Source organism: Notothenia rossii (assembly GCF_949606895.1).
Source record: "Notothenia rossii genome assembly, chromosome: 3".
Lineage (NCBI taxonomy): Eukaryota > Metazoa > Chordata > Actinopteri > Perciformes > Nototheniidae > Notothenia > Notothenia rossii.
In genome coordinates this window covers 7,709,039-7,780,735 of record NC_136901.1, presented here as the reverse complement: position 1 = coordinate 7,780,735, position 71,697 = coordinate 7,709,039, and the positions used below count along the sequence as shown (strand labels likewise).

General features: G+C 42.3%; 4 protein-coding genes across 11 annotated transcripts in view; 3 read left to right on the top strand and 1 right to left on the bottom strand.

Moving 5' to 3' along the window:
- appa (amyloid beta (A4) precursor protein a) overlaps window positions 1–2,473 on the top strand; it is a 28,206-nt gene extending 25,733 nt beyond the window's left edge. For all 3 annotated transcript variants that reach the window (XM_079673039.1, XM_079673040.1, XM_079673041.1), the window contains one exon: window positions 342–2,473. In XM_079673039.1, the coding sequence (XP_079529165.1) occupies window positions 342–443 (102 nt within the window). In that variant the 3' untranslated portion in view covers window positions 444–2,473. The remainder of the gene's footprint in view (window positions 1–341) is intronic.
- Window positions 2,474–3,329: 856 nt separating this feature from the next.
- On the top strand, window positions 3,330–4,956 carry atp5pf (ATP synthase peripheral stalk subunit F6). Of its 2 annotated transcripts, none has more exons than XM_079673054.1 (4): window positions 3,330–3,466; window positions 4,213–4,382; window positions 4,593–4,717; window positions 4,857–4,956. In XM_079673054.1, exons 2-4 carry the CDS (start codon window positions 4,213–4,215, stop codon window positions 4,883–4,885), a joined length of 324 nt encoding a protein of 107 aa, XP_079529180.1. In that variant the 5' UTR covers window positions 3,330–3,466; the 3' UTR covers window positions 4,886–4,956. The 2 variants fall into 2 exon arrangements, with proteins under 2 accessions (XP_079529180.1, XP_079529181.1); XM_079673055.1 differs by lacking the exon at window positions 3,330–3,466 and adding an exon at window positions 3,557–3,718.
- Window positions 4,957–24,450: 19,494 nt separating this feature from the next.
- On the top strand, window positions 24,451–70,830 carry LOC307034278 (peripheral plasma membrane protein CASK-like). Of its 5 annotated transcripts, XM_079673032.1 has the most exons (30): window positions 24,451–24,596; window positions 26,083–26,261; window positions 26,539–27,675; window positions 44,123–44,235; window positions 47,558–47,663; window positions 48,794–48,871; window positions 48,964–49,036; window positions 52,975–53,077; window positions 54,100–54,275; window positions 54,463–54,585; window positions 55,631–55,714; window positions 56,002–56,101; window positions 57,463–57,480; window positions 58,616–58,737; window positions 58,905–58,982; window positions 59,153–59,233; window positions 60,577–60,765; window positions 60,968–61,046; window positions 61,216–61,301; window positions 61,505–61,573; window positions 61,660–61,728; window positions 62,265–62,300; window positions 62,739–62,777; window positions 63,174–63,370; window positions 64,794–64,909; window positions 65,985–66,065; window positions 66,455–66,535; window positions 67,229–67,431; window positions 67,641–67,724; window positions 69,016–70,830. In XM_079673032.1, exons 3-30 carry the CDS (start codon window positions 27,611–27,613, stop codon window positions 69,190–69,192), a joined length of 2,826 nt encoding a protein of 941 aa, XP_079529158.1. In that variant the 5' UTR covers window positions 24,451–24,596; window positions 26,083–26,261; window positions 26,539–27,610; the 3' UTR covers window positions 69,193–70,830. The 5 variants fall into 5 exon arrangements, with proteins under 5 accessions (XP_079529158.1, XP_079529159.1, XP_079529161.1 ...); XM_079673033.1 differs by lacking the exon at window positions 57,463–57,480; XM_079673035.1 differs by lacking the exon at window positions 62,739–62,777 and having other exon boundaries at window positions 66,000–66,065.
- On the bottom strand, window positions 49,829–52,228 carry gpr34a (G protein-coupled receptor 34a). Its single transcript, XM_079673044.1, has 2 exons — window positions 51,660–52,228; window positions 49,829–51,241 (listed from the first exon to the last, which is right to left on the bottom strand). Exon 2 carries the CDS (start codon window positions 51,195–51,197, stop codon window positions 49,959–49,961), a length of 1,239 nt encoding a protein of 412 aa, XP_079529170.1. The 5' UTR covers window positions 51,198–51,241; window positions 51,660–52,228; the 3' UTR covers window positions 49,829–49,958.
- Window positions 70,831–71,697: the final 867 nt, after the last annotated feature.

The window sequence follows — 71,697 nt, the reverse complement described above, 5'->3', positions numbered from 1 at the left end:
CTGGCCTGTGTGTGTGTGTGTGTGTGTGGGAGGGGGCACGCGTGAGTGCAAGCTGCTTCATGTTGTAGATGTACGTATGGAGTATATAGGAGTTAGAGTCTGAAAAAAGGTCTTGATACGGTACACACCTTCTAAATGTATAATTATTTATATATTATCATCTGTTCAATTGAAGAATACGGTAGCTGTCGCAGCTTTGTTACTCTATTTTTGCCAATTACTACTGTATACAAAAACACTTCCAGGAAAGCATTAAAATGCTCTTAAAATGTAGATTTCCAATGTGTGTGTGTATATGTCTAACCGCCCCCCCCCCCCCCCCTCTTTTGGCTCCCTCCCAGGTGGACGCGGCCGTCACCCCCGAGGAGCGCCACCTGTCCAAGATGCAGCAGAACGGCTACGAGAACCCGACCTACAAGTTCTTCGAGCAGATGCAGAACTGAGGAGAATGTCACACACATTTAACACACACACACACACACACATCTCCTCCCACACATCAAACACCTCCCCTCCCCTCTCTCCTTCCTCCCCTATGTCTCCAAATAAGGCAGGTCATTGTGACTGAAATAGTCAATTACGACGATCAAACGGAGCGACAGTAGCCAGGGGTTCCTTGCGTTCCCTCCTGGGCGGGACCGCGTTCGTTCACGTCATCGGAGCGAGACGCCTTTTAATTAAAGCCCCGTGTTTTTATGTAGCTCCGCCTTGGCCTGCTGATGTATGGTATAAAAGAAGGCCCGCCCAGTGCAGAGAAACAAACCCACCCGTTGGGGAAAGGAGCGCTTTCTCTCCCCACTGATTCAGGGTTGGTGTGTTGTTGGGTTCTTCAGTGTCCGAGGTGTGGAGAATCTGACCTCTGATCAGTGGGATTTAAGACGCATGCTGACCCTGGGCTTCATTTAGAAAAAAGAGCCACATCATTAGTTGTCTCATATTCTTTTTACTGATTATACATAATAAAATATAGGCTTAAATCAAAGATATTTTTCTAAATGAAGCCCCTCACTACTGCACTCAATCTACAGTCTACACTGGCGTATCCCCCCCCCTCCTCTTCCTCCTCCTCCTCCTCCTCCTCCTCCTCCCTCCATCTTCTTTTAATTTTTACGACAGCTGGGCTGTGTTAAGTCACACGAGGCTCTTAAGGATATTCAGAGACGCTGATATTAAAGAGTATGCTGATGACGACGGTAGTAGTTATGTATTCTGAATGAGCTGTTTTTTTATTTTTCTCTTTTAGTTTCCAGTTTTGTTTTTCAAAAAAGATTGAAGAAAACAGAGGATTAAAAAAAATAAATATGTAAAGTCCTTTTTTTAAATTGTGTGTAATGTTACTGAAGTAATGCTGAAGTCTTAGCTGTTCCTATGTAGTGCATGACAACAGGATTCGGAAAAAAACACACAAACAGATCTTAACGCTGCTCTCTCCTGAGATCATTTCTCACATATAGATTGTCATTCTAGCAAGATTGTACATTTAGTATCTTCTCGTGATCACGTGACTTCAAACGATGAAAAATATATATAAATCTAGATGAACGGGCTCTGCTTTGATATCATGGAAAATACACATTTAAAAAGAGATCTGTGATTTTGGGATTTAAGTGTGTTTTTCTTGTCTTTTTTCTTTGTTCCCGACGCTTCATCTCTGTTTGCGTTTTCACGGAGATATATTGATCCTTATGCATCATTTTTTGTTGAATTCATGTTTTGTTGTTTGTGTGGAAAGGGGCATGTTGTGGGTGTGAAGGTGACAGGGACGGGAAATTGACAAATAAACGGGAGGTATCCGGCATGGGGGATGGGTTAGGGGATTACGTGTGTGTTTTGTCATTTTCAGTCTGGTGTTTCGTCCAGTTGTAAGCCAACACCGTCTTTTATTTTGTAATGATTCTTGCTGATAGAATAAGTGGAGAGCTGAGAGGAGGTGAGGAAGAGAGGGAATGACTTGCAGTTACGGTTGAATAGCCAGGCCTGCATATATATATATCATGGATTTTCACTCCTCTCCTTCCTTCCTCCCTCCCTTCCCCTTCCCTTTCCTTCAGGCATGCTTTACCATCAACACACTCCTCACTGTCGCCTGTATACATATGATGGGCATTGAGAGAGATTACAGCAAGTCAGGGAATAAAACAATCTCCCGTTCATCTCCATACAGTCATACTAAAGGTTTGTCCCCATGTTAACATTACATTGAAAGAAACACAGTGAGGAGATGGTGGGTTTTTATGAAGGCTGCAGTGGGGTGGGTCCTTTGGTTTTCAGTGTGCTCATGAGACGCCCAGCAGAGGGCAGTAGAGTAGACGAGGAAGCAGGATTTTCTTTCTATTGTTTTTTTTTTTCCTTCTCTGTGGGGTTATATTATATTGGTTTTGTTTTCCACTGTAATATTGTGCAGGCCATTTGCATCTACTGGGAAAACGCTTTCTACACTGTATTCCATAATAAAGTTTTGAATGTACATACAGATGCTCTGTCCGAGGTTTTTATTGTCCAATATATATTAGATAAGATAAACCTTTATTGAATGAACATGAAAATAAGGTCACTGTATATCATGTGAATGCCGTATTGCCTTCAGAGATCAGTTGTTGCATTGTTGACAGGAGTTTATTTTATAGGAGCACACACAATACTGCACAATAATCCATTGCAATGTAATACAACATTTAATGCTGTGCTTATTTATTTTTGCCAGTCCTCCGAGTGCCATTTAAAATAACACATTTTAAAGGAGTTCCGCCAACTATGTGATGTATTTGATTCTGTTGACTTATTCAGTATTTCCGGCTGAAGGACATAGAGGGCATAATGACACAAATTAAGTGAGGTCATTTCGCCAAAGGTTAGAGTAGTTTGCATTAAACTGAAACAAAACGATTGCAAACCCTATATGTAAATGATGTATTCAATAATAATAATAATAATAATAATAGATTTAATTTGTTAGCGCTTTTACAGGTGCTCAAAGACGCTTTACAGATAAAAGTGAAGAGAAAAGAAAAGAGAAGGATAATAATAAAATGAAATGTTAAGATCAAGGGGTTAAACTACAATCCATTTAACAAGCCGAGTAGAATTATTAATGTATTGGTGAAAAGTGTTTTCTCCATACATCAATGCATCATTACATAATAATAAAATTAACATTTAGGGAAATCTGAAATTGCAGAGATAAAAGTCAAAATAGTTAAGATTGAACAAACGATTCAACAATACTCCATACAATGACCTTCTGACGTGTTTATCACAAGGCAAACAGCGACAGCTGATGACATAATTTAATCATTTAACCTCTAAATAAACTATTTTTGGAATACATTTGCTGTCATTTGAGGTCACCTAAATATGCGCAGCGCTGCGCAAACAAGGCGCCTTTCTGACGTCCTCGAGCGCCACACGACTTCCCACAATCCACCGCGGTCTTCCACATTCGGATACTCAAAGTGTCAAATCCAAGGTGAGTGCTGCTTCTTGATATACACTATTAACCTTTTACTTTTACGCTATATGTCATGACTCTACATGCTGATTAATGTCTGTTTGTTTAATTGGAGAGTATAATGTTATCGGGACTTGCTGCAACACAATAAACGAGAGAGGACACGGTTTGAAAGTCTCCTAAGCTAACGCTATTTTAGCATGTTGGTATTAGTTCGCAATAAGTCAATGATAAACCAATGGTGCTCGACGTCGTTGTGACAATACTTATGTAAGCAAGTGTTTAACAAGTCACAGTTGTTAAATGTGTAGCTATCAGCCTCATTCACCAGAACCTCCGATGTGTACAACAGAAGCTAACGGATGCTAAATTAGATTATATCATGCTAGCGCTACTTAGCTATAGCTATATTGGAAGAATGTACTCATTATTTACCCGAGAATAAGTACTTATACCACACCGTAGAAATAGTTTAAGAAGCCTTAAATTGAAATACTAAATTATAGTAAAAGTACCTCAAAATTGTACACAGACACTTCAATGTTACATTCCATCTTAAGTTAAGTAGATGACCATTTCTGTAAAGTTTAATACAATCCCTTAATAAAGCATGTCAACATTTTAACCAGGATATAGTTTCAAGTCCCTTTTTGAGTTGTACGTTTCTCCATAATGTAATTTCAGGCTATGCAATTCCTACTAATATGAAACAGACTGAATCACATCCAGATACAGATTTAACCCGAGGCTGTTTGTTCCCTCAGATGGCACTTCACAGATTGTTCCAGCTGTCCTCCGTGCTGCGCTCCTGTGTGAGCCTGACGCTGCGCAGGAACATCGGCCTCTCTGCTGTGGTCTTCAACCGGGCCAAGGACCTCGACCCAATCCAGAAACTGTTCCTGGACAAGATCCGGTCCTACAAAACCAAGAGCGGGTAAGTCGATTTTACACAGCCCCATGACCTACACCCATACTTTGTCCAGTATTAGATTTCACTGATCAGACACAAGCATATTTGTCCTTCTCAACATGCAATTTAATTTCAGTCCTTGTTGCCTATTTATTTAAATGGTATCTGCTCCAGTCATCGCCGTTGATCACGCTCATCTTGTGAACATAATGTGATTTGCCTTGGCTGTTCCAGGGCGTCTGGTGGGGTTGTGGACGGAGATGCCTCCTACGATAAGAACGTGTCCGATGAGATTTTCAAGCTGCAGAGGCTTTATGGCGGAGGCGACCTCGACAGCTTCCCTGAATTAAAATTCACAGGTAAGACTGTTTTTGTCTCCTTTTATCTTCAATGACATATATGTGATGCTTTTAGTGCTTACAATAATTACATTTAATTATTTAAAAAATCTCGACCAACTATCGCTCATGATTTTTTTCTTCTTGTTTTGTTTTCCAGACCCCACGCATGATGAAGTGGCCAAGTGAATGCTGTCCATGTTGTGTACCTCCTACATGTCACAAATATGTTGTATTTAATAAAAAGATATTGGATTGAACATAGGTTTACTGGTTGTTAATTAAGCTGCCTTTGAAGGTTGCCAAACACTGGATTGTCTGGTGTTTTTTGTCATTCTTTCCACCAAATCCTTTACAGCATGGTTAAGTTGAGCATGCACAGGAAAGTAACATTTGGTAAACAAGTAAAAGTGTATAAACGGTGCTCTGCCCTTCAGAGGCCAGGTCTTCTTCACAGAGGACGTTGGCTCCAACAAGGGCGCCATCATCGGCCTGATGGGGGGGAGGCGTCGTCATTGCAACTGTGATCGCCAGAGGATAATATCACAGCCTAATTGTCTTTAGATATATTTATAGATTTCACAGGAACGCCACACTTTATATCAAGCATCGATCTCCTTTGCTGTTTGGTAAGTAGTTAAGCCTTAAGAAACGCATGTGGGTTTTCTTTCATTTTTTATTTATACATCTGATCTTATGTTTGAATATGTGAGAGTGGGTGGAGTTTTATCAGCCATTTAAGGGAAAGGCTGTTCATTTGTTCTTCTTGACTGAGGTTTGCCTGCTATTCCCAAACAGTCCTGGGGGTGCCAGCAGAGGTTTGTAATAGTTTGAGCATTGGGTAAAGAATTACTTTTTTGACATGTTTTTTTCTGTGGCATTTTTCCACATACTAATATTTCAACATTACTATATTACTTTTTTGGTTATACAATGTCATTAATTTCATCAATATATTTGAAATATAGGAGGAAAAATAATGTTTTTTTCCTAAAGTTTTTGATATATTATTATATAAAAAATTAAATAGTTTTTTTTTTTTAAGATAAGGGTCCGCCCTATATTAACACAATAGCTCAGAGAGATACAACACTGCTCAGTGTTATAATAATATAACAATACAAATACAATGTCTCTCTTCTAATTTATATTTTTGAAAAAGTTAGATATGTCCTGAACAAATGTCTTTACATAAGGGTCCCCCCTTTATATGAAAAGAGGATTTTACTAGTTAGCACGACGAAAAACCTTTCCATAACATGTCCGGTCAGATGGGAGATGAGACACAGGTCAGAAGACTTCAGGTTGTGAGTTCAAGTCTTCTGAGGAGCAGTGACTTAAAGTCCAACAACCTAAAATGAAGAAGACACCAAGAGCTCATCTCGTACTTGTGTGGTTGCCGTTAGCAAGGGTTTGTTCCTCGGCACTTAGGCGCCCGTGTTCGATTGTTTGCAAAATAAAAACAGGTCGAAATAGAGAAATGAAATAAGTGCATATGCATGCATGTAATTATTACAAAACTGGAACTGTAAGCTTATTTATAGCCAGGGGAGGATAGTTTAAACATATATTTTTGGATAAGGGTCCTCCCCCTCATATAAAAATGAGTTTTTTTAGAAAGAAAAGTTTGTACATGAAGGTGTTCGTGGCGCAATTGTAGGACATACTCTGAGCTATTGTTGGTGTTTGCTATATTTTGTCACAAAAAGAAAATGTGAAAAAAACACGTCATAGTGCAAACATTCAGAGTGATACAACACTGCTCAGGTAAGCTGAAGTCTTGGGTTCGATCCTCCTGAGGCGCAGGAGATTTCAAAATCTCCAACCCAAAGTTGAGAATGAATTTACCAAATGAAAGGTTCATCTCTCAGGTTAGATGGCTCGGAGGGATAGAAGACTGGCTGTGAGACTGCAGGTTGTGGGTTCAAGGCTTATCAGGTGCAGTCATCTTTAAGGTCCACAAACCCAAAAGAACAAGACATAAGCTCTACGAAACAATAATGTCTCAGGTCAAATAAGAGGTGCTTGGGCTGTGTATTTTAAGGTCCAAACCTGAGGTGAAAATCACAAATAGCTTCATATCGCAAATCAAAATGGCTAAATCGTATTATCTTTCAGTTACCACAAAGAACCTGAATAATCCTAGAACATTTTGGAAAGCCATTAAATCCGTATCCACCGGTGAAATCTGTAATGAGCTACCTCCGTGCCGTACCACAGCATCTATATCGGAAAGGGCCACCATGTTAAATTGTTTTAATGAGCATTTTGTGTCCTGTGTTTCTCTGTTTGATTCTGTTACTTATGGCGCATTCACACTACAGCGCGGAGCTCGCTTTAAGCGTGCCGAGCCGTGCGGGGCCTGTTTTTGGTTGCGCTTACACTTGGCCTAGTTCCTGCCCGGGGCTACTTTTTCACCTTTTTTCTGGCCCGACTAAATCGTGGTTCTATCGAGGCCAACTAACAGGGCTGAGTCGGGCTGAGTTTTCTAAACTAGAGAGAGAATCGCTGTCAAGGGGGCTACAATTACAACAAGATGAACATATTTTACCGTGATTTAATTGTAATACACGTTTCAAAATGATGCCGAAGTAACAACATACTGATACCGGTTAGTAAAAACCATGAATTAATGCTTTGACAAGTCTGCAGACAGACGGCAGGCGAAAAACCTTTTAAAATGCGTGTTTTCTAAATGGAGCTTGACTAAGCTAACGTTATATATGCTCCGACCGTCCACACTCACAACAACGGTCTATACAGGCATAAATAAACCAGCGACTGTATTCGCCATGACACAGGCAGTCTCTGGTTTGTACTTGTTTAACTTTTGTCTAGTTTCTGAACAGATATGAAGAGCTGTGAGCTCTGAATGCTAAGAGCTAACGGTTGTGTTGTTTTTCTGGGGCGCTCATTGAAGATGACGTCACGGCTCCGCCTACACTGCGTTACTAGATACTACCCCAGTTCCTAAACTGTAATGTGAGCGCAGCATTAAAGTGAGCCGCGCCTAATAAGGCCTAACCAAACCGAGCGAGGCCAAGCGAGGCCTGCAGTGTAAATGCGCCATAACTCTGCTTCTGTGAACACCACAGTCCGTGACTCTGAAAAACGTGGTTTGGAAAACCCCTTCAGTTTTTCTCCTTTTACTGTTGATGTTGTTCATGAAGCATTAACCAAGTTAGATCCTAAGAAACCGGCTGGCCCGGACAACGTAGAACCTTTTTTCTATCTTAAAGATAGCTGCAGTTCTATTTCGTATATGGCTTCGCCTTCTAAGGCTATCGCTATTGGGTAATCCCCCTGCGCCCCCGCGCAGCACTGGAACACTTGTAGTCCACGCCCACCCGCAAGGTGGGCCCCACCCTCGGGCTTCCTTCCGGGACCAGGAGCTCCTGGTCTGCTCCGCGAGAGCATCCGAGGAAGCAGAGCCGGTAATTAAGCCGGCTGCCACTAATCTGTTGATTAAGTAGACAGCAGGGCTCCCTGCAGAAGCCTGCTGGTTTTAACCTATCGGTTAATAACCTGCAGAGCTCGCAGCATTCCTCCGTCCGAGATACGCCTCCTACACACGGTCATAATAACCCATGAGCGCCGTTATAACGCCTCATGTGGACAGCACTGCACACACCTCCACTCATCCCCTGAGCGTGTAACTGCGGTCAAGTGAGCCTACGCTACGTTTCTGTTGGTCAAGTGAGCCGTCCCAAAATTGAAAGTTCGCCCGTATTACGAGTTTTACGGTAAAAATGAAGTCGGCGAGTCTTTACTGGCGTGTAGCAACATCCTGTTTTCAGAATAAAACGAGATATTGTAACGATCCCAGAAAATTTCGGAGACAGGGATGTATTCCTCAGTTAGGCGTCTTCCCGTCCTTGTTTATTAAAGAACACACACATCAACAGGGACACATGTGTCTCTCTCTTATGGACGTCCATGAACTAGCAAGCAGCAGACTGCGGTTACATAACTTCCGGTCTTAGACCGGAAGTCACCCTCCAGACTGCAGTCAGGCTGCAATAAATTAAAATAGAGCTGTCAGTATGATCAAATCCTAATTTTGAATCATTAGTTTACATGATCTTTGAAACATTGAGCTAAAAAACAAATATTTCTTCATTCTCAAATTATAAATCAGATTGTCTTGTAATCTAGGAGAAACACTGCTCAAATAGGACATTTTGGATAGCTTTTATTATGAAATTAAACATCAGATTAACATGAAATTTCACGAGTAGCTCACTGAGGTGGTCTACTATCACACTGAATCGAAGAACTTCTGTGGAAGCAAAGATTTGTGGAAATATTGCAATTTGAAATCAGGAGCAACACTGTTCAAATTCCACATTTTACATAGCTTTTATTCTGAAATTCCACATCAGATTGTTATGAAATTTTATGAGCAGCTATCTGAGGTGGTCTACTATCACACTGAATCGAGGAACTTCTGTGGAAGCAAAGATTTTAGGAAATATTGAAATTTGAAATCAGGAGGAACACTGTTCAAATTCCACATTTTACATAGCTTTTATTCTGAAATTCCACATCAGATTGTTATCAAATTTCATGAGCAGCAATCTGAGGTGGTCTAATATCACACTGAATCAAAGAACTTCTGTGGAAGCAAAGATTTGAGGAAATATTGAAATTTGAAATCAGGAGCAACACTGTTCAAATTCCACTTTTTGGATTGGTTTTATTCTGAAATTCCACATCAGATTGACATGAAATTTTATGAGCAGCTATCTGAGGTGGTCTACTATCACACCGAATAGAAGAACTTCTGTGAAAGCAACGATTTTAGGAAATATTGAAATTTGAAATCAGGAGCAACACTGTTCAAATTCCACATTTTACATAGCTTTTATTCTGAAATTCCACATCAGATTGTTATGAAATTTTATGAGCAGCTATCTGAGGTGGTCTACTATCACACTGAATCGAAGAACTTCTGTGGAAGCAAAGATTTGTGGAAATATTGCAATTTGTAATCAGGAGCAACACTGTTCATATTCCACTTTTTACATAGCTTTTATTCTGAAATTCCACATCAGATTGTTATGAAATTTTATGAACAGCTATCTGAGGTGGTCTACTATCACACTGAATTGAACAACTTCTGTGGAAGCAAAGATTTTAGGAAATATTGAAATTTGAAATCAGGAGCAACACTGTTCAAATTCCACTTTTTACATAGCTTTTATTCTGAAATTCCACATCAGATTGTTATGAAATTTTATGAGCAGCTATCTGAGGTGGTCTACTATCACACTGAATCGAAGAACTTCTGTGGAAGCAAAGATTTGAGGAAATATTGAAATTTGAAATCAGGAGCAACACTGTTCAAATTCCACTTTTTGGATTGGTTTTATTCTGAAATTCCACATCAGATTGACATGAAATTTTATGAGCAGCTATCTGAGGTGGTCTACTATCACACCGAATAGAAGAACTTCTGTGAAAGCAACGATTTTAGGAAATATTGAAATTTGAAATCAGGAGCAACACTGTTCAAATTCCACTTTTTGGATTGGTTTTATTCTGAAATTCCACATCAGATTGTTATGAAATTTTATGAGCAGCTATCTGAGGTGGTCTACTATCACACTGAATCGAAGAACTTCTGTGGAAGCAAAGATTTGAGGAAATATTGAAATTTGAAATCAGGAGCAACACTTTTCAAATTCCACTTTTTGGATTGGTTTTATTCTGAAATTCCACATCAGATTGACATGAAATTTTATGAGCAGCTATCTGAGGTGGTCTACTATCACACCGAATAGAAGAACTTCTGTGAAAGCAAAGATTTTAGGAAATATTGAAATTTGAAATCAGGAGGAACACTGTTCAAATTCCACATTTTACATAGCTTTTATTCTGAAATTCCACATCAGATTGTTATGAAATTTTATGAGCAGCTATCTGAGGTGGTCTACTATCACACTGAATCGAAGAACTTCTGTGGAAGCAAAGATTTGAGGAAATATTGAAATTTGAAATCAGGAGCAACACTGTTCAAATTCCACTTTTTGGATTGGTTTTATTCTGAAATTCCACATCAGATTGACATGAAATTTTATGAGCAGCTATCTGAGGTGGTCTACTATCACACCGAATAGAAGAACTTCTGTGAAAGCAACGATTTTAGGAAATATTGAAATTTGAAATCAGGAGCAACACTGTTCAAATTCCACATTTTACATAGCTTTTATTCTGAAATTCCACATCAGATTGTTATGAAATGTTATGAGCAGCTATCTGAGGTGGTCTACTATCACACTGAATCGAAGAACTTCTGTGGAAGCAAAGATTTGAGGAAATATTGAAATTTGAAATCAGGAGCAACACTGTTCAAATTCCACTTTTTGGATTGGTTTTATTCTGAAATTCCACATCAGATTGACATGAAATTTTATGAGCAGCTATCTGAGGTGGTCTACTATCACACCGAATAGAAGAACTTCTGTGAAAGCAAAGATTTTAGGAAATATTGAAATTTGAAATCAGGAGGAACACTGTTCAAATTCCACATTTTACATAGCTTTTATTCTGAAATTCCACATCAGATTGTTATGAAATTTTATGAGCAGCTATCTGAGGTGGTCTACTATCACACCGAATAGAAGAACTTCTGTGAAAGCAACGATTTTAGGAAATATTGAAATTTGAAATCAGGAGCAACACTGTTCAAATTCCACATTTTACATAGCTTTTATTCTGAAATTCCACATCAGATTGTTATGAAATGTTATGAGCAGCTATCTGAGGTGGTCTACTATCACACTGAATCGAAGAACTTCTGTGGAAGCAAAGATTTGAGGAAATATTGAAATTTGAAATCAGGAGCAACACTGTTCAAATTCCACTTTTTGGATTGGTTTTATTCTGAAATTCCACATCAGATTGACATGAAATTTTATGAGCAGCTATCTGAGGTGGTCTACTATCACACCGAATAGAAGAACTTCTGTGAAAGCAACGATTTTAGGAAATATTGAAATTTGAAATCAGGAGCAACACTGTTCAAATTCCACTTTTTGGATTGGTTTTATTCTGAAATTCCACATCAGATTGTTATGAAATTTTATGAGCAGCTATCTGAGGTGGTCTACTATCACACTGAATCGAAGAACTTCTGTGGAAGCAAAGATTTGAGGAAATATTGAAATTTGAAATCAGGAGCAACACTGTTCAAATTCCACTTTTTGGATTGGTTTTATTCTGAAATTCCACATCAGATTGACATGAAATTTTATGAGCAGCTATCTGAGGTGGTCTACTATCACACCGAATAGAAGAACTTCTGTGAAAGCAAAGATTTTAGGAAATATTGAAATTTGAAATCAGGAGGAACACTGTTCAAATTCCACATTTTACATAGCTTTTATTCTGAAATTCCACATCAGATTGTTATGAAATTTTATGAGCAGCTATCTGAGGTGGTCTACTATCACACCGAATAGAAGAACTTCTGTGAAAGCAACGATTTTAGGAAATATTGAAATTTGAAATCAGGAGCAACACTGTTCAAATTCCACTTTTTGGATTGGTTTTATTCTGAAATTCCACATCAGATTGTTATGAAATTTTATGAGCAGCTATCTGAGGTGGTCTACTATCACACTGAATCGAAGAACTTCTGTGGAAGCAAAGATTTGAGGAAATATTGAAATTTGAAATCAGGAGCAACACTGTTCAAATTCCACTTTTTGGATTGGTTTTATTCTGAAATTCCACATCAGATTGACATGAAATTTTATGAGCAGCTATCTGAGGTGGTCTACTATCACACCGAATAGAAGAACTTCTGTGAAAGCAAAGATTTTAGGAAATATTGAAATTTGAAATCAGGAGCAACACTGTTCAAATTCCACATTTTACATAGCTTTTATTCTGAAATTCCACATCAGATTGTTATGAAATGTATAATAATGTAATATATAATAGATAGATAGATAGTCTTTGTTGCTCATCTATTTAATAAGCTATTCTGATATCTTATTTCTTAGGCTGTAAAGGATCTTTTGCATCCCCCAGTCCTCCTTTGAATGTTCTATTTGTAACAGAGCCAGCCACACCTTAGGCCCTTTAAGGCCTAGTTAACACATTTAGTTTTTCATTAATGCTATTTCCAATATTCAACTACAACTTATCAGACTTGCAGTTATGAGACTCCTGCCTCATTGTCATAGTTTGGGGGGATCTTTTTGTGGTTTCCGCTTTCTAATCTGCTTTCAAAACCATCTCATCATAATCATAATGGTCAGTTAGTTAAGGAAGAGGCCTTCAACCCTAGGAACACAGTTCACACAGTTAAACATGGTGGTGGGAGCATCAAGCTATGGGGCTGTTTAGCAGCCTCAGGCACAGGGAGCCTTGTTCGGGTGCAGGGAATCATGAAAAAAGAATATTATGTTGACATTTTGAGGGATAATATGCAGAAATCTGCTCGTAGTCTGTCCTTAGGTTGTCGCTCGGTCTTCCAACAAGACAATGACCCGAAGCATACATCAAAATTGGTCCAACAGTTCCTGAAGGATACCAAAACCAAGGTCCTGGAGTGGCCCGCACAGAGTCCAGACCTCAATCCTATTGAGAATCTTTGGAGGGTGCTGAAAGTGAACGTCCATGCTCGGAAACCACGCAATTAGGACCAGCTGGAACAATTTGCAAAGGAAGAATGGGCCAAAATCCCTCAGGTGACCTGTGCCAACCTAGTGAAGAACTATTTTAAGAGGTTGTTTTCAGTTGTGGCTCAGAAAGGGTACACCATTGACAATTAATGGCCAGGGGGCTAATAATTTTGGATTTCTCATTTCTGCCCTTTTTTTGTTTAAACTGATTGTATCAATAAAGTATTCTAATCAAAAATGTCAAATTATGTCTTTAGAGTCCATTTGTTTTCACATTAACAAATATGTGTTGTTAATGGCCATTTCCATGGAGAAATCAAACGTTTTGTCTAATTTCATAAGGGGGGGCTAATAATTTTGGTCACAACTGTAAATGCATATATCTCTCTCGCTCTCTCGCTCTCTCGCTCTCTCGCTCTCTCGCTCTCTCTCTCTCTCACACACACACACATATGCGCACGCACGCACGCACACAAACCTGTAAAGCAAAATACCTACTACAGCACTAGTAAATTTAAATATAAAAGAGAGGTCAAAAGGTTAGACCAATCGAAGTCAAAGGATCAAAGAGGGTCATCAGTTCAAAGACTCAAAATTGCACTCAACTACAATATTTTTTTCCCTTTGTGCCAAAGTACATATATACAGGTGCATGTAGCTTGCTTTGCTTCTCATTGCTTCAGCAAAAATTAAAAGACTTTTCTGCAAAGGAGGATCTGTCCTACAGTCCTCTGAGGATGAGGAGGACATGTCCAGCTGGAATGACACAGGTATTGAGGAGACAGGTGTTTTCTCCCATTGATCCCCCCCCCCGCCTCCCCACACACACACACACACACACACACACACACACGCACACGCACACGCACACACACCTGTATGACCAAGTACACTCTACAGTACTTGTAAATTTTAAAAAAAGAGAGGTCGAAGGGTCGAAGTCAAAGGATCAAAGAAGGATCAGTTCAAACAATCAAAGAAGCACTCTATTACACTCAAATACCGAATTTTGTGTTGGTTTTTACTGCAGTATGTTCATTTAGGTGCTGTTGCTGCCAACCTATAAATGCATAATGCATGAATGCATTTCTGAAAAATGCATTTATGCATAAATTTAGTTTCTGCATTTATGAAATACTGCTGCATGTAGGCTGTTGATGCAAACCTATAAATGCATCTCTCTCTCTCTCTCTCTCTCTCTCTCTCTCTCTCTCTCTCTCTCTCTCTCACACACACACACATGCGCACGCACGCAAACACGCACGCACACACACCTGTAAAGCCAAATACCTACTACAGCACTAGTAAATTTAAAAATACAAGAGAGGTCAAAAGGTTAGACCAATCGAAGTTAAAAGGATCAAAGAAGGATCAGTTCAAACTATCAAAGAAGCACTCAATTACACTCAAATACCGAATTTCTTTATAACACACACTAAACTAACATGTAAAAAATACTTTTATGTATCAAAACCGAATTAAAATTTATTTTACCATAGCTCCAGCAAGTTATATTTATTTTGATCTTACAATCTCCTTTGTACTCCTTTGGCTTTAAACTTTTTTTTATTGTCCAAGCGTTTGTAGTTGCCGAAGCCTTCAGAGACAATCTAAAAGTCTTTCAACAAGTGGCCTCCAGTAACCCTCTCACACCTCCTACCGTAATTACGCATATCAGCGCAAAGCCCCAACTGTTATAGTAGCTTTCCAAAGTCGTTTCAATTGCGCGAAATGGCCATTTACTATGTGAGTTACGGCGATATCAATATAAAGCTTGAAGTGCGTCGCCGGCTACTCAAATGCACTCATAGAGGTAAAGGGTTAATACCAATGCCTGTCTATTTGCTACGGACTGCTACGGGTTTAATTGCGGATTTGAATTTACAATCGGATTTTTAAAGTGTTTTTCTGGAAGAAGCTGTAGCCTGCATTGCCAGACATGACCTTCAAAACCACCAAGAAGGAGATGGCTCTTGCAAGGACACACTTGGCACAGTCATTGTTGAAGGGTTCAGGTTCGTAATCCATTTTAATATTTACTGTAGACATAATTCATTCCTTATCATGTTATTGTGAAATTTGATTTAATCCTACACATCCAAACAAACTGAAGCCTCTCAAAAGAAGCCCAAATAATACATCTTTTGTAGTCCAAGGTGTGACAGAATTTGTGTACAAATGCAAATTCATGTACCCCACACATTTCTCAGAATCATTAATACTTCTTATCAAACTTAAAAGTCAACTGGAGATGAAACATGATCCATATCATTTATAATCTGTTAATGCATGAAGTATTAATATTTTTATAATTTGCATATAATTTATAATCTGTTAAGGCATGAAGTAATAATATTTTTATAATTTGCGACAGTAAAGAATTTTGAATAGTGACAGTTACATTGATTTAGACTGTCAGGCTTTCAATACGCCTGAGTGGATGATTATCAATCATCTTGTTGACAAGCTAAATGTGTTTTGATTGCAAGTCTGTTGTAACTGAACTGTGTTATGTGTACATAAGTAAATAATAACATAAATGTATTTCATCTCAGTGTTTGATATGGACAATGACTGTGCGATGTGCGCTGCCCCAAAGCCCCCTGGATCTGGACCTCCGAATACCCTTTGGGTGAGTTTTCCTTTTAAATCAATGACTGCAGGATTTTTCGTTGTTGTTGTTCTTCAATTCTAATATAGACTGGTATAAACTAAATTAAAATATATTGAAGGTGTTAAAACCTAATTGAACCACGATCTTCATCTCCCCCCCGCCCCACGCTCTTTATTTCAATCAAATTACGGTACTTTTATGTAATCATATATGTTCAAGACACATCCAAGAAGCAATGTATGACTGATAAATCATTGACTTTGCTTATTTTATTTTACAGATACAGTGTGATACATGTGAGCGATGGTATCATGAAGAATGTCTGGCGACCGACGAAGACACACTTAAAAAAGCAAGGGCAGGCCATTGGGAATGTGTCCTTTGCATTTAAATTGAAAAACAGCTGCAAACAACACTTGACTCTCACTTTCACCGACACACTGAAGCTCACTTACTGTATGTGTAAACAAAATATGGAATTTGAACAGTGTTCCTCCTGATTGGAAATTGTAATTTTTCCTAAAATGTCTGCTTCAACAGTACTTCTGCTATTCTGTGTGATAGTAGACCACCTCAGATAGCTGCTCATAAAATTTCATAACAATCTGATGTGGAATTTCAGAATAAAAGCTATGTAAAATGTGGAATTTGAACAGTGTTGCTCCTGATTTCAAATTTCAATATTTCCTCAAATCTTTGCTTCCACAGAAGTTCTTCGATTCAGTGTGATAGTAGACCACCTCAGATAGCTGCTCATAAAATTTCATAACAATCTGATGTGGAATTTCAGAATAAAACCAATCCAAAAAGTGGAATTTGAACAGTGTTGCTCCTGATTTCAAATTGCAATATATCCAAAAATCTTTGCTTCCACAGAAGTTCTTCAATTCAATGTGATAGTAGACCACCTCAGATAGCTGCTCATAAAATTTCATAACAATCTGATTTGGAATTTCAGAATAAAAGCTATGTAAAATGTGGAATTTGAACAGTGTTCCTCCTGATTTCAAATTGCAATATTTCCACAAATCTTTGCTTCCACAGAAGCTCTTCGATTCAGTGTGATAGTAGACCACCTCAGATAGCTACTCATGAAATTTCATGTCAATCTGATTTGGAATTTCAGAATAAAAGCTATGTAAAAAGTGGAATTTGAACAGTGTTCATCCTGATTTCAAATTGCAATTTTTCCTAAAATCTTTGCTTCCACAGAACTTCTTCTATTCAGTGTTATAGTAGACCACCTCAGTGAGCTACTCATGAAATTTCATAACAATCTGATGTTTAATTTCATAATAAAAGCTATCCAAAATGTCCTATTTGAGCAGTGTTTCGCCTAGATTACAAGACAATCTGATTTATAATATGAGAAAGAAATATTTGTTTTTAGCTCAATGTTCAAAGATCATGTAAACTAATGTCTCAAAATTAGGATTTGATCATACTGACAGTTCTATTTTAATTTATTGCAGCGGACTTCCGGTCTAAGACCGGAAGTTATGTAACCGCAGTCTGCTGCTTGCTAGTTCATGGACGTCCATAAGAGAGAGACACATGTGTCCCTGTTGATGTGTGTTGTCTTTAATAAACAATGGCGGGAAGACGCCTAACTGAGGAATACATCTGTCTCCGAAATTTCCTGGGATCATTACAATATATATACCGTAAAAAAAAAACTCGTCTTATTCTGAAAACCGGAAGATGTTACACGCCAGTAAAGACTCGCCGACTTCATTTTTACCGTAAAACTCGTAATACGGGCGAACTTTCAATTTTGGGACGGCTCACTTGACCAACAGAAACGTAGCGTAGGCTCACTTGACCGCAGTAGCGTGTACACGCCTCATGATGACAGCCGGAGTGAAACGCAGCGTGTGGAGGCTTCCTCACAGCCCTTTCGCCTCACGGTCGGCGAGGGCAATGGCCTGGCTCGTCACCATGACGACCATTACAGCACATCACAGAGAAGCCAGAATTGGGGAATGAGCAGTATTCCAGGCTGAGTGCCCCCAACGGCAGCGCCACGGCGCCTAGAGCTTGCTGCAGAAGCCTGCTGGTTTTAACCTATCGGTTAATAAACTGCAGAGCTCGCTAATTAAGCCGGCTTCCTCTAATCTGTTGATTAGTAGACAGCAGGGCTCGCTGCAGAAGCCTGCCGGTTTTAACCTCGGTTAATAACCTGCAGAGCTCGCGGCATTCCTCTTTCCGAGATACGCCTCCTACACACGGTCATAATAAACCCATGAGCGCCGTTATAACGCCTCATGTGGGCAGCACTGCACACACCTCCATCCATCCCCTGAGGGTGTACGCGCCTCATGATGAGAGTCGGAGTGAGACGCAGCGTGTGGAGGCTTCCGCGCAGCCCTTTCGGTCCAAGCCCACCTTGGGTTGCCTCACGCCCTGTGTGAACCAGCTGCCTACAGTATAACCTGTCGGTTAATAGCCAGCAGGGCTCGTTGCTAAAGCCTGGTTTTAACCTGTCGGTTGATACATTTCAGAGCGTGCTAATTAAGCCGGCTGCCCCTAATCTGTTGATTATAGACAGCGGAGCTCGCTGCAGAAGCCTGGTTTTAACCTGTTGGTTAATAAACTACAGAGCTCGCGGCATTCCTCTGTCCAAGATACGCCTCGTACACACGGCCTTAATAAACCCATGAGCACCGTTAACGCCTCATGTGGGCAGCACTGCACACACCTCCATCCATCCCCTGAGTGTGTACGCGCCTCGTGATGAGAGTCGGAGTGAGACGCAGCGTGTGGAGGCCCCCGCGCAGCCCTTTCGGTCCAAGCACACCTTGGGTTGCCTCACGGGCAGCGGCGGCAGGGGCTCTGGCGTGGCGTGGCTCGTCACCATGTCGACCAAAAACACATCCCGAGCATGTGCGCCCGCTCTCAGAGTTTTTCTCAGAGTGGCAGCGCGTGTGTCTGATGGACAGATGGATGAGCAGGCTGATCAGCAGAGGATACGTCCTGCAGTTCGCCTCTCCCCCCCCCCCCCACAGTTCAATGGGATACAGGAAACACTCCTGTCGTCCCAGAAGCTATGTCTTGTGCTCCAATCCGAGCTGCTGGAACTCCTGTTGAAAGAGGATATTTCCGGGGTTCCTCAAAGGGAGGAAAATCAGGGGTTTTCACTCCCGTTATTTTTCCTAATCCCAAAAAAGACTGGGTGAATGAGACATCCTCGATCTGTCAGTATTCCACATGCTGACGATCAAACAGGTGCTGGAATGTGTTCACCAGACTGGTTCACTTCCACCTGAAGGATGCATACTTCCACGTACCCATCATCCCAAAACACAGGAAATTCCTGCGTCTTCTCATTTCAGGGAATATCAGACCAGACAATCTTCTGCCGTTCGGATATTTCCTGGCTCCTCGCATTTTTGTGTAGAGAAGGCTGGAGCCACTACACAGAGGAGGGATGAGAGTGTGGTTTTCTCTGGACGACCTGCTATTTGCTGGCTCGCCCCAGGGAGGAAGTCGCTTTACAGACGGTACATCTCGTATCGCATCTGTCAAAGCCTGGGTTTCATAATAAATTGGAAGAAGAGCTGTCCCTTTCCCTCTCAGACAATCGTTTATCTGGGAGTGGAGTTAAACTCAGCCAGCATGAGAGCGCGGCTCTCGCGGCAGCGAGGGGAAGAACTGACAGCTCTCCTCCGGCGTGTCACAACCCACACAGCCCTCTCCGTGACGCAGCTGCTCTGCGTTGGGCGTCAGCTGGTCACGTGATGATACCCCTGGGTCTCTTCCAACAGGGACACTCCAGAGGTGCTTCATTCGCTGCAGAAGCCTGCTGTTTTTAACCTATTGGTTTATAAACTGCAGAGCTCGCGGAATTCCTCTGTCCTAGATATGCCTCCTACACACGGTCATAATAACCACGAGCACCGTTATAACGCCTCGTGTGGACAGCATGCACACACCTCTCATCCCCTGGGCGTGTACGCGCCTCATGATGAGAGACGGAGTGAAATGCAGCGTGTGGAAACTCCCTCGCAGCCCTTTCGCCTCACGGGCAGCGGCCGCGATGACGTGGCTCGTCACCATGACGACAATTACGGCAGATCACAGAGAAGCCTCTCCCCCCCAGCAGTTCCATGGGATACAAGAAACACTCCTGTCATCCCAGGAACAGTGTAGTTTTCTAAATCTCGGAAAAAAACGGGGGAGTCGCCCCGTTGCTGTACAATCAATGTGTTGATTCGCACAGACAACAGGACACAGCTATGGAAGCAGCCTACCTCAATCGCCAGGGAGGAGTACGATCTGCGCAGCTTCTGAACGCAGCCAGGCGGCTGCTGTTCTGGGCGCGCACACACGTTGCTCTCATCAGAGCAATGTATATTCCCGGCGAATTTAACAGAGGGGCACGCAGAGCGCAGCAGCCGTGTTATGCGAGGAGTACGGAGACTCAGACCTGTGTCACGCGCACTGGCGCCTCAGTGGGATTTGGCTTTGGTGTTACGCGCACTAAAGCAAAACCCCATTTGAACCTTTAGACCAGGTTCCCCTTAAACTGTTGTCAGCCAAAGTAGTATTACTTTTGGCTCTATCAGCGAAAAGGGAGTGATTTGTCTGCTCTCTCAGTGGCTCCGTCATGCCTCCGGATCCAAGGAGATGGCAGTTCAGCTGTTTCACGCCCTAACCCGGCTTTTATGCCAAAGGTCATCACAAGCTCGTTAGAGTCGAGAGTGATCACCTTGGATCAGAGTCCTGCATCGGGTCGGGTACCCGCAAAAAAGGTGATTTGCGGGTGGTATTTTTTCAAACACTTTTTTTTTCCGGGTTCGGTTCTGGGTAAAACAAAGATGATGCGGGTCGGGTCGCGGGTGTTGCATAATAAATATATTTAAATAATAATAATTTAGTTTAATGTTTAAATCCTCAGACCTCTCCCCCGCGGGACCGAGCATAATCATAACCTCTGCAGTGCATCAATCTGCTTCTGAGCGCGCCACATTCTGAATGGCTGAGGTGAAGCTCTCTAGCGGAGAATACAGCATTTTCCAACACTTCCTCAAGAGCGAAATCCAACGTCTGGGAGGCTTTTGGTGTCCTCCTAGATGGAGAGAATAACCAACATCCCACGCTTTTTGAGAGAAATATGAAACTGCGTGTGTTAATAATTGCACGTTTTCACTGCTCATATATATATGCGGGTTCGGGTCGGGTTGCGGATCCTGTGCCGACGGGTCGGGTCGGGTTGCGGAACTAATTGGTAATATGTGCGGGTAGCGGGGCGGGTTCGGTATTGCACGTCGCGGGTGCGGGGTGGGAGCGGGTCTTGAAAATCAGACCCGTGCAGGACTCTGCCTTGGATGGCTTCTTTCCCCCTCCTCACAGGTCGGAGGAAGAAGCCGCGTCTCATCTCTTCTGTCCTGTGCGGGCGCTGTCCTGCTAGTGGCGCGCACGGCTGCCTTGCGCCATTTTCAGCGCCTGTTTGTGCATTATAGAGAGCGCTCGATCGGGCAGCCTCTGTCTGCACAACGGCTGTCACACTGGCTGTGTGAAGCTGTGTCACAGGCATGTCTCCTCATGGGGTGGATCCCCCGGAGAACATCAATGCGCACTCCACCAGAGGAATGTCCTCCTCCACGGCTTTGCACGGAGGAATGTCAGTGGAAGACATTTGCACTGCTGCATCTTGGTCTTCCCCCTGTTCATTTATTCAATTGTATTTGAGGGATGTCTCTCATTCCTCTCTGACACACCCTGTACGGAGTGTCTTGTCAGAGTGAGTGACTTCAGGGATCCAGCCGTGCGCTCTCCTGCCTGTCTGCACGCAGAGAGCTGCTGTATGACCTTCGTCTCTACTTTTCACAGCGGCAGGTATGTATTGTTCCCAGCCTTCGTCCCCTCATGGAAAATATTCATGTTATGCTATATTCCAGGGACGGTGATGCGCCATTACGCATGGCACAACAGGCATGGGGTGTTATTGAGCAGGTGTGTCTGTGCTTCTAGTGCCGGGCGGACCCAGTGGGGCGCAGACTACTTCATGCTTCGCCCTTAACCCAATAGCGATAGCCTTAAGCCCCAGATACGCCGGCCCGAAATCGGCGGTAAATGGAAGTCGGGCCGAACATGAGCGTGGGCACGCCCTATTTGGAGTGGTGTGCGCCGCACCGTCGGGTCATTTCTGCCGACGTCCTTTTCTTGCCGATTCGCCGTCAGGAACACCACCGGAAGTCGAACAAAGGGATAACACTGATTGGCTGTTCAGCTAGCGAATCAGTGCATGAGAAGCGTTAACGGAAGTGAGGGAGGTAAACAAATGATTTCAAATGGAAGATGGAACACATACGGACGGCTATTTCACCTCATCGGTTTATAGAGCTCCTGTTCGTTCATGTTTTCAATGGACGAGAGTGAAAATGGAAAGAAAAACGCTATTTGTTGTTTGTTTATATCACGGAGTCTGTTCTTCTTCTCTGTCTTCCGGTTGTTCCGGTTGTTGCCTCTTTTGAATGATGAATACATACTACCGCCGCCTGCTGGTAAGGAGAGTTATTGCCACTCACGCATACGCAGTTCTTACGTGCTCGGCTCGGATTTGCGGTGTGTTCCAGTGCGCAAAGTCGGCAAATACGCAGGAGAGTCCGGCGACGCAACAGTCGGTGTCGGCGTCGGCGACTTCTCAGGTGACTGGCCGGTGTATCTGGGCCTTTAGAGGGCGAAGCCATATACGAAATAGAATTGTAGTTACCTACTGTAACTCCAGCTTCTATGAGTAAATGGCGTAGCCCTCTAAGTGCTGGGCCCAGCCCTCTAAGTGCTGGGCCCCACTGGCTGAATAGCTGAAGAAAAGTTATTTTGTATGGGAGCAGATTATCGGGCCTCCTTCCTATTTATACCGGAAGGAAGCCCGAGGGGGGGCCCACCTTGCGGGTGGGCGTGGACTACAAGTGTTTCAGTGCTGCGCGGGGGCGCAGGGGGATTACCCAATAGTGATAGCCTTAGAGGGCTACGCCATTTACTCATAGAAGCTGGAGTTACAGTAGGTAACTACAGATTTTATTGCACCACCTCTCACTTCTCTTTTTAACCTCTCCCTCAGCACAAACACAATTCCAACAGTATGGAAGTCAGCTTATGTCCTTTCTCTACTAAAAGGAGGGGAGGCCACTTTATTAAATAATTATAGACCCATCTCTACATTGTCAGTTCTGGCCAAGGTTCTTGAACGCCTAATGAGTGAGCAGGTAAAGGTGTTTTTAAGTAAAAATGACATCCTATGTAAACATCAGTCAGGTTTCAGAAAGCAACATAGCACCATCACTGCGACAATGAAAGTGGTAAATGATATTGCGGATATCTTAGACAATAAGCAGAGTTGTGCAGCTCTGTTTATTGATCTTTCCAAAGCGTTCGATACCGTCAATCATCACATCCTGAAGCAGAGGCTGGCCAGTATTGGTATATCCAGCCATGCAGTGCGGTGGTTTGTGAACTACTCTCTGAAAGGTCCCAATGTGTTCATGTTTGCATTTGCCCGACAATGCAAACATGTCGGTGTTCCTTGCTCGAAAACTTTGAAAAACAGATTTGGAAATGGCCTGTTGAGGCATCTGGGTCTTTGTATGGACAGTGGACTGTACACTTGACTGTTGTTTTAAGGAGGTTTTTATTTGCTTGCGAGACAATGTGTGCAAGGATGTACTTGAATTATTATTATATATTATCATTATGTCAGTGGTCTAAAATGGTCTTACAACAGTGCCGATAATATTATCGTTTATCGCAATAATTTCCAGGAAAATGTATCGTCCAACAAAATTAATTATCGTGACAGGCCTATACATTATCGGGGGGGGGTTAGGGTTAGGGTTAGAATAAACTATCTTCATGTTTAGTTTGTTATCAGTGAATTGTGCCTGCTAAAGTTGGGCTATCCATGGCAAATCATTGTTATCATAGTCTTTGGAAATGGTCTTATTCCCATCTAGTTTACTTTATATTTATTGTAAACATTTATTCATAGGCTATATATGAATGCTGATTTTTAAAATAGTTAATAGTTTATCTCACATTTTTGACATACTATGCCGTTTTTTTCTTACATTTTTTCCATGGACAAAACATGTTTAAGCAACAGAAAATGTATTAAAATAATTAATGTATGAAATGTGTACATTATCAGAGCCTGTAACCCGGAAATATAGTAATCTATATATAGATAGTATAGTAATCTTTGACATAGAACAATATAGAAGCATTTCTACATACTATACTATATGTTTTTTTCCCCATATTTTCAACAAACTATACTAGTAGGTCGTTTCTTTTAATATTTTCCACAAACCTTTTTTGCATCACCATGAATGATGGTCTTGAATCACAACTTTAAAACATTTGATGTTGCAACATTCATTTTATTTGATAAAACAGAAAATACGTCATCAAGAAAAACAAATTACAAGTCATTAAATACATTTTAAAACATATTAATGAAACAATACATGGCACGTCTCCCAGCATGGTAAATCGTCACATGTTCACGTCTTGCTGTGATACCGGGTTGACCAGGCCACACCTGATGCAACTTAAGGCCTGTAATCAGCAGCGCTCAGACTCTCCCGTGTCTGCAGCAGCTGGCTGATCCCCATTGCTCTCTTCACATGCTGAACATTGATGCATATTTTGAGTAAGTTGTGATTATGTTTATTGGTGGCTTATCCTTATCCTGCAAAAGCAATGTTTGGTTTGTTGTACCAGAGCGTTGTGGCCTTTCCTGATTTCTATTTTGTGTTTTATGTTTTAGCCTTAAAATCATCCCCACCACATTCACCATCTACATAGATGGTCTACTGCATGTGAAGAAATACGTGGTTAAACTGCTGTCACTGGTGGTCCTCATACTTTGAATGGTATGCAAATGCAGAGGCACTTCAGGAACCCTCCCTAAAACTAGAGCCTAGTTTTAACACTAATACTAAACACTAGGGGGAGTGTCAGCCTTACATTGGGGTTTGCATGGAGGATTATACAAACATGAGTCTAAATATTGGCATCCAAATAAAAAAGTACTCATTCTGCCGATTGGTCCATTTAAGAATTACATATATGATATGTTTTGATTATAATCATTGATTTAAAGCAGTGGTTCCCAAAGTAGGGGGGGCGTTAAGTATTAATCACAACCTAAGTAGTTGCAAGTCTCTTTGTGGATACACTTGTGCACACATTCAGCAAATAAAATGATATGTCTCCTTTTTCTGCATTGAACTACTGATACATTTTGTGTACTATTCACATGATCTGAAATCCCCTTTCATTTGGAGACAAAAGGCTCTTCTACTAGTAGTCATAATGGGCGGGGCAAACTCCTGGGAATAAATCTAAATCAATGCATCACCCTCCTTAGTGACACACATAAGTGTGTGTATATCTGTGTCGGTGTGTGCGCATGTTTCACTAGCTGCCGATTTCACATGCCACCACCAAAACGTCCCCCTCCCTGTTACCATGGAAACTGTGTCATTTTTCTCTTTTCCTCCCCATGTATGATGCTTACCTTTCTAATGTCTTTCCCTTATTATTTGCATACATTATCCTCCATATTTATTGTTTTCTGGTCATGCATTCAGCCTTATCCAGCATCTGTGTGAGCCCGTGTGTCTGTGTGCATGATGCACGTGTTTTTGAAGTACCTGTGTATTGAACGGTTCAATAGCACAGACAGACACTGCCATACATACAGTATGATGACCACATCAACAGCCAATCAGGTTATCGGTAGCTGCTGGCGGGGCTTCAACCAATGGGGGATGCTGGCAGACGATGATATGTGAGCAGAGCAGAAGGGATGCAGCGCCATGGAAACTGCAGAGGGGGCCAAGAGGAAACAGCGCCCTCTAGTGGCGCCAGATGTCTCTGTTTTTTCCACTTCTGCAAGGATGAGTTCTGGTTCAGAGAACTCTGCGTGAGGCCTTGTGTGGTACTTTTTTTAGTTGTCTCCCAACCTCAAATTTGGGCACCAGGGAAAGGCTTTTCATTCAGCGTCTTAGATATACAAATTGTAAAAAATGTAGTTTGTTGACCATAGATTGCTTGCAAAAAGTAAAATAAATAAACATATGTCAGATATTGAACAAGTTAAGTATAACTTTATTTTTACTGTATTTTATTAGGGGATGTCCAAAATATAGCAGTGGGATGTGTATGTGATTCCCCTCTTAGCCTGTAGGGGGCATCACAAACACATCCGAGGGCTGCCTATCCCACACCTGAGGTAATCCCACCTGCGTCCCTGCACCTGCCACCTACTCCAGAGGAACTCCTGCACCTGCAGAAAGATTACATCAAGCAGGTAAATGGACTTAATCCTCACATTATTAAACACTAATCGCCTCCAACACGTTTCCCCAGAGCCTTTTGCTAAAATGTTACCCAACCGATTTGATAAAAGAAATTGCTTGAAATTAGCTATAATCATACAAAACCCAGTGGGTGGATTAAGATCGTAATACCATTTATCACTATCCCATTGTCAGCGTCCCTTTTGTTGTTGTTGCTGAGGAACCTCCAAAAGACACATGGGAATCTGCGTTACTTTTTAAAATGTATGTATTTGTTTATTTGTGCAGATGACTGTCCACTCCATGTGTTGGGAATACGTTATTCCTGTCGGATGAGACAACACAGAGGAATACACTGCATGTGAAATGGATGGAGATAAGAAGGGGAAATGCTGACGTAAGGTGATGGGGGTTTGGATGGTCGACGCTTGCGCGAGACACACTGGATGTGTGACCGTTAGGGGAGATTAGGAAACTGCGCCTAAATCGCCCCCCCTGCCGGACGCCATGTTGGCTCAGCCTGTGCTAGGACACCTGCCAGAGTCCACCCCGTGCCGCCATTTTGGCTCCGCCCGAACCAGTTTCGTGGAAGATAGAGGGAGGAGCCTGGCATTTCTGGAAGTCGGAGGAACAGCCAGTCAAAGCCAGCCAGCATCTGAGCCCACCGTAAGAACGGGAGCAACGGTGGACGAAGGAAGGGTCGGCGGTGTTGGAATATAATTGCAATATTCACAAGCAGAGACGGTGCTTGTGCAACGGAATAGTCGTCGACATGCAAGCTCCGGTCTTCCATGTTGGCTCTGAAAGCTGAAGCATATTGCAGACCGGGCACATTACGGTGGGATAAGCCATCTGTGATACACTGGGTGTGCACAGCGCAATAACGGTGCGAGCCAACCGGTTATTGCATCGACAGCGAGCTCGCATTAACCCAGCCAACCATTTTCCAGAGCCCCGTTAGCTTGCGGAAAAGGGAACATCTTGATCGGTGGGCGCTGCAAAGGGGAGTCCTGCGTCTTGCGGTACCCAAACAGTAAGATACAAATAAGAGGCATGCAAAGAGGAGTGTTTTTCTGGAGGAAATCTCCACGCCCTGGGTGCTGTTCTGTGGTTAGCTAGCTCGCTGGCTAGCTAGCCTACCGGGAGCTGAAGAGAAGGTGGGGCCGCGGAGTGACAGCCAAGCGAATGTGGCTAGCCGGCTAACTCGGACACTAGAGTGGTTACTTTGTGTTCCTGTCGCTGACATTTGGTGCTTTACATTGCCAGGATTGTGCTGTTTGGGACAGTAAAACCCCACAATTGCATCCTCTAAAATCCGTGTGGGTGGGCTATCTTGAGGAGAGCATCCTCACTTACCTATATGACCATGGCGGACGACGACGTGCTGTTCGAGGATGTCTACGAGCTGTGTGAGGTGATTGGCAAGTAAGTACACATGGTGTAATGTAACTTATACCAGCCGTGTATAAAGAAATTCAAATCAACCCCACTTGAACAAATTACAACATTGAAGTGATGAACACATTAATAATTGTAATACATTTAATCTAATAATTTCCAAATATCTGTTGCTTTTCCTTAAGTACAATTGTGAATGCAGTTACTGCATTCAAAATTGTACTGCTACTATTACTTAAGTAAATAATCTGAGTAATTTATCCACCTCTGTTAACCATTTTCCCTTCTTTGCTTTTTTGTTTTAGTTATTTAATCTAATGTTTGATTATGGCTGGCTCTTTTAATGTTTATGCCCTCATGGGTTTCAAGAGGAAAGTTCACTGGGTTGGTGAGGTCACTCCTTAAAATGCAGTCTCCACCTTATAATATAATTGAATAGTTTATGTACCTAATGCAGAGTTCTGAAATGGGTGAGGCAGGATGTTTTTAAATCGTATCAGGTAATGCTCAGTAGAAAATATGACATTGGTTATCAAACAATGACTTGTGTGTGATTTGGTTGCAGACATAGTTCAGAGATGCAATATTTTGGTGGAAATGTACTGTTTTTCCTCACTTTCCCAGAGTCAGAAGCTATACTATTTTTTGGGTAGTCTGAAGTTATGTCAAACATCAATATAAGGTTGTGTTGCCTCAGCTGTTGAGTGTGTATGGTGTAAAACATCATAATAATGATCCTATAGGTCTTCCGGAGGTAAGCAAAACTGAGTTGCAGAATGTGCCTTACATTTCATATCCATGCAGAAAAGGGAATTAACAAGACTGACTAGACGTATATCAATTGTTTACTTCTTTGATTACAGTTTGTAAAGATGCAGTAGTAGTACAGGTATGTACTGTGCAACTAAAAATATATTTCTGTATTTCTACTTGTATACCATTTGTTGACATTGGAGAAGGAATTAATTTGTTGAGGATAGAGTCTGGGTTTGAATAACATGATGTGTAATAATCATATGGCTGCACATCCAAAATGTCTGCAGACAGGATTTCCCTCCCCTAAATCCCCCTGCCCGACAGTTGCCATGCCTGCATACAGTCTGGCATGTTTATGTTTTCATCTAAATCACAACTGCCTCAGTCTGCATGTTACTTCTCTGTGGTCAGATGGCTCCTCTATTCCTGCTTGAAGTGAAGCGGGAATGCTGACGGGTCATCACAGTGCTGGGCTAGCAGCCCCCCCCCCCCCCCCCCCCCCCCAAGCTGCCCTCACTGGAAATCTGAGGGTCCATTAAGTTTGTTGTAGGGGTAAGAGGCACACTCTCTCCAAACCCCCAGGCCCTGTTCTATATCCTGGTACTTCCTGTTGTCTGGTTACTAATTGATGGATGGAGTCCCAGTAAGGGATACAAGGAGCCACTAGGGATAGTAAGAGCGGAAATGGTGAGACCATCAAGTTTGTATGTTTTATTTGACAATAGAAAGTCATTGGCTGGTAGATTAATACTGAGGAAGAGAGTATTTGCAAATGTGTGTTCTGAGCAGTTTAGCAGGGCATGGTCAGCAGAAGAGTAATGAATGAACAATAGTCTGGATCCTTTTTTGTGACTGAGTTAAAAAGCAAGGTGCCACAGTTATGTCCCAGACCAGAACATCCCTCTCATCCTGCCACTTCTTTTATGAAACTGTGTGCAGATGATGGATCAAGTGTGTTCAGTTCTGGTGTCTTGGGATGTGTTGCAGGAAGAAGGGGGGGATCATTTCCCCTCAGCCCTGATGGGAAGGGAGGCAGAGGCAGATCAATGGAGACAAGTGGAGTTGGGAATGGGATGGCCCTGGGGCTACGGATATAAATAAAGCCGACAGGCATTGACTGCAGCCATCTCCCACTTTGTTTCAAACCTCCTGTTTTACTGTAGTGGACAGCTTGTCGGACCACTGACCACTGAGCATGGTAGTTAATTAAAATAAGAAATGGAGGGGGTCCGGTTATGACACGCAGCTGAGAGGTCGGGCGGGACGAGGCTCCGACGAAATTAATATATTTCTACCATATTTAGTATCCAAATCGAGCTACTTGTGACCGAAAACATTTGCCAATATAGGCTTTATTTCGGATAATGTCGAAAAATCGAGGGAGAAGACACAAAGACGATAAAAAGACAGAAATTGGAACTCTACACGAGGACATCACGGACGAACAGACACCTAGCGATAGCACGATGCTAGCCCAGGTGGACTATAGCCAGGATGAGAACCAGATCTTAGCAGCCATACAATCCATGAGAAATGATTTTTCTGGACAACTACATGAAGTGGTTTCTTCCAACCGAGAGATAAAAGAAGCTATCGGGGCATTTTCTGAAAGGCTCACAGAGGCAGAAACCCGCATTAGCACAGCGGAGGACCAGATCGCTTCGCTAGCAACCCAAGCTAATGCTACGCAGAGAACAGTCCAGAAGCTCATCTCACAGATGGAAGAGCTGGAAAACAGACAACGCCGCACCAATCTGAGGTTGGTTGGACTACCCGAAGGATCGGAGAGTGGAGATGCCCGTACATTCCTAATGATATGGCTTCCCAGGGTGCTTGACATTGAAACGGGACAGCCATTGAATATAGAGCAAGCCTACAGACTGGGGAAAACGCCGCAACAGACCCGGGAGCAGGATGGGTCGGATAAAACCCGACCACGGATTCTTCTGGTGAAATTCCTCACATATCGAGACAGAGATCGAGTAATGAAAGCAGCACGTCTGAAAGGAGACATCACAGTTGAGGATAGCCGTGTCATGTTTTTTCCTGATTTTTCCACTGAAGTCCAGAAACAACGGAAACTTTTTGATGGTGTGAAACAAAGTCTGCGCCAAATGCGCAAGGAATATGGATTTATGTTCCCGGCAAAACTGCGAATTCTACACGACAAAAGATGGCACTTCTTCACTTCCCCATCCCAGGCTGAAGAATTCATCCTAAAGATGAAGAAGGTGAATACCAATCCAGACGTGTAGAAAGAGTCGCCAGCTGAAACGCGCCAAGAAGGGCTTTCAGATGACTTTGACTGAAAGAAATCGACATTGATCTGTTCTGGTAAGCTTTAAAATGGACTGATTGATGACGAGCTTGGAAATTGGAGTATAGAGACATTATCTGTCCTCTCGGGCTAATAATCAAAGACTGATACAAGGTCACAAATGAACATTGTATTTACCATTCGTAATATAAATATGCATGTAGTCGGAACGAGCTCCGACCTTTTTCTTTTCTTTTCTTTTCTTTTTAGTGTTATAACAACTACTGGTTGCTTGCTTGCTGCTCCTCAAGAGGATCAGAGTTTAGTCAAATCGGAACCGGTACTTGGGAGGGAGGGGAGATGTGCTTGGTTAGCTGCACAGGGTTTAGACTAGGTCTACTTGTTGTTGCCTCCTTTAGGAGAGGCCCCTGTTATTTCCTGTTGTATTTGTTTGTTCTAAAGGCACACTTTTTCTTTTTATTTCATTATAAGGCATGGTTAATAAGGTGGTTACACAAGCTTAGTTTACTGTTTACATCATGAGTGGTCATACTAAAATAAATATGATTTCATGGAACGTTAGAGGTCTTAGGAAGCTAGTGAAATTAAAACAAGTAATGTCTAGGTTGAAGCAGCTCAAAACGCAGATAGCTTTTATTCAAGAAACTCATTTACTTTCCAGTGAATATATTCCATTACAAAGGAGATGGCAAGGTCAAGTCATATCTGCCTCATTTTCCTCTCAAGCCAGAGGGGTGGCAATACTGATACACTCATCTGTGCCATTAAGGGTTTATAATTTCATACAAGACACTGCAGGCAGATTTGTTATCGTCCAGGGCTCTTTACTAAATCAAGACATTAATCTAGTATGTCTATATGGGCCTAACAACGATGATGCACAGTTTTATAATAACTTGTTTCTGACTTTATCAACATTACATGGCCACATATGTATGGCAGGGGACTTCAATTGTACTCTAAATCCGAAACTGGATAAGTCATCAGGTATGGACACCTCACATATGCAGAGTAGGAAAACAATACAACACTTTATGAGTGAGTTAAATCTTTGTGATATATGGAGAAATAGAAATCCTTCCAGACGGGAATATTCATGTCATTCTACTACACATAACTCTTACTCCCGCATAGACTACTTCCTCATTTCTAAGCCTATGATAGACAATGTTAATGACTCAGTGTATAAAAGCATTGTCATTTCTGATCATGCATTACTACTAGTCAATTACACTGTAAAAGCAGCTACCAGGGGTCTAACAATGTGGCGATTAAGCCCACGATGGTTACATGACAAACAGTTCTTAACCTTTGTCGGGGACAATACTGATATTTACTTTAAAGTGAACACTACTCAAACATCAGCATCTACGAGGTGGGAGGCATTCAAGGCCTATATACGCGGGCAAATGATCAGCTATACAAGCAGTATCTCTAATAAACAGAACCTTAAGCTGTTGGAGCTAGAAAAAGATATTAAAGAACTAGAGATAGAAATTAACCTTAATGATACAACAGAAACTAGACAGAGACTGGCTATTCTAAGAGCACAGTATAATGAGCTGTCCTCAAATAAAGCATTAAATAGCATAATGAAACTGAAACAGACATTCTACGACCAAGGAGAGAAGGCAGGGAAACTACTAGCCTGGCGTTTAAAATCAATGCAGAATGAAAGGTCAATTTTAGAAATAAAGTCAGAGGAAGGGACAACAATTACTAATCCACAAGAAATTAATAGTTCTTTCCAAAAATTCTACTCTAAATTGTATATGTCAGAATGTCCAGCCTCAGCTCATAATCTTCACAGCTTCCTAGATCAGATAGAAATACCAGTCCTGACAGAGGACGCAAAAGAGGTGCTTGACTCCCCAATCGTAGCATCTGAATTGTCAGAGGCCATAGACAGTATGAAAGGAGGGAAAGCCCCAGGACCGGACGGTATTCCTATTGAAATCTACAAAAACTTCAAAGACATGCTGTTGGTTCCGTTATTGAACATGTGCGAAGAATCGCTTGAGAAGGGGGAGCTGCCGCCATCATTACGGAACGCACTTATAACATTAATATTAAAACCAGGGAAACCCCCTACAAAGTGTGAATCCTATCGCCCCATTTCTCTGATTAATAATGATGTGAAAATAATAGCCAAAGTCCTTGCCAGAAGGTTAGAGAAACACTTGCCATATATTATTGCACAAGATCAAAATGGCTTCATTAAAGAAAGACAAGGCTCTCACAATATTCGTAGGTTAATGAATATTATACATGCCAAACAAGAAACATCTGATATGGCTGTGATAGGACTTGATGCGGAGAAAGCCTTTGATAGGGTCGAGCACGAATACCTATTTGAGGTGCTGCAGCGCTTTGGAATTGGCAGATATATTCTCAAGTGGATTAAAATCTTATACCATGACTCAACAGCTTCAGTAATGACCAACTATATGGTATCCAAACAGTTCTCTCTGTCCAGAGGTACAAGACAGGGATGTCCTTTGTCTCCCCATCTTTTTGTTATGGCCATCGAACCTTTAGCGATTGCAATTAGAAGCAACACTCAAATAACTGGTATCAAAATTAATAATATTGAGAATAAAATAGGATTATTTGCAGACGATATAGTTATTTTTTTGACAGACTTGAAACAATCTATACCTATATTACTAACTTTAATAGGAACATATGGCAGCTTCTCAGGCTACAAGGTTAATGCATCTAAATCTACAATTCTCTTTCTGAAAAAATCTGAGAGACTGAATCCGCCACTAAGTACTCCTTTTAGGAATATTACGGACAGCTTTACATACCTTGGAGTTAAAATCACACCTACAATAGAATCCGTTATACCAACTAACTATAACCCAGTGATTGAGTCAGTAGAGGAATCTATTAACAGATGGAAATCTTTGCCACTCTCAATGATAGGACGTATTAATGTTTTGAAGATGAATATTCTTCCTAAGTTCCTGTACCTTTTCCAATCCATCCCACTCGCTCCGCCTGATAATTTCTTTAACAAAATGAAAAAACTTTTTTGTAATTTTATTTGGAACAATAGACGCCCAAGGCTGCGTATGACTCTGTTGTACTTACCGTATGAAAGAGGTGGGTTAAAACTCCCTTTCCTCCAAGGATACTATTGGGCTGCCCAACTAAGAGCAGCCTCATATTGGTTTGACCATCAGTCACCACTGCACTGGATAAAGATGGAGGAAACAACAACTTCTAAAGGTCCCTTATACCTCTACATTTATTCTGCAAATTTAGCCACTTTGAAAAGGCACACCGCAAACCCCTTTGTTAGAAATACACTGATAGTATGGCACGAAGTGTTAAATTATCTTGGGGAAAATGCTCCACTATCCCAATTCTCACCTATTTGGGGGAACAGAAATTTCACGCCAGGTACTAATGACCTTGGTTTCAAGTTATGGGCAGACAGAGGGATCAGGAAGATTTCAGATCTGTATGAGAATGATACTCTTTTAAGTTTTATGGAGATCAAGCAAAGATTTGGCATTGAGCCTAAACACTTTTTCAAGTATCTTCAGATAAGAAGCTTCATAACAAAGACACAGAACTCTGTAAATCTTCCCTCACAAAACTCTTTGGAAAGGACAGTCCTGAACCAACATGGAGCAGCTGGATTAATTTCAAAATTTTACCAGATTATCATAGATGCAACAAAAGAATCTTCAGAGGATAAAAGATTGGCATGGTGTTCAGACCTTAATGAAGATATAACTGTAGAAGAATGGCAGGATATATGCTTCCAATGCCAGGTGCAAACAATAAATACAAGGTTTAAACTCCTCCAGTACAAATGGTTGATGAGAACATACTTTACTCCAGAATTATTGCATCGCATTTACCCCAGTACGCCAGATACTTGTGTCAAGTGTGGTATTCATAAAGGTAGTTTGTTTCATTGCCTCTGGGAATGCACCCTCATTCAAGATTTTTGGAAAGAGGTTATCACAATTGTATCCATCTTTATTAAGGAACAACTTCCACTCTGTCCCAAACTTTGTATTCTTGGTCGTTTCCCAACAAGCTGTACGCTTAGCAATAGCTGTAAGAAGATGGTCATATTCTGTCTTCTTGAAGCTAAACATAAAATTGCACTATCATGGAAGTCTGTTCATAGACCAAGCAAACGAATTTGGATTGAGGGGCTACTGCAATGCCTTGCATTGGAAAAGCTTACATATGCCATTAAAGGGAAATATAACACATTTGTAAAGATTTGGGGCTCATTTATGCAGTTTCTTGAGGGGGATGATTTCGTGACAGCTTGGTAGTCTGTTGTTCTTGCTTTATTTAGTTTTGTTGCTTTTTGTTTTGTTAACAAATCACAATATGTATTGAGGAAATACTTGTATGTGGGATACAACTGATGTCCACATGAACATGTGGATGCTTGTAAAATGTTTTTCATTCTTTACGTTTCGTAGGAAAACACAATGTAACAGTTAGTTATCAAACCAGCACTATACCACTAATATCTGCATTTTTTTTTCAAGTGCCTTATATGCCTATTGTTGTGCCTATTGATGTGTTTTGTTTTGTATTTTTGTACTGTAACTGAAAAAAGACAATAAAAACATTTGTCAAAAAAAAAAAAAAAAAAAAAAAAAAAAAAAAAAAAAAAAAAAAAAAAAAAAATAAGAAATGGAAATTCTTTATAGCCACAGGAAACCACGATAGAAACCCTATCCCCATGTTGTCTGTCTCGTTAGGGAATCTTCCCGGTCCTACATTTCTGCTAGAGTAGGATTTTTCGTCATATGCCGGGCCGTAATGGCAGGTAAGGGGATAGCAAGATTGATCTCCACAGGGGTTGTAACGGCATATTGCACGGTATCTAATCATCTTTCCTAAATCTATTGTTGTGATATTTTTTCAACCAAAGTAATAAATCGATGCGAAGGATTTAGTGTTTATTGTCTTTTCTCGTGTGACAGCTTTTTTCTGGCGGAAACCCTCTGTGACATTAAAATTGTCGGTTATATCGTTCCGTGTACTTCCGCTTATCTATGACATAGAAAAATAATCTTATAAGTAAGTGTTTGGTATTACGGCCCGTCCAAACTACAGCTTCGACAGCTTCAAAAACGGTTTCCAACATGTCTGCCCATTCACTTTGAATGGGGTGACGTCACGTTGCCTCGCTTTTCGCAGAACTGAATTGTGGGTAGCAGAGCGGAGCTTTCCTGGCGTTTCACGGCCCGTCTACACTACAGGCATCAAAAAATGCTTTCAACGCTTCGCCCATTCACTTGAATGGGGTGACGTAGAAGATTTTTAATCTTCGCCGAACTGCATTGTGGAGAGCATGGCATGGCTTTGCAAGCATCACGAGCATCTATCGGCATCAAAAGTTGAGCAATGTTCAACTTTTGAAGCTTCTGAAGCTTTCGGTGGAAGCGTCAGCCAATCAAATCATATGCCAGTACAAGCTCTAGCCAATCAAACCGCTGCTTGTGTGCCAGGGGCGGGAGATTCATGTGATTGGTTGTTGGTCGAGTTGGACACGCACGCCGGCAAGCTTTTTTTGAAGCTGTAGTGTGGACGGGCCGTTAAGGTGCAGACGGGAGCAGTCTGGCCTTGCTGTTTCCTAGAGTACATGTTAATTGTTAAAAGGGCCCTTTTGTGCACATTTTCAGGTTCATATTTGTATTTTGTGCCTCTACTGTGACATGTGCGCAAGTGTTTCATAGTGATGTCACTTTGTTCAGGAAGTAAATATAGAACTGTAATGGAGCAGTGGAGAGAAGCTGTGAACTATCATGCTTATTTGATATAACAGATTATATTCTCTAACGGTTCCCATTAAAGTCTCATAAAGGCAATTTATTTTGGTGTAGCAGCTTTTGAAATTTTATTTTGGTGTAGCAGCTTTTGAAATCTTAGTTTTTGTAGGTTCAGCGGATTTTAGGAGTTTTTCTGTGTGTGTGCAGAAGAAACTGACAAGGAGGCACCTTCACACAAAACAAAGACATTGAAGAGGGATTCATTGTTTTAGCTGGGAATGGCTTTGCGTCTATTGGATGATCTTGTATACTCGCGTGTCTCTTTCTAACCTTTTGACCTCCTTTCAAACGTATCCTGTCCAGCCCTCCTTGAGACTTCTTTTGTTGTTCTGAAGTTGTCTATTATTGTCCCAGAGCGGCTTGTCCCTTGCTTGGGGGGGGATTGAGAGCTGAGGGGACGCCATCCCTGTGTAGTATTCATCTCCTCTAAACTGGGCTTGGAAAGGCAGCCGTGTTTAAGGTGATTTCTACTGAAAGACAGTTAGGCATTTAATTTGCTTGAAGTTATGGAGTTTATGTTGACATTTTTGTTTTGATATTACCTTCCTGAAAGTGTCGTTTTGATTAGATTTTGCAAGTCTCTTTGTGATATTGAAGATATAGCCGCCGTATATAGATGAATAATACTGAGTTTCATGCTCTGACATTAATTCATTACTCAAGTAAATTAAGTACGGTAATCCAGATCTTTGGGTTCTCTTGGTTTTGAAAAAACGATGCACACTGAAGTAGCAGCACTGCGAACTCTGCAGACCATTGACATGCACAAAACCTTCATATAAACCTTCACTACAGGAAGGGAAAAACACCAATAAGCATAATTGAAATATCAGAACTGATAGTTAAGAGCAAAAATATTAGAGCTTTTAGCGAGACGGACCCTTTCATTAATCAGGTTTTATAGTTGCATGGCAACAGCAAGAGCTGCATCTCTGTCTGTGTAGCACAGCTATAATGATTCACTTTGACAGTCTGATTATACAGCTCATGCATGTAAATGTACATTCCCCTTCCCCTGTGGTTAAACTAGCCTTTGTTTAAATAAAGGAAGATCATACGGGTCAGGTGTCCATTCAACTGAGTACTGGATGAACTCTGCTGAGAGATGACACAGGCTATTGTAGAGACTTGAGGCTAATTGTTTGTGGTGTACAGTAAATATGTGATGTCACGGGACCTTATCAAATGAGATTTTAATTGTTATTTGCAATATGGCCAAAATCACAAGAGGAATAATTTTGAGTATGGTAGAGCTGCAGAGAAGTCCTTGTGGGAAACTGATCTTTGCAATCTAGTCCCTTGTCTTTATGTCCTTCAATGTAAATAAGATTAATAATCATTCTTTCCCAAATCTTGAGTAACGCTGGAGTTGCAATCTCAGTCTAATGACGCACCAGCCTGTTTTTAAGATTCAAGCTCTTGCTGAAGTGTTAAAGCAATTGAATCTCTTTCTGTCTGTAATGATTCAGTTTGAATAGGACTTGGGTTGTTGAGAAGCACTATTGAAGTCACAGTGCTCTTTACTTCAGCTCCGGGGCGCTCATTAGTGCCGAGGATAGTGCGACGTGCGACTCTGAACCAATGAAGTGATCGGCCTTCTGGCTTTTTTCCGGAGTGGGATAATGAAATTGGTTTGACGAAATTTAAATCTTACATTTTCATTGATTGCTTGATTGTTTTTAGTGGTGTAATGGAGGTTTCTGCCCCAAACAGATGCAGCCTTTTGCATACAAATCATACACACAATGCTTTGCTGCAGGAAGGCCAGATTGTTAAGCTACCAGGACCGTTTGTTTTTCTAACATTTTAGTTGTTCGCTTATCAGTTTTTAGTAGCTTTTTACGTAATGTATAAAGTATAGAATGTTCAGGTAGGACAATAGAGATTCACTACAAATCCTCACATTAGAAAAGCTTGAACCGGGGGATGTTTAATTAATGCACAAAATGTTTAAATATTTTACTGCTCATATTTTATATTCTATAATTCACTGCATTCTATTTTGTTGTAAATGACTGCTTTATTCATCCACCTCCACTGGCTGCCGGTCAAGTCCCGCTTAACATACAAAATCCTCCTCCTCACCTACAAGTCCCTCCATGCCCCCCAGTACCTATCGGACATCCTTCGCCCACATGCCCCACCCGGAACCTGCGATCTTCAGACTCTGGCCTGCTTACCACCCCCCGCACCAAACTGCGAACCTTCGGGGACAGAGCCTTCAGCGTGGCAGCCCCCACCCTCTGGAACGCTCTCCCTGCGGAGATCCACAAACATCCCCACGTTTGAAGCCTTCAAAAGGGCCCTCAAGACCCATCTGTTCACCAAGGCCTTTGGCCCCTAATCTATTTGTTGTTTTGTCTGTCCGACTGGTTGTCTGACTGCATTTGTTTTTGTTTTGCCCCTGTTCTTCTTTGTAAAGCGACCTTGGGTCTCATGAAAGGCGCTATAGAAATCCAAGCTATTCTTTATTTTATTGCTATATTAATATATTTTTATTACAGTGTTCTCAATATAGTTCGCTATCTGAACCTACCTGGCAATAAACCCGATTATGATTCTGATGTTTGCAATTTTTTTGGTTGGGATTTACATCTATGGATCACTCAATTATTTTCCTGATTCATTTTAAACTAGTAATAAAATTGTATCAGCTATTTTACACGTTTGTTTGGTAAAACTACACTTTAAGGCAGTCCCTTGCAAACACGCACATTAAATCCTGTCTTTGTTATGTCGTAAAATTAATTTCATATCGGTAGTGATGTTGGAGTCCATTGTGTGCTATATTTGGATTTCACTTTCATTGTTTTGCTGGACAACGAAGGGTCTAAGCCCCAGTTTGGCAAGCATGGAGTGTCCTGAAGCAGGAGGCTGAATTCCTGCTGGGATCAATACAGTATCACATTATTGAAGTGTCATCTTACCATCTGTCTTGTAAAGGAAAATATCAAGAGGGAAATGCTTCTGTCATCAAAAAGCAATACTTAAAGGTGGGGTAGGTAAGTTTGAGAAACCGGCTCGAGATACACTTTTTGTTTTATACCTGCCTCTGTCAGCCTTCCATCTGTGCACAAACTTATCTCGTGCCCTCATTGGTCATGTGCGCGTTCGTGTGTGTTGGAGGAGGGGCTCTGTGAGGAAGTGGCAGATTTTTTCTGGTTGTGTATTTTCAAATTCTAGCGATCTCGAGCTGGTTTCTCCAAAATGACATACCCCACCTTTTAAGTTAAGTATTTTTAGGTTGGATTGAACCTGTTTGAACATTAAAGCATGTAAACTTGTCACAGTAGAGCAAAACATTAAAATATGAACCAGAAAATGAGCATAAGATACTCTTTAATGTTTTTGTTGCACTTCAACACTTCTATGTATAGTATCGGTCCTTTCAGTTGCAGATCAATAGTTGTAAATGGATGTTCTTTCAGACTCTGCACGGTGCTTTAAACCAACCTGGTTTGTGTAGAGGAAAGTCTTTTTTTTTCTTTCTTTTTTTTGTCTGCCAAAGCTGTAGAACCTCCTGAGGGTGTCTCTGCTCTAAATTCTCAATTTGCAGCCGGAATACAAATTTCCCTGGTAATATTCAAAGGATTCTCTAATTTGCATAAGTAAGCACTCTGGATTATTGTTGCTTAGACATCCACAGACTGCACATGAACAGCTCTGAATTTTGTTGAACTTGTGAAATTAACAGCTTTGCAGTTGAGCTAGGTCTGGGCAGTAGGGCAAACGGCACTCATCCTTCAAGCCGTCTGTTGGAATCCCTTTTATGTTTTGTTCTTTCTTTGTTCATAGCCTCTGAGCAAATGTATTAATAATAATACATTCTATTTCTATAGCGCTTTTCTTGAACCCAAAGACGCTTTACATTATGAGGGAGGGTAGACAAACAAGGACAGGCACAATCAACCAAAACAGTCAGCTCTGTTTCCACGGGCATCACCACTAATTCATTATTATGACCCAAACTATCATATCTATTTTTTTCTATACACCAATACTCAAATGTAACCCGTTTGAGGCTGCTAAATATTTTGAACATATTTCCACTATTAATAAAGTGATGTTTTACACAAGTTTTTATCATTTTTCAAGATTAGCAAGCAGAGCCACTAGTTTGGCTGAACGAGACACTCACATTTGTTTCTGCATCTCACATCTGTGCAAACATTTCCCCCCTAAAACCTTTGGGACAGACTAACCCGGGTGAATTATGTTCGCTGCTGGCCTCAGCTAAAGAGCAAAATGCTGCTTTAAGCAAAGACGCTTGCTCTCAGGAGAGCTGCACTGGTGATGTTGAGTCTGCAGCCACAGATGTGTTCTGTCTGTTTAGGAGAGAGCGAGAAAAAAACAACCTGAGAGGGGAATTGGTTCACGGCCAGTGTGAAAAATGGCTCTAATATCCCGTGGTTGATTTCCATGGAGCTGGAGTTGGAACGAGGCTCGGAGCAGTCTGTAAAGACTGCCACTTTGGGCTAATGTTTGATGACTGCCACTGTCGGATGTGAGCCATGTGTGGGCGTTTTGTATGAGCCCACTCAGCACAGCTGCACTGATGTCACTGTGGCATGAGGCCTCTGCGCTTCCTTGCGCTCAGACACACACACTCACACTGAATCTCTCTGTCTCATATGTATGCTCTATGTAACAGCTTACTGTACATGGCTGATTTCTCTCTTTTTTTGTATTCCAGATGGGATGAATTGCATTCTTGAATAATTATAGCGGACATTCTGCCTATTTTCAGGTTCATATTTGTCTGAAACCAGAGCCCAGTCTGCTCAGATTGATTAACTGGTACCTATGTTGTGATTGGTTACTTGCTTAGAGATGTACCTCCCCTTAGCCTATAGCCTATCACGTAAAATTTGTGTTGGATCACTGGCCAATGAAAGTGTGAGTGTTAGATAGTGATGTCACTGTGTTCGGGAATCAAACAAAGGAGTCCAATGGAGGCGTTTCAGGCAGGGGGAGTGTGTGGGAAAACCCCCAAAAGCATAATAGGGCCTCTTTTTAAATAACACAACTAACCCATCCCCCCTCTTCACTCGCAATGCAGTTAAATAGCCCCATGGATTTGATTTCACTCTCCATGCAGCCTCTTTGAAATGACAGCCAAGATTGCAAATGGGGTCGGTGCAGAAACCTGGCAGGTTCACTAAACCCCACCTCATTGCTTAATGGTGGTAATGACACGCACTAGATCAGTGGCAAAGATGGCCTCACTGCATCGTTTGTATTCCAGTGGTTGCAGCCTCGGAGACCCCCGGTCAAACACAGATCTGAGTGTTTTTAATAAGAAACACAGCTGTTGCAGACCCTCAACTCACGGGGGGGGGGGGGGGGGGGGGCAAGGGTCAGACGTGTTTTCAGATCACCAGTGGGATTCCTGTGAACTCTGGGGGAGAAGAGTGTCGTGTTTTAGGGTTTCTCTGTGCACACATGCTGCCTGCGTTTGTTTGCACGGGTTAATATTTACAGCAGATGTGGGAGCAAATCAGCTGCAGCCCCCCATCCTGGAAACATGAACACACACTTAAAGTAAATGACTTCTACTGTTTGTTTGGCACTCACACTGGCAGTTAATTTGCTAATTAAGTTAAAGCAAATTGAAATGGCCACCACAATTGGTGCTATTGTGTGTTTTTGTCTATGTGTGTGTCTCCGGTAGCATTGGTTCCGCCTCTGAGGATCGAGGACTTTAGGAGATGTAGAGACAGCTGTAACACGGCAGGGGGGTGTGTGTGTGTGTTTAGTGTGTAGTGTGTGTGTGTGTGTGTAACTCTCAGATGGCTAGGGGAAACAAAATGTGCAAATGTCTCAGCTTTCAGTGCCTGTTCCCGCCACTTTGTTACTGATTTAATCTAATGCTTGGGCATAATGAGAAAGAGATTATCATAAGCACCTGTGAGTGTAAAAAAAAAGAAGCTATTATAGTTTCTGCATGGATTTGACCTGCATGTGTGTGTGAGAAATAACACTAAGTTGGGATGGACTGTTATACTCGGAGAAGGTCTCTCCAGGGTAGGGGTTTCACAACTACCAATATTTACTAGTCGACACATTTTTCAAAATAGTAGTCGACTAGTCGTTACGTCATAATAAAGACACACAAAGAGAGGTGTACAACTGTATTTTCTATTGGAACTCATAAAGTAACATTAAACACTGCATTTTAATTTGTGTTACATAGCTGAGTAAATAACAAACAGTAACTGGACTCACCAAAATCGACAGCAAAAAACTCTTGTTTACATAAATGCCACGTAAATCAAGTGCGCAACACTTTATTCGCTGTCCTCCACGATAACGTCCACCTTTCCATATTTTTGGTTTGGTTTGAACACCAACGCATCGACATGTGAGGGAAGGAGGCTTGACCGCTTTCGGGTGACAGTGTTGCCTGCCAGGGAAAAAACCCTCTCACTCGGGGTGCTTGTGGCTGGAATAGCCAGGTAGCTCCTCGAAAGCGGGGGAAGCGGTGCACGTTTTCTGCCCACCACTCCAGTGGATTATCCATTGTGGGGATATGCGGTGTCCGCTGGCAGTAATCCCGTAGCTCATCATCCGCATCACTGTTGACCCGTGTTTTCTTGCTGTTCGTTTGCCTCTGTTCAGTGCTGACGCCGGTCCGTTGCTCACTGGTGCTAGCATTACTGCTAGCGCTAGCTGTCGGCAGCGGGTGTCTCATCTTCAGATGGTTGCGCATAGCAGATGCATTTGTATTGTACTTCAGTACAGCTGTACACAACTGACACTTCACTGTGGAGTTGGTTACATCTTCGTTGAAGTACTGCCATACATAAGAATGTCGGACGTGTTTTGGAGCATTTTGCAGCACCTCGTTTACCTCAATTTTTTTCACGACTAGTCGACTAGGGCCTACAGCGCCGACTAGTGGTAAAGGTAGTCGACTAGTCGATTAGTTGGTGAAACCCCTACTCCAGGGTCGTAAAAGTCACTGGCAGAGGCACGATGTTTTAATGCAAAATCTTGACAATTACTGTTGGACACGGAAAGGGAAAACATGTAATGTGTCAGCCCCATTGCAGCCATAGCAGGAAACACAGCCCTTTCAAGATATGCTTCTCCATTTTGTTCAGAAATAACCTCTGTTGGATAGGTCTCCTTGCTCAGGTCTCCTATAATAAAGCTTTTATTTTAGCTTTTACAGCTGTGCCTGCACAACACTGCTCTATAATTCCCACTGGCACGAGCATGCCTAGCTAACCACCCACTGTAAATCCAGAATATTTTCAGAGTAGGAACCATGTCTTCCCTAAGCTGCTGTGTTGTTGTGCACATTATGCTCATTTTCAGGTTGATATTTGTATGTTTTGCCTCTACTGTGACTGTCTCATACTGTCTCATACTGCCTGTGCTGCAGCACCCCTCTGTCTGAAACCATGGGAGAGAAACTGCCTCTGGAGGGAACTTTGGCATGTTAGCCTTTCACAGACAATTCACATGCACACAAACCTATAAAACAAATTGACAGGTAAGTAAAGACCTCACCAAGCAGAGTAGGGCCTCTTTAAGTGAACTTATTCTTGTGTTTGAACATGAGAAAGGCACGGTGGTTTTATGTCTTCAATCATTAACGCTCCATGTGTCTGTGTTGCAGGGGTCCCTTCAGCGTGGTGAGGCGCTGCATCAACAGGGACACGGGCCAGCAGTTTGCTGTAAAGATCGTGGATGTGGCCAGCTTCACCTCCAGCCCAGGCCTCAGCACAGAAGGTGAGGGAACCCACAGACTGCTTTGAACTGTGGCTGCAAATGAGATCCTGGTGTTGGTGTTCGTGCACTTTGAGCAGCAGATGGGAGTCATCAGATCAGGATAAGAGAGGCTAGGTGTCAATCACAGAGTCTTACTCTGACTTACTTACATCTGTGAAAATAGCTTGTTTCATGCTCTGGAGTGCAAACCCCATCCTGTTCTCCTTGTGGACTACAACACATTTTGGGAATAATCTGCAAATAATATTAAACACTAGGGCTGCTCGATTATGGCAAAAATCATAATCTCGAATATTTGGGTCAATAATTGTAATTGGGATGATTAAATGCGATTATTCTTTGACTTTGAAAACATCCATTTATTGGAGAAAAAAAAATGTAACTGTTTTTAACAGTTGATTACCCTAAACTTTAAGTATAATTCAACAAAAAAAAAAAGAAGATTATTATTTAAAAAAAAAAAAGTAATAATAATAAGAAAATAATTGTTTTATTTCGATTACGTTGTTTTTGTAATCGTTGCAAGCCGTGATCGCGCTTAAAATACGATTAATTGAGCAGCCCTACTAACCACAGAGGCACACAGATTGTTTACCGGCATTCTCACGAACAAATACATAAGGCGTATGTGACACGTGCTGCACCCAGTTGAGAAATAAGAGGTTGGATCTGCATTTGTTTGCCTCTTTGTGTGTGTATTGGTTAGGTTGTGGTGGTGGGTATGCATGTGTGAGATATGCAATGCCTCACTATGTGGTTTTGTGCTTTGTCATTCTAAGTGTGTGTGTGCGTGTGTCTAAAAGAGAACGAGAGATGCAGCAAACATCGTGTGTGTGTGTTGCTGCTAATGTTGGCGTTCACTAAGTGCCATCTGTGATGGCCCAGTCAGAGATAAGCAGGGTAGCCAATAACAGCAAGACAAGGAAATGAAGGACAATGGTGTACATATGTATGTTTTCGTTACTCAGACTTAATGTATTCACTTAAAAATATAAATCTTCTACCAAATGGCTTTAAAATTCCTCTCTTTTTCCATAAAAACATCAGTTTATTTATCATTTAGACAGCTGTAAGACAATTCCAAACATAACAGTTACTTTATTTTTGCACAACTCAGAGATTACATTTGAAAATGCAGCACATCAGCATTCCCATTTGGTGAGTTTCAGCCAGTCAGTCAAAGTTGAACCGAGGATAGAAGAGAACTGTACCTTTTTTTTTTTTTTTTTTACACCCACATTGCTGACATTTTAAAAAAGTCACAAAAGAAGCAAGTGGACTCAAAGTGGAGAGGTAGAGCGCTGGAGTGGTATCCTGGGAACACACACACACACCGTAGCTTGTTAAAAAAAAATAGACCGCGTCAGCATTCAAAAGAAGCAAAGACTGAGTTCCAAACAAGTTTTGTATGAATATATCTGTGTGTGTGAGGGGAGTGGATAGACACTTGATTAATGGTGTAATTTAGAGATTGGGCAGAGTATTGATAAAAAGCAGAGTGCAGGATTAACAGAATATAATGGAGGTAAATGTAGAGAGCAAACACTCGCTTTATGGGTTCAAAGGACAAATTATGCTCATTTTCAGGATCGTATTTTATTTTGTGCTTCACTGTGACATGTTTACATGCTTTAATGTTTCAAAAGTTCTTTATATTTCTCATTCTGTAAGGAAATAAATGATTGTATCCTGACTACGTTATGTACACATATTCATATTATAAAGTGGGCCTTACTCTCCAGCATTGTTGTGCAGAGAAACCCCTATCCTGCAGATATCACTCTATAATAAGATTGCACCTATATGAGAATGAATGATCTACCAGCTGGAGTCTAGCCCTACACCTTCCCTGTGAGAATTGATTTGGATCCCGCCCAGTGAATGGCATTGCTTTCATTCAGGCTGTTCCAGGCCCCTCTGGCTCTCTGAGAGGGTTCCTCGCTGCGGTGCGGACACTGGGCATCATTGTTAGTTACACTGGAGAATAGACACTCAATGAGACGGGATGAGGAGGAATAATGAAAGCAAAGGAACAGTAGAATAGGGGCTCTGTATCGGGGACATTTCTCTCTGTTGCATAATGATACTGGTCTGTCACGACACAATGAGCACACACACACACACACTGAGAACAGTAGACATGCAGATGGGGGCTGGAGTGTGTAAATGAGCTTTTTATGGAGTGAGTAGCTCAACAACAGCACATCATGTCTGTCAGCTCTTATTAGCAGCCTCTTCTAACACTTGTTCACTATTTCCTTTTGTTTAAAGAGGCCCTATAATGCTTTTTTGGGGCTTCCCTTTCCTGCAGTGTGTTATTTAAGATTTTTTTTTCAGTAGAGTTCACAGAGCAATGTAGTAATTGTGCTGTTAGCCAAATCTGCATTTAAATGTGCGATGAAATTGGCATTGTAGCGGCCTTACATCTGGCGTATGTCTGCTAAACACCAGCTTGTCTGTCGGCCCAACATGCTCACCTTATGTGCTCAGTATTAAAGTTTAAAGAAAATGTGGAAATAAAAAGTTTTGTACGCCCTCTGGTGGTGAGGATTTGAAATGAACATCAGGGAGCTTTCTCTCCTAAATGTCATCTGATGTTTTCTAAATTATATAAATGTATCGTCCTCATTCCACCTTTGCATAAATAATGCATTACGATATATGAAAAAGGCAGGTGCTTAAGGCTTCAATAATGCAGAGAGTGTTAAGGGTGGGGGTTGAACCTCATATGTTTGGGTAGAAACAGCCCAAAGTCATATCTGTTCCTCGGCGTTGACATTTAGCCGCATAATGTAAAGCAAGTGTTTTTGGAAATGACAAATACCCCTACAAGGAGAGTCAGACATTTTAAAACCGGAGCTGCTGCTCTCACGGAGAACGTAAAGTCCTTGAATGAGCCGGCAGAGGAAGCTCATTTAAAAAGCCCTGCAAAATGAAACCGATAAATCAGGGAGATTGTTTCAGTGCAGAAGAGATTTACTGATGCTTCATCAGCTAACCAGCACCTGATAAAGAGAGGCAACACATGCAGTTTATGAATGTGAACTAATGTATATATGTATTTTATTATTCTACTGTGACATGTTTACATGCTTCAATGTTCAAAAAGGTCTCTCACACTATGTTATGAATGTATAAATAACTACTGAATATAAAAGAAGTACAAATTAAGCAAAGAAAGTGGAAAGCAGATTCAGGCAGTAGGCGTCAGTAATCTGATGGCATCTTTGTTTATGTAACTATAAGGAAATCCAGTTCCTTTTTTTGTATCCTGATTACATTATTTGACGTAACGTCTCATGGTATGGTTTGTCTCTTGTAGATCTGAAGCGAGAGGCCAGTATCTGCCACATGCTGAAGCACCCGCACATCGTGGAGCTGCTGGAGACCTACAGCTCTGACGGCATGCTCTACATGGTCTTTGAATAGTAAGTCTGTCCCTCAGGCACCATGTTAACCACTTTAGGTTTTGTTATTATACATTGTCTTCCTTCTTAACTTCCTCACCCCTAACTTATTTTTACCCAGCATCACAGCTGATCAGTCCCACGTACAAGATGCTGGTTTCACAATATATATATGGGGTGTGATCGTCTGAATAGGAGACAGAGTTTTCACACCTTGTCCCCAACACTACCAGCCCACATACCTTTAGTTGTTAAAGTACATGTGTAACTTTGGTGGGAACCCAATATGTGTTATAACCAAAGTGTTGGGTTCCACCTGAAAAGCTATGCCTCAGTGTTTGTGGTATATTCGCATTGTTTTTGTTGGAAATTAAAGAGGCTATTATCAGATATTGCCAAAAAGAGAAGACATATGAATCATAAACACTCAACACCCCCAAAGTATGACGTATACATATTGACTGTGTATCTGATAATTGTTGTTTAACATATCCAGCAGTGCTATATAAAGAATACAAAAATGGCTCCACCTTTTGATGCCGAAAAGGGCTGCTCAATTAATCGCAATTATGATTTTGGCTTGCAACGATTATGAAATCGAAATAAAACGATTATTTATTTTATTTTTATTTATAAAAAAAAAAAAAAAAGAATTATTGGTTTTCTAGTTGAATTACACTTAAAGTTCAGGGTAATCAACTGCTAAAAACATACTGTTCACATTTTTTTTTTCAATAAATGGATGTTTTCAAAGTAAATGGATAATCGGTTTTTAATAATCGTGATATCAATTGTTGACCCAAATAATCGAGATTATGATTTTTGCCATAATCGAGCAGCCCTACGATAACCCGGGGGAAATATGGCAACTAGACACAAATACTTATTCAGCCTTGCTCTCTGCTTTTTATTCATTTTCACCCTGCCGGGGTCATTTGTTTTCCTCTGTGTGGATGTTGTGAATCACATGTCCTCCAGAAAGCTTCCCTAGGATTCTTACCGTCTGAGAAGTGCTATAATGAAAATACACTGCCTTTGTGTTTATGCCGATGACAGCAGCTCATAAAATGGCTCCCTGAGTGATATAGATTTAGGCACTGTGGGAAAACTCTGGTTTATAATCAGTCAATTCATTTCTTTCTTTCTCTTAGTATGGACGGAGCAGATCTGTGTTTTGAAATTGTGAAGAGAGCTGATGCTGGATTTGTGTACAGCGAAGCAGTGGCCAGGTAGGACACACAGGGCTTTTTAAATATTAATGAACATTTTCTGTGGATGCCCCAAATGATCTCCCGGGTGTCTTGTTTCTCCCTGCATCCAGCCACTACATGAGGCAGATTCTGGAGGCGCTTCGGTACTGCCACGACAACAATGTGATTCACCGCGATGTAAAGGTGAGATCCACTCAAAAACACCAGCTTAACTAACTGTGGAAAACCTTTTTCCTTAAAGGGTTATTTAAATGCCACAAACTCTCATATGACGTGTGAAGGAGATGGTATCTTAAATGTCCTTGGGTGAAAAAAACGTCAAACACAGTTTACGAGAAATGTTCAAACACCCACGCTCTTTGCCTTATCTTCTAGTTTTTATGTGGCTTTTAGAACAAACTACTCCAGCAACCTTGAAGCCATTGCATTTTGAAAACCTGTGCGTTAAGAGTTCTTCTAGTCGGATTAGACCAACCAGTGATTTCAACAGGATTAGCCACCTAGGCATTAGACACTAGCACAGCAGATGGCCTCTGATCCTCACACTATCACTACCACTTGACTACTCGGTCCCCAAAGGGATCAACACGGCCTTCTTTTCAGTTTAAAACCAACCGCTGTGTGCTGGGTCGAACCTGGGGGAAACGGTAGTCGCACATTCCTACTCGGTGTTTGTTTGAACTCTCTTGAGAGTGGCAGGTTGCTGCCTCTTAACACAATTGGAACAATTTAGCAAGACCATTTCCTAATTTCAATTGTCACAACATAAGCTGAATCTGTGAGGGGAAGGAAACTAAATGTCTCTATCCATACTTCTCCTTTCTTTGAAATACCACACCACAGATGAATAACTAATGTACCAATTCTCTCTGATACAGCTTGTATTCTTAGAAGTGCTTCTCACAGTTCACTGAAGGCATAACATGAGAACTGAAATTCCCACGCAGAACAGGAAGTTAGAAACCAACTGGTAGATTGAAGGTAATCGGTAAACAAAACATTTATTGTCTTCACAAAATATTAAGATATGTGCATTGATTCGATTTACAAAGAATTGTCCAAACAGTCCGGACTATGCTTGAAAAGTCAGATAACGTCATCCCTGTTATCCAGTAGCCGGCACCGCGTTCAGTCCTGTGCGGCGCAGGGTGGAGTTGATGATGCAGATGCTCGTCCTGGGGGTGCCCGAGGGGGTGTTCGCCATAGGCACAGAACCTCGTCTGAACTCTGTGGTCGAGCTGTTTGACGTCGCGTCGTTAAGGAAGACGAACCGGTTGCCGAGTCGGCGTCCAAGCGCTCGCAGGGCGGTTTTGCGCACTGTGCCGGACAACAAGAAGTACATGACAGGATCCAAACAGCTGTTGAAGGCGGAGAATAACAGCATGATCTCATTGGTGCGGTCCACTAGCTTTAAGTAGTCACACGAGAACGCCTCGCTCAGCTGCGAGATGATGTAGACGGGGCGGAAGGCGTGGTAGGGCGCGAAGCAGATGGTGAACAGGAAGAGCACGAAGAAGGACTTCTTGGCGGTGCGCTGGTATCTGTGCGCGTTGGGAAGGTCCGGCTTGTCCCGGGACACCTTCATCAGCTGGGAAGCGATCTTGGCGTAGGAGACCACCAGCATGACGAAGACGAGCCAGAACAACAGCACCAGCACGCCGTTGAAGTAAGCCTTCCCTTTGGCTTTGCTGCTACGCTGCTTGTACTGAAAGCACTTGCCCTGGAAGTCTTTGTCCTCTGCTGTAGCAATCATGGGCACCAGCGCCACCAGAGACAGCCCCCACAGAGCGCCGCACGCCAACCAGCTCCAGTGCCGGCTGCGCCCCCACAGGGTCATCCTGACGCCTCTCCGCGCTCTGCCCTTCCCCTTCAACCTCAGGTATCTGTCCAAGCTGATGAGCCCCAGTAACGTGATACTGATGTACATGTTCATGTAGAAAAGGTTTCCCACCATCTTGCAGGCGACGGACCCCAGCGCCCAGTGGTTTCCATTGAGATGGTAGAAAACCCTGAAGGGCAGACAGGCCAGGAGCACCAGATCAGCCACGGCGCAGTTTATGAGAAACACACGCACAGAGTTGCGGCTTGAATGCAGGAAAAGGAAGACCCACAGGGCGAAGAGGTTACCCACAAGCCCAAACAGGAAGAACAGGGAGTAGAGAACGGCGAGAGGCAGACGGAGGGCGTGGTCATCAAACGAACACTTAATCTGGTTTGAGGAAGAGGAATTAGGAAGCGAGGTGTCGGTAAACATCGAAACGGGGAGGCTCGAGGTAGAAAGAGAAGAGTTAGACGAGGAAGAGGCTGACAGAGCGAAGAGGAAGGAAGAGGAAGTGGTGGTCATTGTGTCGGAAGAGTGGCGACTTCAGAGTTGTTGGTCCTTTGACTCTGAGAACAAAACCAAAAAGACATTCGTCAGTTTATTAAAAAGTTTTTGCATTGAAAAAAAAAAAAGTGAAGTTCCCTTTGTGACAGTGCATCTACGTAGTTCATGAGTAACGCACACCCAGGTGAGTAGTACGTGGGTCGTGGTGTTTAAAGGTTGCTCATGTAATACTGAAAATTATAGTCATTCATGTAATGCCGTCTAAAAAGGTCAAGAACCGAGGGAAAATAAATAAATGTTTCTCTGAACAAAAATAAGTTCTTGCAGGTCAGTGGATCTGGGTTCACATCTAATTGCAATTTGCACGCCTATTCAACTCCTAAACTCCTCTCCCCGGTATTCAAGTAAAGAAGAGAAGTGCACGCTAATACATAAGTCGAGTCAAAGCCACAGATGTTTGGATTAGAGCAGAACACTCACCGTCAATATTCCTCCCGGAGAGATTTCAGCACAGCTGCACTTTGAATGTGTGGGAAAGTGTCGAGAGCTGCAGCAGCGAAGCGATCCACCGTCTGTTGAACCTCCATGAATTTGTTTTAATCTGATCAAATGCGAAACCCGTCCTTTTTTCTTCACTATCTGACTGAGTCACAAATCCGGCACACTCCTTTCTCACGTCCTTTAGTTGGAATCTCCTCTTCCTCCTCTCTCCAGTCCTCCTCTGTAGCGGTCTGTGTCCTGTCCTTCTCTATTCTCACCCTCTTCCCCCTCAGATGTCTCTGTTCAGTCTGCTTCTCCTCTCTGCTTCTTGTTTTCTCTCTTCCTCTCTCGCTGGCTGCATCTCTCTAATTTTGCACGCCCCGGTTAACACCCCCTCCCTCTACCTTTCAATTCTCCATATTACAAGAAGTGCACAAAGTATTAAGACAGGAAGTGAGCCCACCACACCGCCTGGTTCACGAGCTACAGTACACTGAATTCATCTGACTAAGAAGAGTCGTTTTTAATGTTGCGTGCCCACCACAGCGACACTAATCTTGTCTGTTCAGCATTTGTGTGCGATATCGCCAATAAAACATATATTCCCAACAACGGTGACAGACAACTCTACAATCCCTGACGTTCACCTAGCGCTCCGATCCCAGGACCTTATTTGTTATCGGTAAAATGCAACACCTCACGCAGCAGCTGTCCAACGGCTTCAACTATCGTGAGGCTGAGAGGCAGCAGGGTAGTGGGGGGCACCTACATTCCCAACAGGTGGGGTGTATTGGGAGCAGGTGTGGAGACCCACACACCTGGTGCTGATCACTCTGAGACAAAGCCCACAGAGTTTTTCAGTTTTTGTAAGTCGGTTAGCGGCCCGGCTCCGTTAGCATTTGTGTTTTTGAACGTGTTTTTAAGTTTGGTAGCAATAAAGCCCTTCTTTGGATTCAAACACGGCCTCTGTTGTGATTGCTGCTCTACCAATTTTTTTACTTTTTTGTCACTATCTCAAGTTTGAAATTCTTGCATGAGTGTGGTCACAGCTCTGCATGTCGAGTTGTCATTGTGAAACCGTGGCTCTCTAACCAGCGATCGAAGATGCTAGATCCTGCACTTTTGCACAATGCTCTGCGCGGTTATGAAGAATTGCAGAGAATATTTGTTGATGTCAGCAGAAACAATAATCATGCGTGTAAGCAGATATTGTGCGGGGCATCGTTCGAAGTGAATTTCCCACATTTGACCTGTTGAAATGTAAAATGTGTTTGACATGTTCCTCTAACTTTGCCTCTCTCTTATTCCTCTGCAGCCTCACTGCGTGCTGCTGGCCTCGAAGGAGAACTCTGCTCCAGTGAAGCTGGGAGGATTCGGAGTGGCAATACAGCTGGGAGAGTCTGGTTTAGTAGCTGGAGGTACAGTAGGACTCCACTTTGTATATCTGCATATGCTAAGAGCAACTTTAGTTTGACAGACACCATTTGTTTGTATTCTCTACCCATTTAAAGAGGACATATTCTGCTAATGTTCAGGTTTGAATTAGTGTTTCACTGCGCTGTAACATTTTCAAATGCTGTAATGTTCAAAAAGCTGTTTATTTGTCTCATAGCTTAGAGATGTCCCTCCCCTTAGCCATCACGTACAATGTGTCCGATCGTATACGACATACACGCAAAACCCTACAGGAAAGGGAAAACCCAAATCCTCGCATTTACGCCTTTGCATCCTTATACCATTAGGCCCTGTCCACACAGCGGCTTTAAAAAAAATCTTCCAACGCTTCTCTGCCCATTGACTTTGAATGGGATGACGTCACTTTGCCTCGCTTTTCGCCGAACTGCATTGTGGGGAAGCAAAGCGAAGATTTCCAGGATTTCCAGAATTTTCTGGATTCAAAAGTTGAGCAATGTTCATCTTTTGAAGCTGAGCTGGAAGCGTCAGCCAATCAAATCCCGTTTATGCAAATCTGACAGTACAAGCACTAGCCAATCAAACCGCGTGCAAGCTGGGAGAGCCAGACCGCAGTTCATTTCCTCATATTCCAAACGACAAATTATCCGGTAGCAAATCACCCGGTTCTTTACGACCAGAACTATTTACCGGGATACAAACCGGAGGAACCAGGCATGGAGGGAGGTGGCAGAGACAGTGGGTGAAACTGGTAGGTTTTCGCCTGTTTGGGGATTTTATATACAGTTTACTTCGTTTTAACATTGCTATTGCTTTGTATGTCGGGGTGGGAGATTCATGTGATTGGTTGTTGGTCGCGTTGCTTGCAAAAAATCCCCGAGCTTTCAGACACGCCCACCTCCAAGATTTTCAAGATTTTTTCAAAGCTGCTGTGTGGACGGGCCGTTAGAGAGCATTTCCCCCATGCTCTGGTTTTACAGTCACACTTAAACTCCGAGTCACTGTTCTCCCTGTCTGCGCTGCTCAGGTCGAGTCGGTACTCCTCACTTTATGGCTCCAGAGGTGGTGAAGAGAGAGCCGTACGGGAAGCCGGTGGACGTGTGGGGGTGCGGAGTCATCCTCTTCATCCTCCTCTCCGGCTGCCTGCCTTTCTACGGCACCAAGGAGCGATTGTTCGAGGCTATCATCAAGGGGAAATACAAGGTATGAGCTCATTGACGAGCCGACGTCACTGTCCGTTGTGTTTCCGCCGCACGGTACGGATCCACTGGACTCTACTGACTCCTTCCAGCGTTCTTTATCGCGATCTGATGACAGTGGTTTGCCCAATACACGTGTCTAAAAGTGTCCTCCTATGTATGCGTGTGTTTGGGTGTCTCTACTCGTGCAGATGAACCCCCGCCAGTGGGCGAACATCTCTGAGAGCGCCAAGGACCTGGTGAGACGCATGCTGATGCTGGACCCCGCCGAGAGGATCACCGTCTACGAGGCCCTCAACCACCCCTGGCTGAAGGCAGGATTACACACCCACACCCACACCCACACACACCCACACACACACCCACACACACCCACACACCCACACACCCACACCCACACCCACACACACACACACACACACACACACACACACACACACACACACACACACACACACACACACACACACACACACACAGCTGCCAGTAGTACTGCTGTTTCAAAAATAAATGCAGAAGTTGGAACAAGAAGCGTACATAGAAATACATTAATCTCAACAAGAGACGAGATTATTTTTGGCAGATTTTAGGCGCTATGTAAGTGCACACATAAAAATCAACAAACACTAAAAACAAAATTAAATCCCAGTTTAATATACGTATCAAATAATGAGGTAAATCTAATCCAAGACAAATAAACAAACATGAATTATCCTATTAAGTAAAAAGGGCTCAAAGAAATACATTCACTGTAATTTAAGGGATTATATTATAATTTGTTGTTTTAAAGTCAAGTCAAAATCACTTGTAAAGCACGTATCGAATGAAACGACCAGACTTTATTCATATAGCACTGTTCATACACGACAGGTAAAACAAAGTGAATCACCAACGCAAAATAAGAAGGTACTGACCCCACTTCAACGCTTATAAACAGCTTTGTGATGAATAAGAATGCATAATACCAGTAGAAGTGAATATATCAGGAATGAAGTGATTGAATAAAAAGACATTCAAATCAGTAGAAAACAAACTAAAGGGTTGGTATTGTGAATAGTTGACTTATTAATAGTGGTTCACACACAGGACATTACCAAAACATTCACAAGAACTGTCAGCAACACACACCAAAACAAATAAAGAAGAGTAACATGCTGTGTGGATATTTCCTTTGCCCCTTGTCACCTTTAAACCACTGTCTCACAGATGCTGACACTCGAGCACTTCCTTCTGCTTTGAACCACAGCTCTGCTTTCATATCTGTCCTGACACTGCTTTAAAGGTCCCCCCCCCCCCCCCCCCTGTGTGTTTTCACCCTCCTCTTGAACTGATGTGAGTATCTGTGTTTGATGTGTGCAGGAGAGGGACAGGTATGCCTACAAGATCCACCTGCCTGAGACCGTGGAGCAGCTGAGGAAGTTCAACGGCAGGAGGAAGCTGAAGGTCAGCAGAACACAGAGTCAGAGATTGAATCTGATATGAGAGGAGGTGCAAACTCCTCCACAGTGTTGTGCACCTGCTTTTCATAACCCAGATGAATGTGTGTCTCTTTAACAGCCCTCATATACAGACATGTGGTTAAAAAGGCTTGGTGTAAAAGCTGCTGTTCCCCTCTGTGGAACGCATTTCAGATATGCAACACTAAGCGGTCTGTGGCTCTTTCCTGCTGTAACGCTGCAAATGTCCCCTCTGTGGGACTAATAAAGGGATTCTGATTCTGTGTGTCCCAGGGTGCAGTGCTGGCAGCCGTTTCCAGCCACAAGTTTAACTCCTACTACGGAGACCCCCCAGAGGAGCTTCATGACTACACAGATGACCCCACCTCCTCAGGTATATCCCACTAAAGAACTCTATTTTAGTTGCTAACCTCTACACACAATTTATTTTCAGATTGGGCAACCTAAAAGACCATAAATACAGTAATTTCGATGATTCGGTTTGTATGCAAATAAGAGTTAGTTCCCCTTTAATGTGGTCATCCACTGTTGTGCCATGTGAGGTCAAGGATGAAGCAAACATTTGCACACATTCACTTTTCAAGCTCTTTCTATTCTGGTGGTTTCTATTCTGGTGTGTTCTCCAGCTGTCTGTGTGGCGCTTCTTGTGTTTAGATGGAGACAGATGTTGCCTCACAGCCTCACTTCCCTGTCTCAGCCACAGACTTTCACTTCCTTTGAGGAAAAGAGTGCAGGCAGTAGCCGTCAGTAGTTATCAGCATGCGGAAACCACCGTTGTTATAAACTGTAGATGTGGACTATATCACCCCCTGATTAATTTGTGCAAAGCTCCTCACATCGTGTGCTGAGGTTAACGTGTAGCCGCTGCAGGTAGATGTGTCGTACGTCCATTCTGCAGAGTTGGCAGTCTGCTGCAGCTTCCTGGTGACCGGTTTCTCTTTGAATGTAGCCCCGTGGACCAGAGGAAGGCTTGTAGTGTATTGCAGTTATTGACTTTGTCTTCATTTCTTTATTGGAGACCTACCCCATAAAGTAACTTTCTGGTTTTCATGTGAATGAATCAACAAAGGTTTATTATTATTAAAAACTTCTTTTTTTTTTTTTGTTAGTAATTTTTTGAGCTTATTTTTACAATATTGTCTTATTTTCATAGTGTTTTTACAATATATAGTTATTTTTCTAATACAATGTTCACAATATTTTCTTCTAAAATGTATACAACATTTCTGACAGCATATATATTAAGGTATATTTTGAACTTTTCGTTACAATATTGCTCGGAGTAACGTTTCATGCAGTTTGTATCACAGTGTTGAGGTTAGTTTATATTAGCTTTAAACGTGTCAGGCTTGACCGTAGAAATGCAACGACTCACGCGCTGTTCCATGGTCATTTCACCAGGTCATAATGAAATAGCTTTCGCTGTTGAGTAGCTAACGTTTTTTATAAATAAAAACTGCACGACAATATTTCCCTGAGCCCTTTAGCACTGCAGCCCCCTCATTGTGGGAATCCCTCCTGCAGAGCTTTCCTAGTTTTGCTGCTTTTTGCGAATGTTCCTCTCTGATTTCCCCCTCTGCTCCTTTGATCGCCCCTTTGCTTCCTCACACTGACTCTTTAGTGTCTCTGCCTGTTCTCTCTTTACTTTCTCTGTGGTTTGTTACATCTTTAGTTGCACTGCACCTCCTCTAATCTTTGTTTGGTGTTGTTTTTCTTCTGCCGTGCTGTCTGTAGGACTGCTAGCTGCTGAAAGTACGTATCCCTCTCCCCGCCTGCCATTAGACTCATGATTTGCAAAATCATCATGATGCTTTTTAGCTGCATGTATCCCTCAGTGTTAAATGAATGGGTTATAATCCTGCAACATGGCTCCCTCTGTCTCCCTCTCTCCTGTCCGTCTCTGGAATTCTCTACTTTAACCCTAATGCTACATTTTGACCTGTAATTATTCCATGCACGAGAATCCGTCTGCTACATATAATGTGATTGTTACTTTTTTCGATTAGCAAAACAAGAGTATAACATTTATTTTAAAGTGACAGTGACTGTAATAAGTTGACTGACTGTTCAGTCTTTCAAACGGATGGTGCAGAATAATTGTGAACAGGAGATCATTATTATTTAGTTGGATTAATTTCCTAGAGAAATACAGTACTTAACTCTATTATTGATCTGTTCACGGCTGTGTTTACACATGCATGTTAACAGACCTGCAACAAGATTTTCCTAAAGTAATTAACACCTATACATTTTTTTCGTGTGTCACGCCTCGCAGTAATTATTCATTCAAATCCCCTCATTAGCCCAGCAGTCCACCTCTTGGTGAATGGGATGATTCTCTACACGTGCATCTGGTATTCCAAAGAGTATTTGATTGTTAGGCAAACGCAGACTCTGTTGATGTCGGGAAAACTACTGGTTTTATGGCTAAATATCTGAATGAACGTTCAAATATTCCCGCTTCACTTTGCTTTCTAAGAACAGGTCAATTTTCCTCCCACTGTCATGTATGTGTTCTAATATTCTGCCTTTTCCCTGGGCGTACTGCTCGTCACCCTTCCTCCACACTGTGACTTTTTTGAAGTCACTTTCCTCTGATGTTTTTATTGATGCCGTATACCGCTGTTTCTCTGGTTTTGCTGCATGTGTGGGCGATGCAGCAGGTACTTGGGGTTAAATCGTTCTGAGTGTCTGTGTGTGTGTGTACTCTGTTGTGATGTCTTGCTTGTCTTTTTCTTTGTGTGGTGTTTCTGCTTTATTCTTTGCTCGTTGATGTTCAGTGTTTTGCGTTTTGTGTAGTTTTGCGAGTGTTTTGCAGCGACTGCTGGGTGTAACAGTGGGCGTGTGTTTCACTGTATTCATACGAGTGTATAACGTGTGTTTTCAGGGGCAGTGTCGCAGGTCTTGGACAGTCTAGAGGAGATTCACGCCTTGACGGACTGCAGCGAGAAAGACATGGACTTCCTGCACAGCGTCTTCCAGGACCAGCACCTCCACACCCTGTTAGATGTGAGTAGAAATCCCAAAAGCGACCAGTAGGGGGCATCACAAGTCAAGAGTTAGCTATTGTCACTACTAGTCCTTAATGCACCTTTTAATGTACTAGCCTGTACAATTCATATTGTGTGGGTTTTCCTTGTCTAACGAGATGAAACTGCGCTTGCTTGTCGTTTCAGCTCTATGACAAAATCAACAGCAGGTCGTCCCCTCAGATCAGAAACCCTCCGAGTGACGGAGTGCAGCGAGCCAAAGAGGTGAGGAACCGGCTGCTCCTTTTCACGAAAGAACACGAAATTAAATCCGGGAAACACATTTAAAACAGGGACCTCATTGATGTCGTTCGAAGCTGAGATCATTTTCTGGGATCCTAAAAGCTTTCTAGGTTTCTGTTGACACCTGTTTTTCCTTTATTTTTCCTCACCAGGTACTGGAAACGCTCTCCTGTTACCCCGAGAACATGGAGGCCAAGGAGCTCAGGAGGATCCTCACACAGCCACACTTCATGGTGGGGAAAGATGTAGATATATTTTGGCCCATGTGCACTCAAGGCATACGGTACTGGGGTGGGAGGTTACAACATATGGTGTCAGAAAATAGGGTTCTCGCAAAGTCCACAAAGCTCCTTAGCACCTGAGACGGGGGAGGGACGGACACGGGGAGAGGGGAGAGAGCCGAGGAGGAGGCAGGAGGAGTTTTGTCAGATGAGCGTAGAGGCTGAAATGGACAAGAAGGACAATTAAAGAGTATATTTGGATTTAAAGCTGACGCACTTGGACGCCATGTTAAGGTATAACTATTGAGAAACAGTTTGGCCCGTATTGAGTAAAGGTGTAATTTCAAGAGTGTTTTAATGCATGGACAGTCGTCTGTATTGCGTTTGTTTAATTTGTTGTCACTTGCAAAATTGAACTGCAGCTAAATGTCTAAAGGTACTATCTATGCAACTATAGGGAGCCCACATAAAGGACGATTCAGTCACAGCGCCAGGGGTCCGGTTGCATCCAATTAGCCCGCGTTGCTCTTTGACCCGACTGGCTGCCTCAGTGCTTCAGTAGAATGGATGTGAAGGGTTTAAGCATGGTAGCACATAAGGCTAGCACACCTCACTGACAGATAATTAGCCTTTACATGTTTTTGTTTGTAGCGTTGGACTCCAGTTATGACCCAAGGAAATACTTTGTTCTTCGTTATCGTCAAGCAGCCACAGTTAATGTTAATGTTCACCGCCTTAACGAACACGTTGTCTCTGCGGTGAGCAGATGTGACTGTTTGGCAGACGCAGCGTGTTGCCGTGTTTGTGAAAACACTCAGTGTGTCAGTGACACGATTAGTGGCCGGAGAGGATTAGTGTGAGCCACGTGGTTCAATTCTGGAGCTGTGTGTGTGTGTGTGTGTGTGTGTGTGTGTGTGTGTGTGTGTGTGTGTGTGTGTGTGTGTGTGTGTGTGTGTGTGTGTGTGTGTGTGTGTGTGTGTGTGTGTGTGTGTGTGTGTGTGTGTGTGTGTGTGTGTGTGTGTGTGTGTGTGTGTGTGTGTGTGTGTGTGTGTGTGTGTGTGTGTGTGTGTGTGTGTGTGTGTGTGTGTGTGTGTGTGTGTGTGTGTGTGTGTGTGTGTGTGTGTGTGTGTGTGTGTGTGGTAACACTTTGTTGGAGTGTTTTCTGCTGTAGTTGTTCAGAGCAGCTTGGGATTGTAGTCCAAAGTCTTTCCTCAACATAACAGTTGTTGACATGGCCTGTGGCTGTCCTCTTGTGTTTACAGCATGGTGTAATTACTGGCAGTAGCAATAGACTTCACTGCTATAGAAAAAACAGACTTACTGACCATTAATGTGTGTGTGTGTCCACAACCCAGGCTCTGCTGCAGACCCACGACGTGGTGGCCCACGAGGTGTACAGTGACGATGCGTTGAGGGTGACCCCCCCGCCCACCTCCCCTTACCTGAACGGAGATTCCCCGGACAGCACCAACGGGGACATGGACCTGGAGAACGTCACCCGGGTCCGCCTGGTCCAGTTCCAGAAGAACACAGACGAGCCCATGGTGCGTTGACCAGCAGATTGTCACACTTTCTTTTCAACACCCAGTTAACTTTTGGAAACATGTACCGGTAGTAAATATTTAGAAGTCCATGCCGTGCTTGTCCAACGCCGAGTGTCCCTTTTGCATTGTTGTTGGATTATGTTGACAGAAGGTGCGGTTACCCTCAGGTCTCCCTCTCACCCCCCCTCTCTCTCTCCTTTAGGGCATCACTCTGAAAATGAATGAACTGAACCACTGCATCGTGGCGCGAATCATGCACGGTGGAATGATTCATCGACAAGGTACGCATCCCTATCCAAGTACTCTGACATTAAGAAGGATCAGAGGGATAATGGAAACTGTTGGTGGGACTAACTTGCGGTTAATTGAAATGCTTCTATGGGTCAGGCTCCCTGACAGCTGCGTCCTGGCGTCTGCAGCCTTTATTAACGTATTCCGTTTCCACTTTAGGGACTCTGCACGTAGGAGACGAGATCCGGGAGATCAACGGCATCAGCGTTGCTAATCAGACGGTCGAGCAGCTCCAGAAGATGCTGGTATGTCACACACATGATTGTTATCGTGCCTTAGTGTGTATTTCTATTAGCAGGCGTCGTAACATTTGGATTCGTCAGCAGCTGCCGTACTATGCCGACAGTGCTAACGATAGTTTGTGTGTCGTTTATTTTCCGTTATTGGTTTGTATCGTGTGTAATAAAAGCTGATACGAAACATGCCTTTCTTTACTGTTTGCGCACAGAGGGAGATGAGGGGGAGCATCACCTTCAAGATTGTGCCCAGCTACCGGTCCCAGTCCATGTCTTGCGAGGTAGGGATTCAGAAACCTGCATGGACTTTAACATACTGTATTTTGGGTGGAATTAATAAAACAAATGTATAATTCTTTTGTTGCAGAAAGAGTCACCAGATGTGTCTCGACAGTCGCCCGCAAATGGACACGCCAGTGTAACCAGCTCCATCCTGGTAGGTTCCTTAGTTCCAAGAAGAGCATTTCATATGTATTGTTTTTATAGCGTATAGAAGCTATATCAGTCATAGTGTGTTGTGTAATAGAAGCTTCGAATGAAGAACCAAGCACAGTCTATTTCAAACTGAACCTTTACTTTATATTCCTTAAACAGTTTGAAAAAAGAACGGTGGAAGACAGACAAAATGCACTCGACATGCTCGTATTCAATTTTTATAACAACAGGAAGCAGTTAGAGGAAGAGACATACTTGCACTTCAAAATAAAAGCATTTCTTGTAAAACGTACCTTTTAACTTATATCAAGAAATCAAATAATCAAATGCTTTACTGCCTTAAATAACAAGTTACAACATAGTGCAAGGTATCGTGTCAGCTGTGAAGTTTCATACCTTGAAATTGCCAGAATCAGTGGCACGTGTTGTTTCCTTCAAATAAAAACATGCCTTCTGGTTTTGGTGTGATTTAATGGTTTTATTAGTGCGCTTTTTAATTAACACACTACATTTAAAAACACCTCTTATCCCAACTAGGACCTCCCGGCGACGATCCAGCCCAAAGGCCGCCAGGTGAGATTTCCAAAGTCCTTACACTGAACTTATTCAACTGTTTAATCCTCTTCCTTTTGCTTTACTACCGATATCACAACTAACACTCGTTGGAACAGATCTGCACGTACAGTATGCACTTGTGTGTTCTTCCATTCCCATCACATGTGTTTAGTTTTGTTCTCCAATGTCAGGCAGTAACGTGACTCTTGAACATGGGAAAGGATTCCTCCACAATTAAGCAGATGTAGAGAAGAAAAGAGAATGCGAGGAACCCTCGGTTCGTGTCCTCTGTTGATTTAGGACATTATGTCTGTCACGCCGTTGTACCTTTTTTAAACGTGGTAGAAACACTTTCATTTATCAGACTCCACATCCTATTTTCTTGACGCCCCTCTGCCGAATGTTTTCTTCAGCATGATATACGTGTAAGTGTGTGTGATGCTCTCAACCCCATAGATCTCCAGACCTGCTATCAAGGACAAATTGTCCATCAAGGTAAGACGTCTCTTAGTGGACCCTTTGTAGAAGTAGCCTCCTCCCATCCCCATGGCAACGTGCGGTTCCCCATCGTAGTGGTGTGTAGATCCCATGCTGGCTATTTGGTGTGTCAGTGGTCATACAAGGCAACCCAAAAATGCGCGCGTAAGCCGCGTTAAGAAAGGTTGCTCGATAGCTGCGGTCCGCTTTCATTTTTCCAACTGTCTGTGCTGTGCAGCGCTTTGGGGTCACGCTGTCGATTTGCCCTCTCCTTCTGTCGCCACGGGCTCGGGTGCAGCATTTTTTTATTCCTTTTACGTTGGCAGCTTGGCCGATCATTTTGTATCCCCCCTCCATACATATTCATTGTCGTCTTTGCCGCCGAGTCACCCGCTAACTCCGCCACTTTTACAGATTTACGTCCGCGCTCAGTTCGAGTACGACCCTACCAAAGACGACCTCATCCCGTGCAAGGAGGCGGGCGTCCCCTTCCGCGTCGGGGACATCATTCAGATCATCTCCAAGGACGACCACAACTGGTGGCAGGGAAAGTTGGAGAACACCAAGAACGCCACGGCGGGACTCATCCCCTCGCCTGAGCTGCAGGAGTGGTAAGAGAGACACACCTTGAAATGTTTTTATGTTGGAGTCAAATAAAGGATATGTTTTTTTTTAAATGTATCAATGTATTTATTATCTTGCCTAATCTACCTCTGTGTAGTCAACGACATCATGAACAAATGCTGTATTAGAAAATATTGTTATGTTACTAAAGTTTCTTGATTTTGTGTGTTGGGTCAAGTCTTTTATCAATGTTAGTCAATCAAGTCTCAAGTCCAAAAATATGCGAGTCAAGTCAAGAAAATCATTTTTGATATCCTCCAGAAATGAATAAAAGCTAAATCGGCTTGCCATAATTCTTTGTCGTAACTTGTTGGCGTTTGATTATTTCTCCGCGTACGTGCCTGTAACTGTTTTTGGCAACCTTTGCAATGATTTTACTTCCGCACACGTGGCCCGGAGGCGGTCTATCACATTGACCGCTTCTCGACCTCCACCAAGGTTCACCATTAAGTGAGGAGGAGTTGTACTCTGAGGCCTTGTTTCTTACACTACCACAATCTTCTTTCTTTGTTGCATTACACGACCCTTATTTGATGTAATATCAGTTATGCAAATTAGTCGCTTTTCGGCGCCTCCCGCTTTTTTATCGCTGATTTGGTTGACTTGTGTAATTCGTGGAGAACCGAAGAGTCTTCTCACTTCGAAAAAGAAGAAGAAATCTAGATCGCAAAATAATTAAACAAGCGAGTGCCTGTTTTTCCTGGCCAAGGACAGGTTCATTGAACACAACACGAGCGTAACGTGTCTTCACCGTAGGTCTTCACGTGGTTATGTCTCGTCTGGAAGGTGTAACGGAGAGCATCGGAACGCTGCTCCAGCTCTTCAAATATTGCAGTACTCATAAGGAGCCGTACACATGCCGCAGTGTTTGTGAGGCTTTCTCTTTAGTTATAAGCACAGTGGCGATCTGTTGTTATTAGCATCTGGTTAGCTAGCTATGCTAACGAATTTAAAGAGCTTTTCTACAACCAGGTGGAAGAGAGCGCTCTCCTGAGAGGCTCAAATAACCTCAGTGAGGTTAAGGCACACCTTGATATGATCATTATAGTTATTAATGAGACATTAGAGACTCAATTATTAACAGGTATAAAATACTATATGACAGTAACAAAAAAAAGTTGTTAAAAATAACAAGAATAGAGTTTGAAAGGGGAGTGATTTGTAAAATATCCAAAAAGAAAAATCTGTCATTGTCAGATGGTATATTACGCTGTTTTTTTTCTGCTTCGAATAGTTTTCTCTTTTTTCACCATACCTGTGTTTGCATCACTGAATATATATATATAAAACTACAACACATTATTAACGTTCAGGTACTTGGTAATAATTAAAGGCACACATTAATGCCGAACGACATAGGAGTTACTGTAAAGGTAAGGTACAGTAAAAGCGTACGTGTGTTTGTTGCAGGCGCGTGGCGTGTATAGCGATGGAGAAGACCAAACAGGAGCAGCAGGCGAGCTGCACCTGGTTTGGTAAGAAGAAGAAACAGTACAAAGACAAGTACCTGGCCAAGCACAACGCAGGTAAGCATTGCCATACGCACACAGCGCAAGGAAGCTAATTGATTATATATATATGTATTTGTACCTAAGCTGGGATTTTGGGGCTTTGTTTGCAAAGCCACGTAAAGGTAAAATAAAATATAACATTACTGTCGCACCTGTTTGGAGTTTGTGTTAGTGCTGCATGTCTGTTGCATTTCCCTCTGACAGACCTCTCCCACTGCCTTCTGACTAACAGTGTTTCAAGTAACATTTAGACGGTAACAAGTTTTTGTGTTTTTGTTTAGTGTAATGAAGTTTTCTTTTAAAGTGTCTTTTTTTATTAACCCTTCCTTCCTTCCGCTCCCACCCTTTGTCCATATTTCATGCTGTCTCTTACCCAATGACATGGCTGCATGTAAGTAACTCCAGACAGCTGGCGCCCAGCTTCTGTGTTTTTCTACCTCTATCTGCTTTTGAAAACTTGTCCTTAATGTGTCTTTGTTAGCAATGTATTTTCACATTACATATGATGTAGGTGATGTAACAGACAGAAACATCCAAACTTCAAGAAAAGTGCAGTTATAGCTCATCTTTATTGATTCCCAGAGGCAGTGCTTAGCACTGGATATCTTCTGTCTGGCGCATGGAGCACTTGTGCTGAAATAAAAAGGGTAGGAAAACTAACAGTTGAAAGATACAAAATAATGAACATCCAATTCTACTTAAAGAATATAAGAATAATAAGAATAATATGTTTGGATTCTATTTAGTGATGAAAGGTGCAGCTAGATGAATTACTTTGAATTGTTTTTCCATCCTTCACTGTTACTACTGCAGTTATGTGTCTGAGGTGAATTCTCCCTTCATGTTCTAATGTCGAGTTTGTAGCGAACATAACTGAGAATTCTGTTGTCTAAAAAATGTCGAGTAGAAGTAGTTTACACTCTTGTCAGGGAAGTGCCATTGGCTTGCGGTCCTGACTTAATACCAAGAGCGTTAGTAATGTTTGAGAAACCTTTTTATATCAAAAAGCAGGAGTCTGGTGTTTGGCGCGAATACGCTGTTTGTCAATTAACGCTATGTGCCAGACTAATGCTCCTCTTGTGTCGCGCAGTGTTTGACCAACTAGATCTGGTGACATACGAGGAAGTGGTCAGAGTGCCGTCTTTCAAAAGAAAAACACTAGTGTTGCTCGGTAAGTAACCAAGCGTTTATATTGTCTTTAGAATGTGAAAGTTGTCAAAAGCAATTGTCCTAAGTTGTGAGATGTGAAGATTGCAACACTTGAGGATTGAGGTTTAGCCTGTGTGGTGCTTGGAAGCCATCTTGGTTTCTTTCCTTTGTTCAATTGGGACCGTCCCTGGCAAAGAACAGAAAGCACGATTAGCAAGACAAGAAGATTCACGCACTCAAGCAGAGAATTGCAAGTCCCAAAAATGTGACACCAAGTTAAATGCAACTCTAGTTTGATCTTTTATACATTGTCCATTTCTGGATTAGCTTTTTGCTATTCTTACTCACACCGTTATTATTATTTGTGTGGTATTACAACAGTTAAATTATCTCTGCTCTCTTATCTTTCAGGTGCGCATGGAGTCGGCAGGAGGCACATCAAGAACACGCTCATCACCAAACACCCCGACCGCTTTGCCTACCCCATCCCTCGTAAGTCAAGCACAGACGATACAATACACTATATTGTGGGGGTTCCTTGTGTCCCGTGGATTAGCTTCCTCTCTTGCTCTCCTCTTATCAATTAACTGTCCTTATAATAAAGATTGTCCTGTATTTTGTACATAGCTCTCTCTGTATTTATTGGAAGGTTCTGACAAAGTGGTAGTGTTTCCTGCCACACCTACTACTACTACTACTACTACTACTACTACCACTACCACTACTACTACTACTACCACTACCACTACCACTACTACTACTACTACTACTACTACTACTACTACTACTACTACTACTACTACCACTACCACTACTACTACTACTACTACCACTACTACTATCACTACTACTACTACCACTGCCACTACTACTACTACTACTACTACTACTACTACTACTACCATCACCACCACTACTACTACTACTACTACTACAAACGACTAATAGTCCCACTACTACCACTACTACTAATACTACTACTACTACCACTACTACTACGAACACTACTACTACCACTACTACTACCACTACTATTACTACTACTACTACTACTACTACTACTACTACGACTAATAGTCCCACTACTACCACTACCACTACTACTACTACCACCACTACCACTACTACTACTGATCTTTAATATACTCTAATTTTCTCCCACCCGACCCCTCCCTCTCTGCTCAGACACGACTCGGCCTCCCAAGAAGGACGAGGAGAACGGCAAGAACTACTACTTTGTGTCTCACGACCAGATGATGCAGGACATCAGCAACAACGACTACCTGGAGTACGGCAGCCACGAGGACGCCATGTACGGCACCCGGCTTGAGACCATCCGGCAGATCCACCAGCAGGACATGGTCTCCATCCTGGACGTGGAGCCGCAGGTAACAGAGGGGCTCTGGCCCTCTTGGAGTTGTCCCCTTTCCTGAGGCGGTGTTTGTGAATGTAAACGGTCTGCAAAGGGAGAAACAAAGCACTTTTTATTTATTGGAGCATGTCGACAGGACTCAAATGTACAAATACTAGCGCCGGCCTAAACATTTGCCCAACACGTCCTCCGTTAATAAACATCGCTTCTTCCCTCTCTCGCCAGGCACTGAAGATCCTCAGGACGGCTGATTTTGCCCCCTTTGTCGTGTTCGTCGCAGCTCCCACTGTCACCCCAGGCATGACTGAGGTACGCTCTCTAAAAACCTTGATGTTTCGTATCGTGCTCGTTGCTCACGTTTCCTTCATTTCCACGTGCTAACTTACTTGCACTGTTTGTCGTGCCTCGCTGTGTTCAAACCGCTTTGATTTGCTTTTTTGCTTTGCCTTACATTTCTTTCAATGCATGTTTGTACTTTCTTCTGCATGCTTGCTTTTACGTCTGCACTCAAGATTCCAAAGTGGTGCAAGAAACTGCCTGTGAGTACTGACTGGTGTGTGGCCTCTGTGTTTGTGTTTATTTACAAATCACTCTGCTAGCAATACTGTCACCGGCGTCTACAGAGTAACTACATACCACGTACCAAGTTGCTTTCGGATCATTGAGATTATAAATATTGTTAAACATTGTAGCTATACGTTCCTACCTAAACAGTTAACCTTGTTTTCAGCATATTAGGGAGATGTGTCCCACTAGAAATGAGCTTTGTTTCTCCACAAATATTTGGGGAAAAGCCCTGCAAATAATTGATTTACTTAGAAATGTTTAAACGCTGAATAGTGCAACTTGCATAGCCCTCTTTTTAAATACACTTCGGTGCATTGGTGGAAAGAGCGTAAAACTAGATACATTCAAAGTACTTTCACAGGATTTACATTTAGCTACGTTGGGTAGTAATCAGATTACTGTGACATTTCGACAAAGGGGGCCATGTTACTTTAAACTCAAGTTTATAAATATAGATACTTCCTGTATTTTATTTTGCGTTCTGATTTAGGCTACTTTCATTCTTTATTTATTTAAAATAAAGAAAAATGTCTGCAATTGAACAAAATAAACTATTTGTTTTCCTAAAATAATATTAATCGAGGTAACGCAAAGTCATTAAGTTATAAATATAACGTTACTGAATACATTAAGGGTGATAATGTAATATATCAAGACTAAAAACCCTGTTTTTAGGATATCAGATATTTCAAAAACAGTATATCAGAAATGTAATAATTCTGTAGAAATTGTCTCTGGTTAAGCGAAAACATTTGATACAAGGCACAGGTTATTATTACAAATTAATAATGATTTAAGGAATATGACACAGGTCCTGCCATTTTTGAAATGAAACTACAAATAGGACTTTCTAAGGACAACACAATACACTTACAGTAGGAACAAAACCACAAATGTATAAATATACATGTACGACAATCCCCATGAGTGTCAAATGCACCGTCTTTGGAACAATTACAGACTATAGACACAAACGAGCACGTAGTTGTTAAAAAAACACTAAAACCAGCCCTTTAACCCCCCCCCCCCCCAGGACGACTCCCTGCAACGACTGCAGAAGGAGTCGGAGCTGCTGCAAGGCACCTACGCCCACTACTTCGATCAGACCATCATCAACAACGAGATCGACGACACCATCCGCCTGCTGGAGGAGGCCGTGAACCTGGTGTCCACCACCACCCAGTGGGTGCCCGTCTCCTGGGTCTACTGACAGGCCCTCAACGGCAACTAGCTCCACGCCCCCACGTGCACCGTCCATCCATCGGGATGCTACACGGCGGTCAAACCCCCCCTCAATCGCCACTCATCTCTGTAGACAAACTGTGGGGAAAAAAAGAGAAGACACTAAAGACTCTCAATGCAGAGACGCCATCCTCCATCGACAGCCTCAAAGGCATATTGTTGTGTACATATATACATATATATATATATATATATAAATGATAAAAAAACTAAGTGAATATGTCCTAGTTGAAGGCTGGGGGGTGAGGAGAGGAGGGGAGGCCAGCGTTGGTAGATATTTTGTACTTTTTTTTTTTTTAATCCACGGGCGGGTGGCCGTATTGGAAAGGCAATAGCGAGCATGACCGTAAAGAAGTCTTATGTGGGTGTGTATGTGTGTGTTGACCTTTTTAAAGGCTCTTCTAGTGGTACTCTCTGTGTCCTCCTCGCCCCCTACCCCCAATATCCTCACCCCCCCCACCCCCAATCTCCTCGGCCCCTGTGACAAACAGGCCGAGCTTTAAAGCACATCGGAAGCTGCTACAGTGGCGACAAGCATCTCCCTCGGCTCCCGAGGCAAGCGTGAGGAAAGCAGAAAGCACAGGACGCTTGGCAGTTTCTCCCTCCCGCCTCCCCCCTACCCTGTATTTATTTATCTCTCTCGCTGGCCCTCTGTGCCTGTCTCTTGCCCACCCAACCCCCCACCCGGTGTTGCTGTAGTATCTTCTTCTTCCATTCCTTCCTATCCTCTGACGGTCTTTGTTTACATCTGTTTGCACAAAAAATGGACAATGAAGAAGAAGAAGAAGACATGTTCTGCTTTAGATTTACTCCCCCTCCGTAAGGCAAATAGACCTGGAAGACCGCGCTCGGGGCATAATCGGCTATGAGGAAAAGGACTTGCATCCACCGCTAACCGTGGCTTTTGAACTGGAAATGAAAACAAAACAATAAAAAAGCAGAGAGGAGGAAGAATCTTCTGCCTTATCAGAGCCTCGGGGGAGGAGTCTGTAACACCTATGCACACCCCCGCCGGGCAGAGCACCACCTTCCTCCGTCTCAACTAGAGAGCCATGCTTGTTTAAATAAAGTCTTCATAGGAATGTCTTCTTTGGAAGGGCAGGGAGTTAGGGAGGGCCTTGTGAGGGTGGGATAAACCCCAACCCTAGAGCCGCCATTTTGGAACTGTTAACTGTCGTCTAAAAAAATATAAATATAAAACGAGTATTCTTGTTTTAAGGGAGAGAAAATCAACTCTTGTGTGTAAATGTTTCAATAGTGCGTACGTCATACGAGTGAATTACCAAGAGCCAGTGTATATTAACCCTTCAAAAGAAGCTCGGTATGTGACATAACCTCTCCGCGCTTTGCCGGAAGTGGCGCCGCAGCCGGCTGAAGGGTCGACGTGATTTCTAAATAAAAGCTCTGTGTAGTGCAGTGTGGCGGCGGCTGCTGCTGTTGTTCCACTTCAAGTAAAGTGTGTGTATTTTCTTTTTTTTCATTTCAAGTCCTGTGTAAATTACCTCTGCGAATTGACTAAAGCAGCTCTTATGTATGAAATGTTCTTGTTCTTTTTTGTTATTTCATTTTTCAAAAAAATATATTTCCTTTTACGTGTTTAAAGTAACAGGCCTCGTCTTCTTTTTGTCTTTCGCTCAAATATTTACATTGTATTCAATTAATTAAGCGATGCGATCAGAAGGCCATTCAGTCATAGTATTAGCATGTCGGAAAATGCAAAAAAACAACATGGGATTTTATGTCATAAGGCGCGGTGTAGTGTGTAGAAACCAGTACTTAAAAATGACAGAAAAGTCATATAGCATGTCGACATAAATGACTAAATCCATAGTATGTCGAAAAATGAAAGACATAAAACATGGGATTTTATGGAAATAAGGAACGGTACATACAGCGTGTAGAAACCAACAGGAAGTCGTTATAAATGACAGAAAAATCATTCTGTTGTCTTTATACTATTACTTTGTTGCATATTTTCGACATTACTTTTTTTGCATATTTTCCACATGCTATACTATTTTTTTTTTGCATAGTTTCAACATTATATTCTATTACGTTTTGTTCCTGCTACACTCTATGTTGCTTTTTATGGCACTTGGAAAAGACAGTCCTTTGTCAACATTTTCAAAACTTCCTCAAAGATCATCATTTGCTGAACTTCTGCTTCCACAAAACTGTATTCAATTAATTAAGCGATGCGATCAGAAGGCCATTCATTTATAGTATTGGCATGTCGGAAAATGCAAAAGAAAAACATGGGATTTTATGTGGACATAAGGAACGGTACAGCGTGTAGAAACCAACATACTAACTATACTAAGACTTTTTTTGCATATTTTCCACATGCTATACAATTTTTTTTTTTTGTTGCATAGTTTCAAAATGATATTCTATTACGTTTTGTTCATGCTACACTCTATGTTGCTTTTTATGGCACTTGGAAAAGACAGTCCTTTGTCCGCATTTTCAAACT

Coding starts and splice junctions, on each gene's coding strand:
- atp5pf (XM_079673054.1), top strand. CDS start 4,213: ATGGCACTTCACAGATTGTTCCAGCTGTCCTCCGTGCTGCGCTCCTGT. Junction 4,383..4,592: donor TCCTACAAAACCAAGAGCGG/GTAAGTCGATTT, acceptor TGGCTGTTCCAG/GGCGTCTGGTGGGGTTGTGG. Junction 4,718..4,856: donor CCCTGAATTAAAATTCACAG/GTAAGACTGTTT, acceptor TTTGTTTTCCAG/ACCCCACGCATGATGAAGTG.
- LOC307034278 (XM_079673032.1), top strand. CDS start 27,611: ATGACCATGGCGGACGACGACGTGCTGTTCGAGGATGTCTACGAGCTG. Junction 58,983..59,152: donor GAGTGCAGCGAGCCAAAGAG/GTGAGGAACCGG, acceptor TTTCCTCACCAG/GTACTGGAAACGCTCTCCTG. Junction 61,047..61,215: donor TGGAATGATTCATCGACAAG/GTACGCATCCCT, acceptor TTTCCACTTTAG/GGACTCTGCACGTAGGAGAC.
- gpr34a (XM_079673044.1), bottom strand. CDS start 51,197: ATGACCACCACTTCCTCTTCCTTCCTCTTCGCTCTGTCAGCCTCTTCC.